The 72,089-nt window shown below is 36.8% G+C and overlaps 1 protein-coding gene, 3 long non-coding RNA genes and 2 pseudogenes across 6 annotated transcripts; 2 read left to right on the top strand and 4 right to left on the bottom strand.

Moving 5' to 3' along the window:
- Nucleotides 1-4,739: 4,739 nt before the first annotated feature.
- LOC147488609 (uncharacterized) lies at nt 4,740-6,597 on the bottom strand. Its single transcript, XR_015200782.1, has 3 exons — nt 6,515-6,597; nt 6,266-6,393; nt 4,740-4,775 (listed from the first exon to the last, which is right to left on the bottom strand). It is a non-coding gene; the product is annotated as an uncharacterized LOC147488609 (long non-coding RNA).
- Nucleotides 6,598-7,962: 1,365 nt separating this feature from the next.
- LOC147488608 (uncharacterized) lies at nt 7,963-9,104 on the bottom strand. Its single transcript, XR_015203232.1, has 3 exons — nt 8,844-9,104; nt 8,561-8,722; nt 7,963-8,098 (listed from the first exon to the last, which is right to left on the bottom strand). It is a non-coding gene; the product is annotated as an uncharacterized LOC147488608 (long non-coding RNA).
- Nucleotides 9,105-46,127: 37,023 nt separating this feature from the next.
- On the top strand, nt 46,128-48,601 carry LOC147488607 (psbP-like protein 1, chloroplastic). Its single transcript, XM_086574429.1, has 6 exons — nt 46,128-46,427; nt 46,535-46,634; nt 47,754-47,834; nt 47,988-48,070; nt 48,206-48,328; nt 48,524-48,601. Exons 1-6 carry the CDS (start codon nt 46,299-46,301, stop codon nt 48,599-48,601), a joined length of 594 nt encoding a protein of 197 aa, XP_086430555.1. The 5' UTR covers nt 46,128-46,298.
- A 668-nt stretch (nt 48,602-49,269) lies between these two features.
- Nucleotides 49,270-51,218, top strand: LOC147488606 (uncharacterized). The gene is made up of 2 exons (XR_015201324.1): nt 49,270-49,513; nt 50,915-51,218. It is a non-coding gene; the product is annotated as an uncharacterized LOC147488606 (long non-coding RNA).
- A 1,812-nt stretch (nt 51,219-53,030) lies between these two features.
- Nucleotides 53,031-54,779, bottom strand: LOC147488605 (uncharacterized; annotated as a pseudogene). The gene is made up of 4 exons (XR_015202832.1): nt 54,665-54,779; nt 54,274-54,379; nt 53,197-53,854; nt 53,031-53,110 (listed from the first exon to the last, which is right to left on the bottom strand). The product of XR_015202832.1 is annotated as an uncharacterized LOC147488605 (transcript).
- Nucleotides 54,780-56,118: 1,339 nt separating this feature from the next.
- Nucleotides 56,119-59,070, bottom strand: LOC147488604 (monofunctional riboflavin biosynthesis protein RIBA 3, chloroplastic-like; annotated as a pseudogene). The gene is made up of 7 exons (XR_015202437.1): nt 58,778-59,070; nt 58,345-58,669; nt 57,950-58,171; nt 57,523-57,849; nt 57,115-57,244; nt 56,634-56,930; nt 56,119-56,480 (listed from the first exon to the last, which is right to left on the bottom strand). The product of XR_015202437.1 is annotated as a monofunctional riboflavin biosynthesis protein RIBA 3, chloroplastic-like (transcript).
- Nucleotides 59,071-72,089: the final 13,019 nt, after the last annotated feature.

The following is a 72,089-nucleotide window of genomic DNA, read 5'->3' as shown; positions in this document are numbered from 1 at the left end:
GGATTAGGTGATAGTTTAAGAATGAAGAAAATGGATATTCAAAAAGGACAAGTCTGAGATAATAGAGTCTTCATATTATGTAACTAGAGAAAACCTTGTTTTTTACTTTGCTTCTACACTTTGTTTCCATCCTTAGCCATTTTTTTTCTTTTTCTTTTGGCTTTTGACTCCTTTGATTCTGTTTTTAGAGTTCTAACTTTTTATTTTTTTATTTTATTTTTCTTTTCTTTGGATGAAAACTTTCTTTTCTTATTTGAAGTAACTAACAAATTCTTGGTTTCAAAGGTCTTTCTCTTTTCTATTATTTATCTCTATTCTCCGACTCATTCATAAATGGGTAGGCTGATTTTTATTTTTATTTTGTTTTATAAAAGAGTAAAGGATTTATGATTTATGAAAGGCTAAATAAAGGCTCAGAGGGGCGACTAACGGAAATAATTTCGTATAGGTTTGAATTTATGGCTATATCGATCCAAAAAGGGCCTAAATTCTCGCTTATGATATGATATAGTGATCAAGCAAGTGGACGTATGATTTCTCTATTCGGAATTTACTTCTCCCTTGTGTCATTTCTCAAATATATCACTCGTATAAGGCTTTAGGCTATATTCTCACAAGATTTGTAGAATAAGTACTATAGCCTAGATTTCAGAAACTTACTGCCAAACAATCATAGATATTCATACAATATATTTATAGAAAGATGCAATGATTATTACCTACATATTAACCTAAATTTCTAAAAACTATTCTAATATAAGAGTTAACGTGAAATATCCAGACTATTATCATCATAGAGAAAAAACAATATCAATATTCCTTAGTGCATGTATAGCATAAACTATTTATTTATATTTTTGAATTTTTGAATTTTTTTACTATAAAAGAAGTGCATATTATACATATATTATCCTAATAGGTTCCTTAAATTACACGTGTTTCTATGCCACCCCTAAACAAGAACATGCTTTGTCCCTCAAAGTAAAATAAGAAGGTTAGGAAATACCATTGAAACGCGTAAAAATTGAAGAACACCTGCAAAGCAAATTTAGAACATACTAATATAGATAAATAAAAACAGACGCAACTCTATATGAGTTCCACCTGTTATGGGGTTAACAAAAATTAACTTGCTTGGGACATAAGCAAACACTAACAAAAATAAAACGTACCTACCTCATATCCCGCATTTATTCGTCATCCTCCTCCTCAATAAAGAATTGAGGTTCCTTGGCATCCTACCATGCCATGATAATTTTCCAGAACCTCACGCCATTTATCATCTATAATTGCTAATCGGTCAAACACCACTTGGTCGGATGGGGTGTAAGGGGCAACCCAATTAGGTTGTAGCCTCCACCTTGGCCAAGTCATTGCACGGAATGAGTGTATAATGCAGTTGGTGGGTCGCACAGTGTCAACCCTAACCCAATCCGTGAAATTGGCACAAAAATCCGGAAAGAAACATAGCATTATTCGACAAACTAAGATAGGCATAAGAAGATACTTATGCCTCATACTGTGGGCTCGAGCTAAACTAGAAACTAAGGTCCGGGGATGGTCATAGAGCATACGTCCTGTGGCTAAAGTGATAAGAGCCCAAAACTGTAGTTTTAACCCCTTAACAATAATATTTTTAGACCAATTATGCAAGTAATAAATAAGAGTTAATGCTGATTACGTGCTTTTATGTATTTCAGACATTGAAGTCAATTATGTGCAGAAATGTGTCACTTTGGCGAGATAAAGGAGCAAGAGTTGGTTGCTAAGAAGTTCTGTGATTAAAGGCCAAGATTCAAGGAGAAAAAACCTTTGTAAATCCCGGTCAAAGTTGAAAAGTCAAAGTTAACGCGGGCAGAAACAATGCACAAAAGTCAGCAGAACTTCTGAAGTCCGTATCTTTGGACTCAGACCTCGGAATTGGGCTTACTTTATGTTAAAACAACCGGCTCGGAAAGAGATTTCCAATGGTCCAAGCCTTGACCAAATCAGAAGGGCATAAGTGGACGAAAAGTCTTCTGAAGTCAAATCTGGCTGGAAAGGGGTCTGTGGACTGAAGAAATTGGGCATTGGGCTCGATTTTCCGGCCCAAAACATGGCTCCTCAGCCCATGCACGAAAATGTGGATCTGGTCTCCTCCATTTCAATAGATAAGACTTAGCTTTGAAGATACTTAGTTTGGAGGTAGCAAGTAGCCATTAGAGATAGTTATAGATCTAGTTTTTACATTAATTAATTAGTTTCTATTACCTTGTTTTGATTTAGATTATTGAATCATTGTTATTCCTTCATTAGATTAATCAAAGTAGTGAGTTCTTCATAATTTTAGTTTTGGTTATTTAAAATTACTTAGATCTAATTTCGATTCTTAGTTGTTAATCATTTCTTAGTTGTTAATTTAGATTTGAATTATTGATTAGATCAAATTAGTAAATTTATAATCTTTATATGATGTCTTGTTTAAATTCAATTGGAAATGGTAGTTTGTTGAATCAAGGCTAAACCTCCATTAGAGGGTTTGATGAAGCCTTGATGAAAACTTGATTGTGTAGTGTAAAATTAGTTGTAAGAGTCTATTCCACTCTAGAAGGTAGTTGATTCGCCATGAGAATGGGTTGAACTTCCTCACATGCTAGTCATTATTTGATAGAGATTGCCATGATTGATTAGGGATTAAAACGACCAATTTTTATCGTAAGAAAGTAAAAATTGGATTACAACAATCTATACTAGTTTATTAAATTGGATTCAAGGTGGAATCAAATTCCCCTAATTCTTTATCTAGATTCAAACCTTAGTATTATTTGTTAATTTATTGTATCTTGTTAGTATAATTTGCATCGTAGTATAAATTCCACCATTACTCTCATTAACTTCGGATAGGACTGATAGTCGTAGAAAATATTGAATACTAACGAACTAGGAGTGGATCGAATCTTTTACTCCAACTCTATTTCGATAGCTTCAAAGTAGAATAAATCTTTGATAACACACACGAGTTAAGTTTTAGTTTTACTTGCGTTTGAGTTTGGTAACTTATTCATAGGTAAAACTATTCATTTTACGTTTATCAAATGGCGTCGCTGCCATCTTAGTTCCCGTTAGTATTGTTTTCTTTAGTATTATTAGTCTTCCAAAGTTCCATTACCCACCCACCCTTCACTACACCAAAAAGGGGGTTTGGTAACGGTAATAATTGTTACTAATATTTTTACTAACGCTTATATCCGTTACATCCGGGTATTCTGATCCTTACATAAATATTTGTAACGGATATATTCGTTACTAAAATTAATTTAAGTAACGCTTATATCCGTTAGTGTTCCAATTTGTAACACTTACCTTGCGAGTGAATTTTGTTCATTTCATGACATTCGTCACACTTATGATCGTTACTAATGTCATTGACCAAATAGTCAATATTTATTTGTAACAAATTTGTAACGGATATATCCGTTAGTGTATGGGGACTGTTTTGAAAAAAAATATAATATATATTTTTGCCCGGTTGTTTTGGATATGGACTACCTGCTCCTGCTCCTCCTACACCCACACCCACACCCACACCCAAGCTTGCAGTAGCACACCCCACCATAAAAACCTCCATTCAAGTCATATAACCATGTAAAGAAACACAAAATACTTCTACCATTCCAAACACAATTTATACCAACTCTACCATTCAAGTCAAACAAATATATTTTATTGATCATAAATACTAAGTCTTGACATAAAAAATATGGTACTAAATGGGTGAATGATTTCTTACCAACAAAATTTACCATACACATTTAATTCATTAATTACAAGTAACGCCTAATATGTCCAACTCAAAACTTCATTTCTTTCTTTGACATGCACTTCTATAAGAAAGGCTTGCTTCACAACGCTTGCACACACTAGCAAATGGTTAAAAAAAATTATTAGAAATGACATTACCATAATGTATTAAAAAATAAGTCAAGCTACTAGAAAATGAAAAAAATTATTATCTTTGAAACACGATGCATGTAGACGGTGGCAACTGCGTTCATACATGAAATATATTATATGCAAAGTGTAGGAAGTTACCATGAACTTAATTGGTGTCTAGTTCAATAAAGGAAAAATAATCAAAGGCGAGATTGCTCGTGTTGTTCCCAAACATACATAGTGGGGTCCATACCCGTACATAGCGGTGTTCTTTTTTAATGGTACATATCTACAAGACTACAACTACCTTCATTTCTTCCTTTCTTTTACTAATTATCTGACTGAGTGTACCATGGAGGAAAGTAAAAAAAAGGTAAAATAAAGCCAATTACACGAAGGATAGACAACCAACACAATAGAATTTTTTTTTTTCTATTCAGATCAAAAGATAGACAACCAAAGTAGCAAAACATAAAGTAGATCACTAAAAACCCTATGGACAAGAACAACAGTTATCTATACCAATGCAAAACATTTGACCCCACTACTTCGATCCATAACATATAGTTTGACCCCTAAAAACCAGTAGAACCAAGTGCTGAAAACCCATGGTTCAAATTGGATTAACAGAAAAGGGAAGAAGCTTTTTGTTAGTCTTAAACTAGTAATCTAGTATTATAAATTTCTAAATGTGCTTTGTTGGAAAGCCTAATGACTTTCAGAGAGGAAAACATACATACCTCTCAAAGCAAAAATGATTGTATCGTCGGACATGGCAACACTACCTTGAACAACTTGTGAAACCATACCCATTGGACCAATAACACTCCCCCTTTATAAACCACATTAAATTTCCTCGTCACCTACATCCAAAGAAAGCAAACTCAAGTCAAACATGAATCGGTTCACCCAAATGTAAGAAAAGAACCCATTTCACAAAACAAAAGGATTGTTCAGAAACATACTATGCATTTACTTCACTAAAAAAAGGCATCTTTGGATAACTCTGTTAACACTATGGAAAGATAAACACCGCAACTGAGCAAATTAACTAGAAGTGTTCCAAAAACAACCAAAGAGAAAAAGACAATTCAATAAATTCATGTTATGCGAGACCTAGCTTGGTATATTGGAGCTGAATCAGATTCAACAAACAAGAGCGATACCGATAGTCTGATCAATACATTTCTATGGTGCCCAAGGCAGGTTTGTGATGTGAGTTCTAATTTGCACAAGGGTGGGTAGACATGTCTAATGAAAACAATATTTTCAAAGGTGAGCTGATGTTTCTAATGTATCTTAGAGCAATATTGTTGAACCTATATTTGGACCAAGACGCTAATATAAATTAAACACCGAATAAAGTTGAGTGGTGTGCTATTCAACTTCAAATTTTGTAAACCTCGAAGCATCAAACCCGAACGTTGGTACTAACATAGAAAAAAATGAAGAACTTGAATAAAAATAGCTAAAAGAAGGGTCTTTTCGCTCATCCTAATGGCATCCTCAATGTCAACAAACTCACAAATCAAAATAGCTAGAAGAACTATTTTCCTTCAAACAACAATGTGTCGGGCAAAAGGACATGCATTTAGATTTTTTCCTTACGCCCCTTTTGAAAGAAACTTAACTATTCAAGTGTTGGTGACCCGAAGAAACTAATCGAGTTCTAAATCATGCAACCCTCCAAATGACTTCCCTAAACTTTGTAAGTAAGCTAAAATGGATGGAAAAGTCCAATAAAATCAGCACAATAGAAGGCGTAAGGAACAATCTAAATGCAAGCCAATAGTGGGATACAACCCTTAATAAAATCAGCATAATAGATGGCGTAAGGAGCAATCTGAATGCAAGCAACCAGTGGGATACAACCCTTAATAAAATCAGCACAATGGATACGACCCTTAATAATATCAGCACAATAGATGCAAGACAATTCAACATTATCCAAAGAAACACAACCATAAGTTGTTTCCTCGCAATTCTATAAGTTGTTCCCTTTATGTATGATTTACCTAGTCATGGGGTTAATTACTAATAAAGTTTACCTTTGAAAATAAAGGAACAAAAAATACTTGTATGAAGTTGCACATGGCTTGTTCCAGACCCAAAACCCGAGTGATACATACGCACAAACAAACAAACATAGAAATAAAAGAGAAGGTAGTAAAAACAAAGATGAGCAATGAATACTTCTTCAAGGTAATGGATGCAACAACAAATGATGAACATCCAAAAGAAGTGATTCCTCAACCCCAACCATATTGACAAGCCTGATTGATGCTAATTCTAATTGATAAAGTAGAGACAATAAAACAATGAAAACAAAGAAGATGAAGAAAAAAAAACTAACCAGAATATTAAACATCAGACTAGTCAAATGCATTCAAAAGCTTGACGTCGTCATATATTAAAGATCAATGGCACCCTTCCATCCAAGAATCAAAGAAGAAGCTCTTTTATAAGACCATGAAGAGTTATCTAATTACAAGCATAAAAAACACATACAATCTTTATAGTATGAACAAAAAACAAATCGATGAATACACTTTCTACAACATAGATGTACTAGAAAGAGGAAGAAAAATGTGATATAACTTACAAGTTTGTGTCACATGAAAAATTATCGACCTTCCCAATCATAACAGACTCCAAAGATTTGTTCTCATCAATTTGAGAATGTCGCATGTTCCATAACAATACAACAATATCAAAAGGTTCAATGTGCGAAGCTTTTCACTTGACAAAACAAAAATGAACAAGGAATAAACCAACCCATTATCCTCAAGATTGATTTCACTAGAAAAAAAAAAAACTAGTAAAAAAAATAATAAGTAACAAAAATTCTATAACTTGCCTTTTGTCCGTGAGAGAAAAAAAAGCTATGTAGCACAACCTAGGAAATCAAACAGAAACAGAAACAGTTTATAAGGAAAACTAAATCTTAGATAAACATAAGCTATTTAATTAATACCAAAATTCCTTAGATTTCTTATTAGCCAACCGAAGCCCAAACCAACGAAATATCCCAATTGATGATCGAGAAGCGTAAATTTAGAGTCCAATCTTGCAGTTTCAATACAAAGCTTAATTTCCACAAATTTATCAGCAACTGAACCAAATAAACCTAACTTGAACAGTACGATCATGGAGCACAATTAAAAAAAAAAACTTAGAAATTCGCTAGATGAGGTTTGGGTAGAAGAAAAGAGAAAGCTGCATGGTTTATTTCCTTCTTCCCCGGGCTAGGGTTGGACAGAGGAGACGGGGGAAGTGTTCGATGGAGGCTTGAAGAGAGAGAGACGAAAATGGGAAATCATCGGCACAATTTTTCTCTATTTAATTTAATGTTATCTGTTAGTTCCGAATATACCCTTCTGTTCATTATTTTAGTTGTTTGCTAACAGACACAATTGTTACCAAACATTATTTTAGTTGTTTGCTAAGCCCAGTGTATTGTCCACATTGTTGTAATGTTGGTCTAAGACACAAGACAAATAAATAAGATAAACTATTGCCACTACTTAAAAAATGGAAAACAATTCAAAGTCATTTGTATGTAAATCTGGATTTAAAACCATAGAATGGTTGCAAGCATTTGTTAACAAACTTAAGTACTCAATAACATAAAATTATATCTACTTCACAAGTAGCATAGTTAAAAGACAGATTTTGGAACCTACCTTAGTTTTGCATTGCATACTACAATTGCAAGGATCAAAAAGAAATTGAGGCAACACAATGGAACAGGGGCTACTGTTTGTGAGCCTAAAAATAAGGGAAAAAAATGAAACAAAATGACACTTGATTAGTACAAAATGTCAAGGCAAACAAGCAATGAAACTTAGAAGTAGTTACTGCATTTATATAATCCAACGATAAAAACATAAAAACCATGCTATCTAACCATGATAAAAACATAAAACCGTACTTATTATTCAAGTAATAAGTATAAGAATAAGAATAAGAAAACTTACAGCTATGCGAACCTTCTTAATGAGAGCCATATATAACAATACAATATAACAACACACACATGGTGAAGAACGTGAGAAAATAAAATATAAGATATGGAAATGAAATCTACCTTTTGATCAACACATTTGAAGAGAACAGATACACAGAACCTATTATTCTCCACTTTAGCAGGGAGTGATTTGGTTTTCTCTAATAGTGCTTTATAAACCTGTAATTTTTGTCAAAAGCCAAACAACATTAACTTCATAGTTTTATATAACTTTTATTACAACTAGTACAACTCTTATTTTACCATTGCGTTCCAACACCCAAAATGAATAAAGAAGAATCAGCATTTACCACTACTTTCCAATTATATTGAGGGCAATAAAATTATGTAAAGCTTCATAAAGGTCTCTTGGGTTTCTATTAGTAGGGTTTTTGGTATGAAGCACCCCAGATGCTTCACTATAGTTAAATTTTTAAAAAAAATAATAATAATAAATAAATAATATTAACAATATGAAAAATATTAATAAATTACATGCCAAAATATTATAAATATTAAAAATGACAGTTAAATTTAAACAAAAAATGCATGCACCTTAGTTATAAGAAACACTAGAAGACAAACACCAAACTTACGACTGGGAAACATAAACCGACTTTAATCGTAAGAAAAAATGATTACCTGAGTTTTTATGATTTCCATTCCCTTTTCAAACTTTTCCTTCGACACACTAGTATGTAATGGCCCTAACAGCGTACCCTTCTCTAATGGATCCCCCATTTGAACTTGCTTGTAAACCCCAATTAGTTGTTCCAGTACACTTTGATATATACTTTCATGGAGCTGCATGTAAAGAATATTTCAAATTGTATCAACAAAACATCATTAAAAATCAAGAAAATGGAATTTATGGCAAACATATCCCCTCCCTAATGTAATAGCATAAGTTTGGGGAGGAACTTACTTTACAAAGTACATCCCTGCGTACACCAATTAGGATCATGCTAAATCTCCACGTTATTTGATCCCGGTGGCTCGGATTTTCGGTGCACCAAGTCACAATGCAACATTGATGTCACACTGCAAAACAACCGGACTGAAGGGCGCTGCCACATGGCGGCTTGCGTTTTAAAATTGCATAATTAAAATGCCAAAATACCCCCAAAACTCCCATATGGTCACAGTACTCGTTTCCAAATACCTTTGCCACACGGCCGCCCGCGCCAATTAAAAATTCTCCACAAGGATTTGATTTGTAAAATTAGTGTTGTTTCCTATTTGAGTAAACTACAAAACAAAGGCTCTATGCCCAATTCCGTGAAAAAAAAACAATCTTAAACGCTTTGACTAATGTTATCATTTCAGGGACTCTAATGATAAACGAAACTAAATTACCACCCTACGACATGTTGTGCGGTAACACCAGCATAACAACAGCAAAGAAATAACACGTAACGGACAACTAGCGGGATGTCCGCATCATCCATGACAATTATGGCATTGTTCCCCACTTAATTCCAGTAAGCATTTGCCAAACCTCTCACTCACTTTGTGCTAAACCTTAGGCCCACCTGGAATTGCGAATGTGTAAGAAATGGTTACTGCAACCAAATGAAATGATCTAAGATTCTCACCAGAAGCACAAGACCATCCGTCCTATTAGGCCATGAAACGAAAAGGAAACGAATTAATTTATGCTAAATGAAACGAAGTCCCAATATTAGGCCATGAGCAAAATGTGAGTAATAAAACAGTGATAGATTACAAACCGAGAAACAAGTAGTCTGCAAACCCCCACACTACTAACTTGTGCACCATCAATATTTGCTATAGAACATGCTGGTTTCACCGCAGCACATATTGCATGCCATATATCAGTTGGAGATTGCTGGTTTTAACATAGAAATGTAATAAATATTAAAACATAGAGAGAAAAAATAATATAATATAAGTTTATTATATGTATCAACCTCAATGTAGTCTCCTTTTCTTACATATTTGTATTGGACTACTTGTCGTTCCCGAAGCTTCCCAGGTTTAGATCAAACAAACCTACTTGTTAACAAAAGTAAAACGTTTATTTGTTTATTAATTTGATGAAATGGAAAATGAATGTTACTTGCACAATGAATGTTACCATCGATGAATCCAGTTGTGAAAGTAGCAAAGCCCTAGTTTCTTTTCCCCAACCAAAAAAAAAAAAAAAAAAGCGAAATTTTCCCAATTGGGAGCATAAATTTAGAGTCCAAAGGTTACAGTTCCCACACAAAACATAATTTCCCCAAATTTATCAACAAGAAAATCAAATAAACCTAACTTGCACAGTCCAAGGAGCACAATTAAAACAAAAAAAATTAGAAATTCGCTAGCTAGGGTTTGGGGTAGAAGGAGAGATAAATCATATCGAAAGGAAGAGAGAGAGAAAAAGCTTTGGTTCCGAGTTGACAAAGGAGATAGTGTTTGATGGAGGCTTGAAGACTTGAGAGAGACGAAAGGGAGATATCGGCCATAACCAGTTTTATTTAATTGTAGTCTCTTCCGTTAGTTCCAGATATATACCCTTTTATACTTTGTGTGAGTTGTTTTTTTATTTGTTCCTAACGGACACAGTTGTTACCAAACAATAAAATGATGTTTTAATAGTAATTGGAAAAATAAATTGAGATATACTAACGGATACAAGAGAACCTAACAGTTGTATCCGTTAGGAAGGCAGTGACGGATATATGTGTTACAAATGAAAATTTTGTTGCGTTACAAAATGGCCATTGTGGTGTAGTGCTTGTTTGATTCTAACTGTGGTTGATTGATTAAGAACTGAATTTTCCTCGCAGGAATACACGGAGCGCAACCCGTGCCCTACTAAGGCAAAACTCAAGCGCCCCCCGCACCTAAGCGCCTGGAACTTGAGTTTTACCTGAGCGCGACCAGTGCTTTGCCAAGGCAAAACTCGAGCGCCCCCCACGCCTAAACGCCTGGAACTTGAGTTTTACCTGAGCGCGACTCGTGCCTTGCCAAGGCAAATTTCGAGTGCCCCCCCCTAAGCACCTGGAACTTGAGTTTTAGCTGAGCGCGACCCGCGCCTTGCCAAAACAAATTCGAAGCCCAGCCTCGGCGCTTTGGCTCGAAGTTGGACCTGAAGCCCACCAGCGCCTACCTACCTAGGCTGATTTTGAGCGTGACCTGCGCCTTCTACTCTGAACCGCCCGATTTCCACAGGTTAGTCCAAACTTCCATTACTTCAAGTTATTCAGTGTTTCTAACTCGTTATACACATTGAGCACGCGTATACAAGACGCTATTCATAAGCGAAGCAAGGAGACATTTAGGTACTTCTTTCTTCCACACCTCGCATCTCCTGTTAGAGGTTCATACTAGCATATCAGGATTGTTTGGAGTGTTGTTGTGTTGAGTTAAGATTGGTCTTAGCCTTGCATGAGATTAAGGTCAGGCCGAAGAAAAACGCCTAACGTAATCAACCGGCAACGTCAACAAACACGCCTTTGTAGTATACCACTCATTACACCTATAGCTAGCATACCACAGACCACACCTGAAATAATGGCTGAAGAAAGAGAGTCTCCTCTCTCTGACTTTTACAAAGCCTTGAATGATTGCCCTAAATCTTGCATTGTTCTATCAGACCCAGTGAGGGATTTCTGAATCCCCCCAAATATATTTAATTTGTTACCCGTTTTTCATGGGTTAGACCATGAAAAGCCTTATCAGCACATGCGTAGGATTGACCAAGTCCTTACTACATTCCACCATTCTATGGTTGGTGCTGAACAAATTAAATTGAGGGTGCTTCCTTTCACCTTAGCCGATAAGGCGGCGTCATGGTTAACTGCCCAAGCTCCTAATTCTGTGGACTCGTGGGCCAAACTTGTTCAACTATTTATGGAACATTTTTACCCACCACTGAAGACCGATGAAATGCTTTCCATGATTCATTTCTTTCAACAGAATCCTCATGAATCATTTTCAGAGGCTTGGAATCGTTTCACAGATCTTCTTATAAAGTGTCCACACCATAACCTCGCGAAAGACATGTTAGTTCATTCCTTTTTCAAGGGACTATTACATCACCACAAAGAAGTGCTTGACATAATGAATGGGGGTAGTTTCCTCAGTAAGGGAGTCTTAGAGGCTTATAAATTTTTAGAAGATCAAACTAAACGTAATAATAACTGGGGGGGTAGTGACGATATCTCCTGTTTCACTAGTTCTTCTACAACAGTTAAGGCAGCCGGTATATTTGAGATGAAACCCGATCCTGAACTTACAAATTTAATCAAATCTCTCACTAAAAAGGTAGAGGCTATTTCTATTCAACAAAAGCCTATTCCCATCATGAATGTCAACACCAATCCATGTAATTTCTATTTGAGTCCAGAGCATCCTGACTCCTATTGTCCTTTCATTTATGAACAACAAACATCACAACAAGATAATGTTTGCTCGATTAATAGTTATCCTATTCCTAACGCCCCCTGGAGACAACATCCCAACTTCAGCTGGAGAAACAATCAACAAGTAACACCTCCAGGGTTTAATAATCAAAATGTTAGGCCCGCAAACAATTATAACCAAGCCCCACCACGACAAGGTCAAGGACAAGGTTAGGGTAATTATAATAATTATAACAACCAAGCTCCACCACGACAAGGACAAGGTCAGGGTAATTATAATAATTATAACAATAATAATTATAATGCTAATAGAGGTATCATTCCGGCAAATAATAACTATCAAAATCCACCCATTAATAATCAACGTGACATAGTTCTTGTCACACAACCTATAGCTAACACTCCTCTACAACCGGATCGTTTTGATACCTTTATGCCAACCCAATAACAGATTTTACAAGCCATCCAACTTTCCTTATAGCAGTTAGCACAAGAGAAAGTACAACCCAAAGGTGTGTTTCCAGGTCAAGCGATACCTAATCCTAAAACAACAAACACATCCTTTGAGATAAACGGTAATACTAATACTAAAAATGCAAACGTAGGTGAGCTAAATGCCATCACCACTATCCCTTCTGGGAGAGTGGTTGATAACAACGTAACTATCCATGGTTTCATCCTCAATGGTGACGGAGAACACATCCTCTCCATCCGGTCTTTCAAAGAACGTACAATGCTCATAAAAATAAGTTGTAAGTGCAGGAGAATATAGTTCACCAGGGCTTACCATTAGAGGCTGCCATCCTGCATGTATAATCACGTTGCGGAACCAAGATCCATATGTATCACTTGCGAATAAATCTTCGAATGACATCTCTAGTATGATCTGAGGAGGCTTCATATCACACAGCACACTCTAGAACTTCTGGAACAACCTTGGAAGAACCTACAAAAAAATTCAGAACTGAAAGTGGTTGCTGAGGTGAAGGGCGCGGGCGCACTCTTGCCTTGCTCGATGTCCAGTGATTTTAGTGCGTGCTTGCTCTGAGTATAGGCAAAACAGAGGGCGTGCGCACTCCGAGTATGATAAGTGCTATGAAGTGAAAAATTCAAAGGCAAAGTGAGAGGTGTGATGTGAAGTTGAGAGTGCACCAAAGATTTATAGAGAATTAGTTTCTAAGTTCCACAAGTTTCCCAACTAGTTAAGGCAACATGATGGAATAAGACAGTTCTAAATCCAAAATAGAAACAGACAAGAGGCACACTCCAAAACCAAACCAATAGCTTTTTGGCTGGAATTAAAATAGCAATCTTCTAGTTATGACTCCTTGAGGTTGCACCAAACAACACTTTCTAATTCTAGTGACACCAAAATAGCAACATTCTCACATAATTCAATCATAATCAAGTATGCAATAAATTCGACAAAAAAATACATGGATATGATTAGAGGCACTACTAAATAAATAATTCCACCCCCAAACAAGTTGAAAGGGTAGGTGGGATTCACGATACAACACATAGCATATGTCGGAAACTAAAATAACTTCAAATTAAATTAAGATAAAATAACAATTACAGAATCCAAATATTAACTACTTAACTAACAATTCGGAAACAAAATCTACAAAAAACAAGAAAACAAGAAAACAAGTCTTAACACAACAAAAATACAAACAAAAACTATTAGCCACGCGACGAGGATGGGCTAGAGTCATCCGTCCTGCCGATGATGCTCATGCCTCACAGAGGTATCCGAAGAAGAATCCCTATCAGGTGGCAAGTGTCGTAGAACTTCTACTTGGAACTTCCTCTGTCCCTCTATATATGCGTTCATGGATTCCTCACGCTCCTTATCACGCTGGACTAGGGTCTCCATGTTAGCCTGGAGCTCCCGGTTACTAGCACTGAGCTCCTCAAAATTCTGATGGATGTTAACCTGCCTAGTCCGCAAATCCTCACAAATGGTATTAAGAGAACACAGGCCACGATGAAGCAATGCCATGCGTTCTATATCAGAAGTAGCCTTTTCCAAGGCATCGACCTCAAAACATGCCATGTCTTCCTCATCATCATCACTCGACTCAGTCTCAACACCCTTATCCTCAAGCAATTTCCACTTCCTCTGAATACAGTCTTTATAAATCTTTATATTTGCATGCAACTTCAACATAATCCGCTCAGTTTTTGGAATAGCTCCAAAATACAACATGATCTTAGTAATCAAAACAGGGAAGGGTGTAGTATATATTCCAATGCTTCTAAGCTCAGTAATCAAAAAGTCGATGGATGCAAAACTTATACCTCTTCTCCTAAAGGACCCAAAGAATGTGCAGACAAGACGAGTCGATGACACTAACTTTCGAGGTGCCAATGAGGTTCTTACCAAGCCACTGAGTTACAGCCAGCTGGTTGGTTCTCAGACACGACTGTCGAACACAATGCGATTTTGCATTGTACTGTCCTTCCAATACAGTCTCTTTCATTAATGCCTCGATCCCACCCCACTGCGATTCCTGCATTGTGATTACGAGGTTGTGTCTTGCATCAATGCCAAGAATCCTAGCCAACATAGCTGTACACACTTCTCTCCTCGTACCATTCACTTTAACAAAAATCTTCCTACCTTCAATCTCCCTTTTCTTATAGAAATTCAACACCAAATTGGTGTGATAAAAATCATTCACCGAATACCACAACCCTCTCCACCTCCTACTAATCATCACAGTATCATAAAAGGGAGAAAATTGTTTAGAAACAAAAACTTGTTCTGGAAGAATTTTTCAATTTTGGGAAGCCATTGGGGTTTGGAATTCGAATTTGGGGTGAATGCTAGGTGGGGAAAATGTTTAATTGATCTCTTTTGAAAAAAATTGGAGTGGGATGCGGTGGCTTGTTGGATTTTTTAATTTTTTATGGTTTGATGCTGTTCTTGGAGGCGGGGAGAAGATGAAGAATGCGAAGAGGTTTAAACGCGTGGGTTTAACCTATTGGGTCCAAGCCCAGAACAAAATTTGAAATACCCATTCCGTCCTATGTCGCGTGAAATTAAAACTAAAATTTCCGATTCGTTAACGGTCCGATTTTTGCGAATGAGCTATAAAAACGACCATCAAAGAGAGTACAATCCAATGAATCTATAGAAAACTCGAATCTAACTGTTTGATAATACATAAAAACAGTTAAACACTAATATTAATGTTAACAACACTAATACATAATATTACCATTTTTATGTTATCAATTATATTTCCTTACTCTGTCAAATAATAATGAAACAATATATATAAGAGTATAGATTCGTTTCACTCTTAAACTACCAAGACTCAATAGGATTTAACTAATTAAATCAAGAGAAAAGTGGTGAGAGTATTAATTATATTGATAATAAACTAATTATGGTTATGTTATTAATTAAAATGTAAACAAAATAAACTAAACTAATATAAATAAGGTTTTGATGGAAAAGAATAATATAGAGGAAGTAATAAATCCACATATGCAAGTTTATTCATAATTCATTTAGTTCATGTATTAATAAGTCATCATCTCTATCAAATTTTGTAATGCAATGAAATAAATATTCCTACTTTGTAAGATCCCTAATAAACTATTACTTTCTCTAGTTAATAATTAATTAGCATGAGAGAATAGTACTTCTATCAATCTCTTGTATAGAATTACTAAACTCTAGTTCAAAACTAACAATTTCTATCTCTAAAAATATGAAGGCTTCAAACTTTAAACGCATAAACACAAATAACCAACAAAATCATAAACAATCCTCACACAAGCTTCATTAAAACTCCCTCTAATGGGAGTTTTAGCCTTGATTCATTAGACTAAAATTACTTAAACAATAAAGGGAAAGCATAATAAAAGAACTTGAAGGAAGAGGAGAATTGGATATGATAACTAAAGGCTTTTATTGAAAGGTTCTAATGGAGGCTACAAACTAAATTATTCTAACCTAAACTAAACTACAAAAAGAGAGAGAGAGAGAGAGAACCCTAAACTATATTAAACTAAAGTGGGAGTAGCCAACTTTGTTTTAGCCTTAACCCTATTTATATAGGAGGGGTTAGGTTACAATTTCGTTCATGGGCTTTTAGGCTAGGTTATGGACCCATAAATCAAGTCCATAACCCAATTGGTTAAATCCAAGACTTCTAATTCTAGTTGTGTTACTGTAGCACATTTTTACTAACTTATGCTGCTCTGATCGAGTTAAGGCCTAAACCATTGGAAAGATCTTTCTGAGCCGGTCATTTTGATATAAAATGGGCCTAATTTCAAGGCCTAAGTCCAAAAATATGGCATTTTGAATTCTGCTGACTTTTCTTCAGCTCTCTAATCCAGTTTGACTTTCACTTAACAGTGTTGACTTGGGATTTTTAAGGGCTTTTTCTCCATTAAACTTGGGCTTTCTTCATGGAACTTCTCCAGCAATCATTTTAGCTCATTTTAGCGCCTAATTAATAACGGATTGATATTTATTCAACTCTGAAGTCTGAAATACTAAAAAAATACGTAATTAGTGATAAACCTATATTATTAATAACATAATTGGCTAAATATAAATACTATTAAATGGTTTAAACTACAGTTTTGGGCTCTTATCAGTTAACATGTAAGAAAATGGAAAATACCTCGAAGTGCATACATGACATAAGTTATGTGAGCAAAAGGAATCTAAATTTATAGATAGTGTCAACTCGAATCAAAATATGACTAAACGACATAAATAACAAGAATAGGAAATTGAGCGAGCAAGAATGGAAAGACTAACACCCCACCCCCAAATAAATTTTGAAAACAGGGTTTAGAAAATTTGTTTAAACACGTGGGTCTTTTAAAGTCAGATTCCCGATACTTGCTAGATTACAATTTTTATGGTTTTAACATTTTCTATTTTTTATGAATAAGTTTTAATATAAAGGAAAACAATTCAATAAAGCAATAAAGACATACTTCACACCATAGAGAAACATGACTCAAAAACTGAGAAAACATGCAACAGTGGAAAACGTGAATTATGTTAAACGTGGACTTAAGATCCGGTACTTATAGCCACACACTCCAAAGGGAGGGCCCGATTACCTGAAAGGTGCACTAACCAAAATATGGAAATAAAAGGAAGTACACCAACAACAAAGGTCAGTCCTCATAGACAGGGTCCTGTAAAAGGACATTCTCCACATTTGGGGACATTAACTCGTGAAAATATTTTAATCGTTGGCCATTAACCTTAAAGGTATTGTTGTCCTTAGGATTTAACAAGGTGATTGCCCCGTAAGGAGTGACTTCAGTGACCATAAAAGGACCAGACCAATGTGTTTTTAATTTTCCATGGATAATGTGCAAACGGGAGTTGTAAAGCAAGACCTTTTGACTAACCACAAACTCCTTACGCAAAATTTGTTTATCATGAACATGTTTCATGTTAGTTTTATAATCCTTCGCGAGATCATAAGAATCACTATGGATTTCTTCAAGCTCATTTAACTACAATTTGCGTCTAACACCTGCCTCATCATAATTGAAGTTAAAGTTTTTATAGCCCACATAGCACGGTGCTCTAATTCAATGGGCAAGTGACAAGATTTTCCAAACACAAGTCTAAAGGGAGACATACCTATAACAGTTTTAAAAGCAGTCCGAGATGCCCATAAGACATCAGTAAGACGCTTAAACCAATCTTTTCTATTAGGATTTACTGTTGTTTCTAATATTTTCTTTATTTCCCTATTAGAGACTTCTACCTGGCCACTCGTTTGTGGATGATAAGGAGTTGCCACCTTATCGATAACTCCGTACCTTTTAACTAAAGAAGCAACAACTCTGTTGCAAAAATGCGTTCCACCATCACTGATGATGGCTTTAGGAATGCCAAAATGATAGAAAATGTATTCCTTAACAAAATACACAACTGTCTTATGGTCATTGCTACGACAAGCCATGGCTTTTATCCATTTGGAAACGTGGGAAATAGGAAAAGGACCCATGAAATCAATGCCCCAGACATCAAAAATTTCTACCACCAAAATGGGATTTAATGGCATCATATTACATTTAGTAATACGCCCAAGTTGTTAGCAATGAACACACGTCTTGCAATGAACTTGGGCATCTTTAAATAGGGTATGCCAATAAAAACCACATTGAAGAACTTTAGCTGCCGTTTTCATACCACTAAAATGGCCACCACACTCTTTGTCATGGCAGAAGGATAAAACCTCATTATATTCTCACTGGGGAATACAACGTCGAATAATCTGATCCGCACAATACTTAAAAAGGTAGGGCTCATCCCAGTAGTATAACTTAACTCTAGCCAAAAACCTCTTACGTTCATTTCTGGACCAAATGTTCGCAATGTCGGCATACCATGGTGCAGAGAAAATAGCATAAAGATGTTCATCAGGAAAAATATCAGGTATGGACTCTGAATCACTATCACTGTCATTTGTAAGTCTAGATAAGTGATCTGCAACCACATTTTCCACCCCTCGTTTATCCTTAATTTCTAGGGTAAACTCTTGTAGGAGAAGAATCCATCGGATCAATATCTGTTTAGCATCCTTCTTGGCAAGAAGGTACCTAAGAGCTGCATGGTCGGTGTAGATCAGACTAAGGTCTTAGAACCAACCAAATAAGGGCTGAATTTATCTAAAGTATAAACCACAGCTAAAAATTAATTTTCAGTAGTAGTGTAATTGCATTGAGAATCATTTAAAGTTTTATGATAAACGTAAAAATGCTAGTTTACCTACAAAATGAACGATAAAACTCAAAACGTAAGTAAAACTAAACGAGATTACGTGCCTAATCTATCAAAGATTGTTCTACTCTCTATCTATTGAACAGATATAGTGGAGTAGAAAGTTTGTTCCACTCCTAGTTCTTTCACATAGTAATGTTCTCTAAGTATAAATAATCTTAACTAACCGTCTAATGAGAGATTTACGAATTATAAACTACGATGCAACTACCCACAAGATACGACTAATTAACTACTGAATGCTACGTTGATTCTATGATAAGGAATTAGGGGGGATTGATTCCACCTTAACTCAACTTAACTTACTAACGACAAATCGTCGTAATCCGAATTGAACGACTACGCAGAACAATTGGTTCTTCCTAATCCCTAATTACACATGGCACTTCTACCAATTCATAACTAGCATGTGAACAATTAAACCCATTCTCATGGTGAATTAATCATTTCTAGAGTGGAATAGAATTTACGACTACTCTACGATAATCGGAATCAAGCTTTCATCAAGGCTTCTCAACCCCCTCTAATGGAGGTTTAGCCGAGAATCATTCCGCAATTATTTCCATATGAATCTAAACTAAACATAATATCAAGATTCTAACTTTACTAATTTTAACAAACAATAATTGAAATCTAATTAATACTTAAGAAATGATATCAACAAGAATTTAAACTAGATCTATAAATGTAATGACAGAAAACGAATTGAATAATAATAAACTGTTTTATTAATCTAATCAAATAATAACAATATTTTAAAGGTTTAATCTAAAACAAGGAATGAAATGAAACTAAAATTAATTAAAGAGCATTAAAACTAGATCTAGAAGCTATTCTAATGGCTACTTTCTATCCTAAGCTCCCAGATATCTTAAGAGTTAAGTCTTCTTTGTTGATATGGAGGAAATCATATCCAAAATCGTGCATGGGCTTAGAGCCATGTTTTGGGCCAGAGAATCAGGCCCAAAACCCAATTCCTTCAATCCACAGACCCCTTTTTAGCTGGATTCGGCTGCAACAGACTTTTCGTCTACTTCTGCTCTTTTAATTGGGCCAAGGCTTGGACCATTGGAAAGCTCTTTCCGAGCCGGTCGTTTTGACATAAGGTAGGCCCAAATCCGAAGTCTGAGTCCAAATATACGGTCTTCAGAAGTTCTACTGACTTTGTGTACTGTTTCTGCCGCGTGGACTTTGACTTTTCACCTTTTGACCGGGCTTTACAAAGGCTTTGTCTTCTTGAATCTTGGCCTTTAATCACAGAACTCCATAGCAACCAGCCATTGCTCCTTTATATCATCAAAGTGGCACATTTCTGCACATAATTGACTTTGAAGCCTGAAACGCATTAAAAACACGTAATCGGTATTAACTCTTAATTATTACTCACATAATTGGTCTAAAAGTATGATTATTAAGGGGTTAAAATTACAGTTTTGGGCTCTTATCATTTTACTAGCATAATAAATTACAGTCGACTTATCATCTAATTTTTGTCATAACATAGCACCAACATCATAATCGCTAGCGTCGCACTTAAGCTCGAAATGTTTAGACCAATTGGGAGGCTGTATAATCGGTGCATATGTTAAAGCGGCTTTTAAAGTTGCAAAAGCCTGCTTGCAGTTCAAAATTGAAATCAAAGATGGCATCTTTTAAAAGCAGATTACTTAAAGGCCTAGCTATTTTTGAAAAATCCTTGATAAAACGTCTATAAAAACCTGCATGGCCTAAGAAGGCTTTAATGTCACAGACAGTCCGTGGTATAGGTAAAGATGCTATCTTATCCAATTTAGCCTTATCTATTTCTATTCCGTCACTAGATACAATATAACCTAGCATTATTCCTTTCTTTACCATAAAATGATACTTCTCCCAATTTCAAACCAGATTTTTCTTCTCACATCGTGTCAACACCTGGGAAAGGTTAGACATGCACTCACTAAAAGAGTCTCCATAGATAGAAAAATCATCCATGAAAACTTCCTTAAAGCGCTTCACCATGTCACTAAAAATATGAAGCATGCATCGCTGGAAGGTACCAGGAGCATTATAGAGACCAAAATGCATCCGTTTATATGCATATGTTCCAAAAGAACATGTGAAGGTAGTCTTTTCTTGGTCATCAGTATCGATAATGATTTGAAAATAGCCAGAATAGCCATCTAAAAAATAATAATAAGCATGACCAGCTAGACGTTCGAGCATCTGATCTATAAAGAAATGTGATCCTTTCGTGTCATAGCGTTTAAGTGTCTATAATCAATACATATCCTCTATTTCATAGGAACACGCATGGAAACATATTCACTCGCAACATTACAAACAATGTTAACCCCCGATTTCTTAAGGACTACGTGAATAGGACTTACCCATTCACTATCGGAAATGGGATATATGATCCCCACATCGAGTAACCGTAAGACTTCCTCCCTGACCACCTCTTTCATGGCAGGGTTCAAGCGACGCTGAGGTTCACGTGAAGTCTTCGCATTATCCTCCAAATGTATGCGATGCGTGCATACACCAGGGTCAATCCCTTTAATGTCGCACATGGACCAACTGATCACAGAACGATGTTCCCTAATCACCCTAATCAAATGGGCCTCTTCATCAGTAGATAATTGAGAAGATATGATCACTGGATGACTACCATCCGGATCAAGCTGGATATATTTCAACTCAGCAGGAAAAGGTTTAAGCACAGGGGTGGGAGGAATTGGCAAAAAGGATTTCGGAGGATCCTCGTCGTGAGTAGTGAAGACCTGTTTAGGTAAGAGGTCCTCAAACTCGAAAAATGGAGAGACATAAAGATCTAAGATAGGGGTAGAATCGAAAAGGGCATTGACTTCCTCTAAGTAGGAGTCATCGTCGAAGTCGGAGCTACTGAAGGAAAGGAACTGGTGCATCTGATTTTCTGGAAACGTATTGTTGAAATAATCTTGAGCTAAGCTCTCGATCATGCTAACCACCCCATCTATAGACGAATCCGATAACTGTTTCATCATCTTGAAAACATTTACCTCAACATAAAGATGACCAAAGGACATGGACATCGAACCATCGTGGCAGTTTATGAGCGCGTTGGTAGTTGCCAAGAAAGGACGCCCTAAAATGATAGGAACAGAGTCGTTAGCGACTTCTGTGTCTAAGATAACGAAGTCTGCTGAGTAGTAAAAATCTTGAACCTTAACCAACATGTTTTCAACAACACTCTTAGGATACTTAATAGATCGATCAGCCAATTGCAACGTCATTTTAGTTGGTTGCATCTGTTGTAGACCTATTTGTTTATATAAATAATAAGGGAGTAAGTTAACACTCGCCCCCAGGTCTAATAGCGCAGTCGTCGTATGGGTATCCCCCAAGGTGCATTGTACAGTAGGATGACCAGGGTCCTTGTACTTAACGATTCCATTATGTTCAGATAGAGTTGGGAAATGTTCAGTTAAAAAGGCATCTTTTGGTATATTGGTCTTCCGCCTAGTAGTGCACAACTCTTTTTGAAACTTAGCATGTTGTGGTAACTTTTTAATAGCTTCAAAAAAAGGTAGGCTAATCGTTAGATTTTTAAAAACTTCCCTAATCTCATCAAAGTTAGTATCCTTGTGTAACATGACTAGTCTATCTAGGGAAACGATGGGTTCTCTATATATTTAGCATAAGGATCAATATGAGTTTTAACCTTGGCCATTTTCCTCTTGAGTTGAGGTTTAATTGGTACCTCTACAGGAGTAGGATCATCAGTTACTACTTTAGTATCTAGTAAAATATCAGGTGTAGGGACCACTGGTGGGGTAACAACAGGCATCGTTATGGTATTATCAACCACTCTACCAGAACGGAGAGTGGTGATGGCATGTAGCTCACCTACAATGATATTTTCATTACTAGGATTACTGGTTACTTCAAAGACTGTGTTTGGTGATAAGAGCCCAAAACTGTAGTTTTAACCCTGTAACAGTCATACTTTTAGACCAATTATATGAGTAATAATTAAGAGTTAACACGATTCGTGTTTTATGCATTTCAGGCTTCAAAGTCCATTATGTGCAGAAATGTGCCACTTTAGCGAGATAAAGGAGCAAAGGTCGGTTACTAAGGAGTTCCGTGACTAAAGGCCAAGATTCAAGAAGATAAAGCCCGATCAAAAGCTGAAAAGTCGACGCAGGCAGAAACAGCACACAAGTCAGCAGAACTTCCAAAGGCGTATTTTTGGACTCAGACCTCGGAATGGGGCCTACCTTATGTCAAAACGACCGGCTTGGAAAGAGCTTTCCAATGGTTCAAGCCTTGACCCAATCAGAGGAGTAGAAGTGGACGAAAAGTCTATTGAAGCCAACTGCAGCTGAAGAGGCCTTTTTGGACTGAAAGAATTGGGTTTTGGGCCTGATTCTCTGGCCCAAAACATGGCTCCAAGCCCATGCACGATTTTTGGATCTGAATGTATAAAAACCAAAGCTTCACTCTTTGTTAATGGTAGATAGTTAGGTTAGAAAATAAAGGTAGCTTAGAATAGAAAGTAGCCATTAGAATAGTTTCTAGATCTAGATTTAATTGTTTTTAATTAAGTTTAGTTTCAAATCCAATTCTGGTTTTAGATTAAACTCTTAGAATCATTATTCTTAATTAGTTTGATAAATAAAATAGCTATTTGTCAATTTCAATTCTGGTCATTTACAATTGTTTAGATCTAGTTCCATGTTAAATTAATTACTTTAGAACAAGTAGATTATTAATTTAGTATTTGAATCATGGTTTTATTATTCATTAGATTAATAAAATAGTGTTCTCCATAAGTTAGTTTCAATTCCATTAATTGTTTAATTTCAATTCGTAGATTCAATTAATTATCATTATTAGTTTAATTCAATTATTGCATTAGTAGTTTTGAATTGGGTTTAAACAAGCAAAGTTTCAATCTTTATATCATGTCTTGTTTGAATTCCATTAGGAATGATAGCCGTGATGATTCTCGGCTAAACCTCCATTGAGGGGTTGAGAAGCCTTGATGAAAGCTTGATTCCGATTATCGTAGAGTCGTCGTAATTTCCTTTCCACTCTAGAAACGATTAGTTCACCATGAGAATGAGTTTAATCGTTCACATACTAGTTATGAATTGGTAGGAATGCCATGTGTAATTAGGGATTAGGAGTAACCATATTGTTCTGCTTGAAGCCATTCGGATTACTGACGATTAAATGGATTAGTAGGATTAAGTCGAAGTTAAGGTGGAATCAATCCCCTCTAACTCCTTATCATAGAATCAACGTAGCATTCCATAGTTGTCCTAATAGTCGACTAGTTGCATCTTGTGAGAAGTTGCATCGTAGTCTAGTTGCCACTTCGTAAAATCTCTCATTAGACTTTAGAGTTAAGAATACTTATAATACGTAGAGAACACACATCTTGGAAGGACTAGGAGTGGAACGAATCACTCTACTCCACTATATCTCATAGGATTGAGAGTAGAAATCTTTGATAAAATATAGGCACATAATTTAGTTTTAGTTTACTTACGTTTGAGTTCATCGTTCATTTCGTAGGTAAACTATTCAATTTTATGTTTTATCAAATGGCGCCGCTGCCATTTTAGTTTCACTTTCGCATTGTTTTCGTAGTGTAAGTACTTTTCTTAAAGTCCCATTTCACCCACCCACCCTTGTTTGATTCATACTGTGGTTGTCCGAAAGCATTGAAAACTTCCGAAAAAAAATATATATATTTGCACGCAGTCGCGACTTCAGCATCAAGTGGAGCCGAACAAGCCGATTCTTGGAAGGCCGAGACCAGCGCCCAAAAGATCTGTAACACTGAAAGTGCGACCAGCCCCATGTGGAGCGACCCACCCTAAATCATCAGTAACTTGAAGTTACACGGAGCTAAATCAGGCCACTACTAGCAGCCCAGCGCCCAGCTAAACTAGATTTTTCCGGATTTCTACAGTTTTGATTCGAATTTTGATTTTTCAAGTTTTTCAGTGTTCTAACTTGTTATATACACTGAACACGCGTAAACAAGACGCTATTCATAAGCGAAGCAAGGGCCTTGTCAGGTATTCCTTTCTTCCACACCTCGCGCGTCTCCTGTTAGAGGTTTATACTAGTATATCGAAATTGTTTGGAGTGTTGATGGTTTAGCTAAATTTGGTCTTAGCCTTGTATGAGATTAAGATCTGGTTGAACAAAAACACCAAACGTAATCACACAACAACGTCAACAAACAATTCTATCTAGTATACCACCCACTACACCTCTAGCTACTATTTCACACACACCACCTCACATAATGCCCGATTTAAGAGAAACTCCTCTCTCGGACTTTTATAAAGCCTTGGCGATAGCCCCAAATCTTGCATCGTTCTAGCGGACCACGGGGATTTCGAATCCCCCAAATATTTTTAATTTGTTACCCGTTTTCATGGATTAGACCATGAAAAACCTTATCAACATCGTGGGGATTGAACAAGTCCTAACAACATTCCACCATCCTACGGTTGGTGCGGAACAAATTAAACTAAGGGTATTCCCTTTCACCTTAGCCGATAAAAGGCGGTGTCTTGGTTAACTGCCCCTAATTCTATGGACTCGTGGGCTAAACTTGTTCAAATGTTTATGGAACATTTTTACCCACCCCTAAAGGCGGATGAGATGCTTTCCAAAATTCATTTCTTTTCGACAAAATCCTCATGAATCATTTTGAGAGGCTTGGAATCATTTCACCGATCTCCTTATAGAGTGTCCACATCATAACTTAGCGAAAAGACACGTTAGTTCGCGGTGCCTTTTCAAAGGACTTCTACACCACCATAAAGAAGTCCTTGACATAATGAATGGGGTAGTTTCTTAAGCAAAGGAGCCTCGGAGGCTTATAAATTTTTAGAGGATCAAATGAAGCGAAATAACAACGGGGGTAGTGGCGATATCCACCGCTCCGCTAGTTCTTCTAATACAGTTAAGGCGCTGGTATGTTTGAAATTAAACACGATCCCGAAGCTGAAAACTCTAATCGAATCACTCACTAAAAAGGTAGAGGCCATTTCGTTCAACAAAAGCCTATCCCCCCATGAACGTAAATTCAAATCCATGTAGTTTCATTTGGAGCCCTGAGCATCCCGACTCCCACTGTCCTATAGCCTATGAACAGGCTTGTTCCATTAATAGCCTAACGCCCCTTGGAGACAAAATCCCAACTTCGGTTGGAGAAATAACCAACACGTCACACCTCTAGGGTATAATAATCAATATGTTAGGCCAACGCCGCGGTTTTAACCAAGCTCCACCACGACAAGGGCGGTCGGGGTAATTTTAATAATTATAACAACCAAGTGCAACCTCGACAAGGTCAAGCACAAGGTCAAGGTAGTTATAATAATTATAATGCTAATAGAGGTATCGTTCCGGAAAATAATAATTATCAAAATCCACCCATAAATAATTCACGTGAAATAGTTCTAGTCACACCACCCGTGACTACTACACCCACACAACCGGATCGTCTTGACACCTTCATACAAGTGAGCCAAAAACTTTTCCAAACCATGGCTCAATCTAACTAACAGCTTCTACAATCCGTTAATAATTTAACCCAACAGTTGGCCCAAGATAAATCTCAACCCAAAGGTGTGTTTCCAGGTCACAAAATACCTAATCCTAAAACAACAAACACAGCCTTTGAGGTAACCAATAATACTAGTAATGAATATAAAATGTAGGTGAGCTAAAGGCCATCACCACTCTCCGCTCGGCAGAGTGGTTGATAACAAAAGTAACTATGCCTATAGTTACCCCACCAAGAGCCCCCTACACTTGCTATTTTACTAGATACCTAAAAAAGAAACTCAAGAGCCTACCACCTGTAGAGGTACCGGTTACAACACAACCTAAGAAACAAAAAGCCACGGTTAAACATCCGGGTGATACCATTGCTAAATATAGAGCGAAACCACCGTTTCCACAAAAATTAGCCGTGTTAACTAGGGATACTAATTATGAGGAGATTAGGGGCGTTTTCAAGAATCTAACTATAAACCTTCCCTTCCTCGAAGCTATTAAAAGCTACCACACCATGCTAAGTTTCTTAAGGAGTTGTGTACTACTAGGCGTAAGACAAATATACCAAAAGACGCTTTTTAACGGAAACAATTCCCAACTCTATCTGAACATAATGGAATTGTTAAGTACAAGGACCACAATCGATCCATCAGATAATGCACCTTAGGAGATTCCTATACGGACGACCACGTTATTAGACACGGGGGCTAGTGTTAACTTAGTCCCGTTTTATTTGTATAGACAAATAGGTCTAGATTTAGATGCAACCCACTAAAATGACGTTGCAATTAGCGGATCGGTCTATTAAGTATCCTAAGGGTGTGGTCGAAAATGTTCTCGGTAAAAGTTCGGGATTTTTACTATCCGGCTGATTTTGTCATCCTCGATCTGAGAAGTCGTTCACGACTGTCTGTCCCATCATCTTAGGGCGCCCTTTCCGCAACTGCCAATGCGCTCATTAGTTGCGCGATGGTTCAATGTCCATGTCTTTTGGCCATCTTGCTGTTGAAGTCAATGTTTTTGAAACAAAGACACGATTACCCAATTAGATACATGGATGGAGAGGTTAGCATGACCGAGAGCTTTGCTCGAGATTATTTCAACAACATGTTCCCTGATAATCATATGCCCAAATTTCTTTCCTTTGGAAGTTCAGACTCCAACATTTCCATCCCTACACTAGTCGATATACATATTACGGATGACGATGAGATAGATGACTTTCTCAAAGATGTAGAGGACTATCATAGTAACGATGATATGACCAATCTAGATGAGTAATTTGATGAGTTTCTTAGAGCAGGTGATGATTCACCCTATCAAGAACTACTTTCCACAACATCCACCTCGACTTCCCTCCTTCCACCCTTTCAAAGGAATCTCGAGTTTGCACTCAATCCTTTTGTTTCTTCTGTGCTTCATAATTTTTTAAATCCACCTAGTAAACAAATACTTCAGAAGTACCAAGCATTTGACACCTTCATTTTCAGACTTGAAACAGGCCCTACACACACCATGAATGAGTTATGTGCTAAACCCACATCCTCATTGTTTACATGCTTTCCTTCTACAACTTATCCATATCCACCATATTCTCCACAACCATTCACTTTTCCACACTTATTCACTAGAACACCCTCTCGTTCAAAAATGAAAAAGAAGGTGCATGCTAGGTTACGTAATAGGGTTATCCGACTTCGCTTTCATTTCACTAGGTTGCATCATAGGAAATCTTGGTCCTTGATTGTGTTTGGATATGTTTTCTGTGATATTTATTTATGGAATGATCCACAACTATTTCGGTTGTTGATATATGATAAACTGCATGCTCATACATATGTTTAGATAAAGTCTCGAGTATCTGACTATAAATGACTCAATTTTTTGTGTTTGGTGCATTCCTTTTATTTCCAGATATTGGTGAATGCACCATTAAGGTAACCGGGCCCTCCCTATGGAGTGTGTGGCTGTAAGTACCGGATCCTAAGTCCACGTTTAACATAATTCACGTTTTCCACTCTTGCATGTTTTCTCGGATTTTTTATTCATGTTTCTCTATGGGGTGAATTATGTCTTCTTGCTTATTGTTTTTCCTTATAAAAGTAAAAAAAAAAATATGAAATAATAAATATAGTAATCTAGGAAGTCTCGGGAATCTGACTTTAAAAGACCCACTGTTAAAAAACAAATTTTCTAAACTTTGTTGTAAAAAATTTGTTTCGGGGTGGGGTGTTCGTGTTTCCGTCCTAGAATATTTTATGTCCCATTAGAGTTGCTTAGGCCGTTTAATTGTATTTCGATTCGGGTTTGCATACTCTATGAATTTAGAGTTCATTCGTTCGCATAATGTACGTCATGCACGCACTTCGAGGCGTTTTCTACTATCTTATATGTCATCCACGGTTGGAATAGAGTGTTTTATGGATCATTAGATTGGAAATTCTCTCCTGATCATTTCCATATCTCATTCACAAAAATCGGACCGGTAACGAAGCGGCAATTTTGATTTGAAGTTTCGCGAAAAATCGAAAAATTCAAAAAAAATTCGAATTGGGCTTGGCCCAACCAGCATCACCCGGCGCCAGCGCCTTACCTTTGCCCAACGATCGCGTTCATCTTCTCAAAACCGCCATTAACGCCCACCAAGCTCCAAACCTAAAAAATAAATAAATAAATAAACAATAAACCTAATTAAACCACGCCAACCATAAAAAATCCGCTACAAATCTTCTCAAAAACCAAACCCCCACCAAATCCACCAACTTACATCACCAAAACCCACGAAAATTTAAAAAATTTGTGAACCGTGTCCGCCACCACCACCACTTTTTGCTTCAGTCGGTCGATTCAATTTCCAACACCACATCCCATTTAAACCCCCACTACATTCCAAACACTAAAATGGCTCAACAACGCGTCGAATTTTTGCGAGCAAGCTTTTCTTGGCGACCACTTTCCGTTTTCACGGTGATGAAATGATCGATAGAGATTCGGAATAGCTTGTGGTACTTTCGACCGAAGCCTTTTACCACGAAGACTTAGTTCGGCGGTTTTACAACACGAAGGAGGTAGGGGACTAGAATTTTGTTATGGTGGCGAAGAGGAGGAAGGAGGTAACTACTGGGTTGTTGGCTGAGATTCTAGGCATTCCGCCTAGAATCCATCTGGATGTCATGTTGCAGGAGTCCCAATATAATGGGGTAGAACCATTGATGAACGTGGATAGCGATTCTGAAGGGGAACTACAATCTTGAGATCGCGTTGTGTTCGCCAAATCGTCCCTCGGAACCAACCAAATGGCTGCAGCTCAGTGGATTGGTCGGAACGTCTTGGGGAAGGAGAAGGTCAGCGACATTGGTCTGAACTGCCTCCACATTTTATGGATACTCCAGGAGCAGAAATACGAGTTCTGTATCTTGGAGTTTTTGCTTAGCATGATTAGGGGAGTAGGGAAGTCTGTTGCACCTCTCCCTGTGTTGATAACCAAGATCATGCTGAAGTTGAGAGAAGCTCAGGCCTCTGATAGGTCTTACATCACCCTGCACCGAAATCCTCGCATTTATAAAGAGTGTGTCCAACGAGTTTGGCGGTTGCCTGAAGATAGGATAGAGGAAGAGGAGGATGGTGGAAATGAGAATGCCGAGGAGGATGGGGGAAATGAGAATGCCTCGGAGGATGAGGATGACTTGACTTGTTTTGATGCGGATGCCCTAGAGCGGTGTTGGTCAGATGCAGAATGTATGGCCGTAATTCATCGTGGCATGCGTTCACTCAACACTATCTGCGAAGACCTCCGGACTCGACAGGCTACTATCCATCATAACTTCAAGATCCGTACCCAAAGAGAGGACGAGCGGTGGGAACAGATGAGGGCCGAGCTAGAAGCTCAGTGCTAGTTCCGGGACGACATGCTTGCACGATTCCCACCTCACGGGGATTCTCCTTCTGAGGACACACCATCGAGGCACAAGCGTCATCGCCGAAAGACGAATGGTGCTGGCCCATCGGGAGCTCAGGAGCCATCTCCGGACCGTGTGCCCTCCGCTACCAGTACCGGAGTGGTTAGGGATAGTATCGTTTGATGTTTCTATTTTTATTTGTAGTTTCATTATTGCCATTTATTTTAATGTAAGTTTTATTTCCGTAATTTGAATTTTGTAGTGAAATGTACTTCGAATGAAAATTTTAATAAAATGAGGTTATTTTCATTGTGCGTGGTTGTTTAATATTGATCCCACCTTCCCAAATTGTTTGGGGGTGGTGTTATCTATTCCAGCATGATTTTTATATGACCCTCGTCTTAGAATTTATTCTTGCGAGTCAAGGTGAAAATATGGCCGTTTAGGCATATCTATGAATAAGTATCATGGTAGGATGAAATATCGATTAAATAGGTAGATTCTATCATAAATTCAACCTAAAAAGATACTAGGTTTGTTTTTTAGAATCAAGAAAATGAGTTGTTTCCGTTTTGGGTTTGGAAATCTTGGTATTTCCGAAACTGCCGTAAAAACCTTTTGGCAACTTCCCGGTCCGTTTTAGCAACTTAAAACCTATATAAACTTCATACATTCTACACTCACAACTCACACTACACCTAACCTCCATCACTCACCTTTCACTCCCACGATTCCAACGTTTTAGCCTCAATTTCGAGTTTCAAAGCACCTCCGGCGCTGTAAAAGAGGCGCCTTTCGCTTCTGCAATTTTTCAGATTTTTTGTCGGGCCTTTTCGCTTAAGGTGGCGACCAGCTCAAAACACTGGAATTCTAAAACTTGAGAGCTCACTCGCGACTTCCGTGGACCGAGAAAAATTCCGGTTTTTCTGCGGGGGTGTTCGGATCATTCGCAAACTTTTCGAGCATAATTTTGAGATGACATCTCCTACATTGATACCGAACAGTCTTTTCGAAGATTTGTTCCAAAACACTACTTATGGTGCTTGGTTTCATGAGGGCGATCACATCGTTAGGCTGGGAACCGCTTATGGTAAGACGATGCACTTTATTCTCCAACACTAGCATCTTATTTTTACGATAACTACATTTTCTTTGAAAGACCGGATGGAGAACAAGTGTTCTCCATCAACATTGATAATGAACTAATGGAAATTACGGGTTCTTGCTAGCATTTGTTCTTGGACTTGCTATGCCCGCTGAAATACAAGACCCATGGTGCTATTGGGTAGATAATATGTATGTCTACACTTATGAGTTTTGCATGAGTCCCCAGGCGGGCATTTTCCGTATCGAGGACCAAGGGGACTATAACGTCGCCTTTGGTAGCACATCCATGAACATAGGAACTGTTATGTTTTGGATCATGCTAAACATTTTAGGAGAATGGCGTTTTTCTTACGTGAATGATGCCACTTGCGATTGTCTTCCTTGCTTTAGCCAAGGGGCGTATGTGTCATGACCTTCCCGAACCTTGATGTCTAGTTTAGCTCGATCCCATAGCATGAGGCATAAGTACCTTCTTATACCTGTTCTAATTTCCGTATTATGCTATGTTTCTTTCCTATTTTTTGTACACGTTTCATGGATTGGATTCTGATTCGACATTACATCGCACGACCCACCAATAGTATTATTCGATCTTTCCGTGCAATGACTTGGCAAGGGTGGAGGATACAACCTCATCGAGGTTGCACCCTACACCCGTCGGACCAAGTGGCTTTTAATAGGTTAGCAAAATAGACGATAAAATGGCGGGAAGCCCGGCAAATTATCATGGCATGGCAGATAAAAGAAACCTCACTTCTTTATGGAAGAAGAGGATGAGGAAGATGACGAGTAAGCAACTTGGAGTGGAGGTAAGTTTTTAGTTTCAGTTAGTGTCTGCTTATGTCCCAAGCAATTTAATTATGTTAACCCCATAATGGGTGGAACTCTTATAGAGTTGAGTCAGTTTTATTTCCTATATTAGTACGTTCTAACCTTGTTTTGCAGATGTTCCTAAATTTCACGCGATTCAATGGTTTTTTTCCTACCCTCTTTATTTAAAAGGCTTTGAGGACAAAGCATGTTTCTTGTTTGGGGGGGGGGGGGGGGCATAGAAACACGTGTAATTAAGGCATCTGTTAGGATATAGATAGAGATAATATGCATTTGTTTTCTAGTTAAAATTTCAAAAATTCAAAAATATAAATAAATAAGTTATGCTATATACTTAGGAATATTGGTATTGTTTTCTTCCTCTATGCTCTTAACAATCTAGAAGTCTCACGTAGCTTTTGTATTAGAATAATTTTTAGAAACTTAGGTTAATATATAGGTAATAATCTTTGCATCTATCTATAAATATATTACATGAGTATCGATGATTGTTAGCAGATAAGTTTACAAATCTAGGCTAGAGTACTTATTCTACAAATCCTGTGAGAATATAGCCTAAAGCCTTATATGAAATGAAACATTTGAGAAATGACACAAGGGAGAAGTAAAATCCGGATAGAGATATCACACGCGTCCACTTGCTTGATCACTAAACCATATCCTAAAGCGAGAATTTAGGCCCTCTTTGGATCGATATAGCCAGAAATTCAAACCTATGAATTATTTTCCTAATTAAGCCCCTCTGAGCCTTTCTTTAGCCTTTCATAAACCACAAATCCTTTACCCTGTTACAAAACAAAACAAAATAAAAAATTCAACCTACCCAATTTAGATAAGTCCTGAAAATAGAATGAGGAAGAAAGAAGAAGAGAAAAAACTTGTGTAAACAAAAGTTAGTTAATTGCTTGGAAAAATAAAGAAAAGAAGTTTACATCCAAAGAAAAGAAAAATAAAAATAAAAATAAAATAAAACTCCAAAAATAGAATAAAAGGGAGTCAAAAGCCAAAGAAAAAAAAAAAAAATGGCTAAGGATGGAAACAAAGTATAGAAGCAAAAAGAAAATAACAAGGTTTTCTCTAAGTTACATAATATGAAGACTCTATTATCTCGGACTTGTCCTTTTTGAATATCCATTTCTTTCCTTCTTAAACCATCTCCTAATTCCCATGACACCTAATAAAGACCTCTAGCTCAATTAGGAATAGGTTAATGTAATAGTAAGTGGCAAATGTGTTTGATCGACTCGGCTTCCCTTGTTGTCATTGAAGATTGTAAGGTAAAGTGTGCCCACTTGCACATTAGAGTAAATAAACTTGAGTGGAAAAATCAGAGTATTGTCTCTTGACTATTATTGTGAGAACCTACTTAAGGACGCTATTCCGAGTTTCAGAAACGAACATACTAGGCATTTCATAGTATTACTCATAGTATTTATATTTGTATCATAGATGATTGATTATTATGCATATATTAGCTTAGGTTTTAGACTTGATTACTCTATATGCATTGCTAGTGAGAGGTATAGTTAATTTAGAGCATGAATCTGAAAAACAATAGTTTTATTTCTTAGTCGTTGTAGTATAGGTGAAGTTTGTGAGTACCTTCACCGGAAAACCCTCACGAGGCTATAACTTCGTCCACTAGGGAATTCCTAGTGGTTTAAGGCCTTGTTGCATATGGTCAATGCAATCGCGACTCAGTAAACGAGTAGTTAGTTAACTCCATTTTTGGTCACTTATTCTAATTTCTCATCTTTGCTTGAGGACAAACAAAATGCTGTTTGGGGTGGTTTGATAAGAGCCCAAAACTGTAGTTTTAACCACATAACAGTCATACTTTTAGACCATTATGTGAGTAATAATTAAGAGTTAACACCGATTCGTGTTTTTATGCATTTCAGGCTTCAAAGTCCATTATGTACAGAAATGTGCCACTTTAGCTAGATAAAGGAGCAAAGTTCGGTTACTAAGGAGTTCCGTGACTAAAGGCCAAGATTCAAGAAGACAAAGTCCGATCAAAAGCTGAAAAGTCGACGCCTGGCGAAAACAAAGACACAAGTCAGCAGAACTTCCGAAGGCCGTATCTTTGGACTCAGACCTCGGAATGGGGCCTATCTTATGTCAAAACGACCGGCTCGGAAAGATCTTTCCAATGGTCCAAGCCTTGACCCAATCAGAGGAACAGAAGTGGACAAAAAGTCTATTGAAGCCAACTACAGCTGAAGAGACCTTTTTGGACTGAAAGAATTGGGTTTTGGGCCTGATTCTCTGGCCCAAAACATGGCTCCAAGCCCATGCACGATTTTTGGATCTGAATGTATAAAAACTAAAGCTTCACTCTTTGTTAATGGTAGATAGTTAGGTTAGAAAATAAAGGTAGCTTAGAATAGAAAGTAGCCATTAGAATAGCTTCTAGATCTAGATTTAATTGTTTTTAATTAAGTTTAGTTTCAAATCCAACTCTGGTTTTAGATTAAACTCTTAGAATCATTATTCTTAATTAGTTTGATAAATAAAATAGCTATTTGTCAATTTCAATTCTGGTCATTTACAATTGTTTAGATCTAGTTCCATGTTAAATTAATTACTTTAGAACAAGTAGATTATTAATTTAGTATTTAAATCATGGTTTTATTATTCATTAGATTAATAAAATAGTGTTCTCCATAAGTTAGTTTCAATTCCATTAATTGTTTAATTTCAATTAAGTAGATTCAATTAATTATCATTATTAGTTTAATTCAATTATTGCATTAGTAGTTTTGAATTGGGTTTAAACAAGCAAAGTTTCAATCTTTATATCATGTCTTGTTTGAATTCCATTGGGAATGATAGCGTGATGATTCTCGGCTAAACCTCCATTGAGGGGTTGAGAAGCCTTGATGAAAGCTTGATTCGATTATCATAGAGTCGTCGTAGTAATTTCCTTTCCACTCTAGAAGCGATTAGTTCACCATGAGAATGGGTTTAATCGTTCACATACTAGTTATGAATTGGTAGGAATGCCATGTGTAATTAGGGATTAGGAGTAACCATATTGTTACGCAAAGCAAATCCGATTCACTGACGATTCATCGATAGTAGGATTAAGTCGAGTTAAGGTGGAATCAATCCCCCTCTAACTCCTTATCATAGAATCAATGTAGCATTCCATAGTTGTCCTAATAGTCGACTAGTTGCATCTTGTGGGAAGTTGCATCGTAGTCTAGTTGCCACTTCGTACATCTCTCATTAGACTTTAGAGTTAAGAATACTTATACGTAGAGAACACAGCATGCGGAAGGACTAGGAGTGGAACGAATCACTCTACTCCACTATATCTCATAAGATTGAGAGTAGAAATCTTTGATAAAATATAGGCACATAATTTAGTCTTAGTTTACTTACGTTTGAGTTCATCGTTCATTTCGTAGGTAAACTATTCAATTTTATAGTTTATCATTTGGCATTTTAGGATTAGGTACGGCTTGACCTGAAAACACACCTTTTGGTGGGACTTTCTCTTGGGTTAACTGTTAGATGGAATGATTAATGGATTTTAAAACCTGTTGGTTAGATTGATTCATGGATTGTATAAGCTATTGGCTAACCTGTATGAAGGCGTCGAGACGATCCGGTTGTGAAGGTGTAGTGGGCACAGGTGGTGTGACTAGAACTATCTCACGTTGATTAGAAACGGGTGGGTTATGATAGTTATTAAGAACTAGAACGATACCTTTATTAGCATTATAATTATTATTATAATTATTATAATTACCTTGTCCTTGTCCTTGTCCTTATCTCGGTGGAGCTTGATTGTAATTTGGCACTTGCCTAATATTTTGATTATTAAACCCTGGAGGTATAACGTGATGATTATTTTTCCAACCGAAGTTAGGATGTTGTCTCCAAGGCGCGTTAGGTTCGCTATTAATGGAATAAACATTGTCCGGTTGAACGGATGGTTGTTCATAGACTAAAGGACAATAGGAGTCGGGATGCTCAAGGTTGTAATAGAAATTATATGGAAGAGTGTTGACGTTCATGACAGGAGTAGGTTGTTGTTGGACAAAAATGACTTCTACCTTTTCAATGAGAGATTCGATTAAAGTTTTAAGCTCAGGATCAGATTTAACCTCAAACATACTGGTAGCCTTAACTGTGGAAGAAGAATTACTAGAGCGGGGGATGTCATTACCCCCAGTTATTTTGACGTTTAGATTGATCTTCCACAAACCTATAAGCCTCAAAAGCACCTTTACTAAGGAAATTACCCCCAGTCATTATGTCAAGAACCTCTTTATGGTGATGTAAAAACCCTTTGAAAAAGGCACGAACAAGCGTGTCTTTCGTAAGGTTATGATGTGGACACTCAATGAGAAGATCAGTTAACCGATTCCAGGCCTCTGAAAATGATTTATGAGGATTCTGGTGGAATAAATGAATCTTTTGAAGCATTTCATCTGTCTTTAGCGGTAGATAAAACTATTCCATGAATAATTGAACAAGTTTGGCCTATGAGTCCACAAAATTAGGCGCTTAGGCAGTTAACTAAGATGTTGCCTAATCGGTGAGGGTGAAAGGAAACACCCTCAATTTAATTTGCTCCGAACCAACAATAGGATGATGAAATGTGGTAAGAACTTGTTATATCCTATGCGTATCTTTGATAAAGCTTCTCATGGTCTAACTCATGAAAAACTGGTAACAAATTAAATATATTCTGGGGGATTTGAAAATCTCCCACTGGGTCTGCAAGAATGATGCAAGACTTAGGGCTATCGTTAAGGGCTTTATAAAAATCAGAGAGAGGAGTCTCTATTTCATCAGCCATTTGTGCAGGTATAGTGTGTGGTATTCTAGATAGGTGTGTGCGTTGACGTTTACGATAAATAACCGAAGATGGTTTACTAGTATCGGACCTTAATCTCATACAAGGCTAATGCCAATATAAAACAAACCACTAACAACAGTCAAACAACCCTGATATGCTAGAATTAATCCTCTAACAGAAGAGGCGAGGAGTGGAAGCAGGAGTACCTGAATACCTCCGTGCTACATGTTTTGAATAGTGTCTTGTATAACGCGATCCACGGTGTATTCACGAAGATAGAAACACTAAATAACTTAAATGAAATGAGTTGGAAACTAACCTATGAAAATCGGACAAATTCGTGAAAGTGAACTTTTGGAACTAGGCATATAAAGGCGCCAGCGCGTCTTGCAGCTTTGCCCGAACCAATGTCTAGTGTTTTTAGAGGCGTGTCGTCCCCGAGATATCCTACTACGGCCGGCTATATATAGATTCTGAAAAAAAAATTACGAACCAAACAAACACGGTCGAAACCAAACAAGGGTGGGTGGGTTTAATGGGATTTTGGTAGGGGACGAAAATACTAAAGGAAACAAATTTAAACCGAACTAAGATGGCAGCGGCGCCATTTGATAAAAGTAGAAATTTTCCTTTACTCCTACTTAACTAATTAAACTTAAACATAAGTAAAGAATAATAATTTACTCTAAACTATCAAAGTTATCTACTTTCATGAATCATGTAATAAATGGAGTAGAGAATTCGTTCCACTCCTAGTCCTTTAAACATAAGTTTCCGCTAGTTTAATCGATACTAACAAAACAGTTGAGAGTAATGAATTGAATTATACTAATATGGCAATTGAACTTAAATAGATGTTTAACTTATACTATGATAAATGAATATTGAAATGTGAATACAGAGAAGGGATTAGGGGGATTTGAATCCACTTGATGTATTCCTAATATGATAGTGTAGAGTATTGCAGTCCTAATCAAATAAGATTAAGTGTTGATCCCTAATTACTCATGACAATCTCTACCAACTAATAATTAGCATGTGAGGAAGTCCAACACATTCTCATGGCGAATCAACTATCCTTCTAGAGTGAAACTCTTAACAAGCGCATTTTAACTAATAAATCAAGTCTTCATCAAGCTTCATCAAACCTAGGGGTGTTCATGGGTCGGTTCTGGGTCGGTTCTTATCGGTTTCGATTAAGGTCTATTTTTAGCGGTTCCTATCGGGTTCGGTTCTTTCGGTTTTTTCTTATATTTTGAAAACCGGACCCATACCCATTAATTAAGTTGGTTTCGATTCGGTTTTGTTCCTTATCGGGTTATATATTTTTATTGCTAAAATTATTGTTTTAGTTATATAACCGATATAAAAGTTGGTTTTACGGCTTAACTATAACACTTGTCATCGATATTTTTATCCTCTCATAAGAAGTGATAATGGTCCTAAATTCAATAATAATATTTGAAAGTTATCTAAAATTTTAAATACATTCTCATACATTATATGCATGTATATATTTTAAATCGAACATATGTATATTATACTATCGTGTCGTCATATATAGAATAAATACCACATGTACTACAATTGTTAGTTAGCATTGCACGTATTCGTTATCTAATATATATACATATAATATATCAAGCACGTATACGTTCATGCATTAGTTAATATAGACAGTGCATTAGTTAATTCATAGTATATGACTATACATATAGGCGTGAACACGTAAACATTATTATTGATATTTATAATACACATATTTAATGTAATATTATAAAATATACATTTAATAACACACACATTAAGCTATTATGCTAAATGTTATATATATTTAATATAATTTTACACCTAACAAATATAGACTATATATAATAATAATGTTTGGAGTTTGTCTTTATTTAGTATAATATAATACTAAATTTTATATATCAAAATCAAACTAATCGGTTCGGTTTTCGTTCGAGTACCCATCGGTTTTACTATTCGGTTCTAACGGTTTAGGTTCTTTATCGGTCGGTTCTTGAAGACCCACTTTAAATGGGTCTAACATTTTAGGACCCGCACCACTATAAATGGTTCGATTCGGTTCGGGTTCGGATAAGTGGGTACCCATGCACACCCCTAATCAAACCACTCTAATGGAGGTTTAGCTAGATGTTATTAAACTATCATAAACGATATATCGAGAAGAAGATATAATGAAGAACAATAATAAACTTTTATTAATCTAATGAATCTTGAAGAACACTAATTAACTAAGGTTTAAACTAATAACTAAGTCTAAATTCTAATTATCTATTTCTAATTAATTATATCTATCTAAGTCTAAGTATATCTAATTATATGCCTTAGTCCTCTTTATATAAGAGAGGCTAGGTCTACATTTTATGCATGGGCTTTGGAGCCATGTTTTGGGCCCTTAAAGCAAGCCCAAAAACCTAATTACATAAGTCTAAAAAGTTTCTCTGCTCAAACTTATTACAATAGCTTTTTCGTCTACTTTTGCTTTTCGATTGGGTCAAGGCCTAAACCGTTAGAAACCTCTTTTTCGAAGTGGGTCGTTTGACATATAATAGGCCCAATTCCAAGGTCTGAATCCAAAGATACAAAACTGCGTAAGTTCTATTGACTTTTCTACTCTATTTCTGCCCGCGTTGACTTTGACTTTTCAGCTTTGACCGGGCTTTAAAAAGGCTTTTCTCCTTGAATATTGGCCTTTAATCATAGAAATTCTTAGCAACCAACCTTTGCTCCTTTATCTCGCAAAAGTGATATGTTTCTTCACATATTTGACTCCAATGCCTAAAATATATAAACGCACGTAAACAGTACTAACTCATATTTATTATACACATAATTGGTCTAAATATAATGATATTAAGGGATTAAAACTACAGTTTTGGGCTCTTATCACACACCATGGTTGTGAGCGCTTCGAAGTCGACTTCTGGCCGACTCCACCTCACCCGTGATGAAACGGCGTTCACAACCATGGCACGAGATTGCTTCACAGCGAAGTGCTCAATAATATCACCAACCTCAACATGGTACCCCCAATCTCTCATTTAACAAGTCGAACACTCTCAACAAACGCCAAGTATTGCCAACGAATTGGCAAGGCGCTTCCTTACAAAAGTTCAAAAAATTACAAATAAGTGGCGAGAACGGTATTCTCATGCCAGCTCGCAATTGCCCCTCACAAACTACCACCCCATATCCCCGTGGGATGAACGCATTGCTTAAAACGTCAACGTCATCCCCAATTTCATGTATCTCCAGATCGCTAACATCTATACTACAATCATCCCTCAAATCTCCAAAACTTACCAAAGCACACTTATCTACATTTCTAGGGGGCAACCCACTGGAAGAAGAACTATAACACCCTCATTTTATTAAATGTCTAGAATTAATTATTTTACAAAATAATAATAATAATAATAATAATAATAATAATAATAATAATAATAATAATATTGACTAAGTCTTAAGTTAAGTGGAGTGAATATGTATGTTTGACTTTTTGAAAAAAAAAAAAGGAAAATAGTTTGTTTGGTTTGAAAATGATTTAATAGAAAAGTTTTTAAGTTTTAAAATAAAGTGTAGAGATTTTTCTAATAAGGAAATATGAAGAGAATAATTTTGTAATTTATGGGAGAAAATATGGAAAGTTTCTTAAAGTAAAATATGGTAGAGAATTCTTTAGAATGGGATGGTTTATAAAAAATGGAGGATTTTTAAGAAAACTAAATTTTTTGCTTAGAACTAGACAAGTTAAAACAAAGAAGAATGGAGCCCGGATTGTGCATCTTTTATCTAGCTGTGGATCGGATTTATGGCTTTCTATTTTATATATTTTTCTGCATGAATACGAAGGTGAGTAGTTTAGTTTTCTATTTCACGTCTATACAGAGATAACTTTACTGTAGTACAATGTTTCCGCTCATTCTCTTCTGTTATTATTCTTCGCATTATTTTTAAAACTAGTTAAATTGTATGACTGTTGAAACTCTTAAGTGGTTGTTAATGGAGGCGCGAGCCCCAAACATCGTCATGTCCTGTATACTATTTCGAATCAAGATATTGTTGTTGTGTTGGTATATTTTTCTTTGAACCTGTATAATCTTGTTGTTTTGGTTTAGTTATGGTTGGTTGTAGTGGGGGTGTTGGAGTGATGTCGAATAGGGGCTGTGGAAGCTTTATGGGCTGGTAATAGCGGTTAAAGCCCAACAGAAAGAATCGTCTGTAAATTATTTGACTTATTTGAACTAGCATATGGATTGATTTGGTTGATTGAATGGGTTGTTCATGGATGTCGGGGATTGAAGGGTTTGATGTTTGGTTGATTGAGTGCTGGAGTGGGGTGCTGTTGAAGCTTTGAAAGGGCGTTAATGGCGGTCGAGATCTGTTGGGAAGTGATTTCGAAAGTTAATGAAATTGATTTTTGTGTTTATTAAAGTTATAAGGTTTTGCACCGGGACCAAAACTTGGGATTGAAAGGGGAGGAAGAGAGAGGTGGTGGTGGCTAGAACGTGGTGGAGGATAACTACTGGTAAGGGAGGAAGGCGACCTATTAGTTTGGTTGGGCTTGGACTTGGGCCGAAGCCAATGGATTAGTATTCTTTGGGCCGGTTTCTAATTTTATGTAGGATGGTCTTATGTTTCCAAGTGGGTTGGGTTATAAACTTTTGGGCTTAGGGCGAACTAATTAGTGTTTTTCTTTAGGGCCAATTTCTATTTTTGTTTGAATTGGGTCCATAAGACTTAAAATAGGTCAAGGTGAGTCTTTAGTTGTTTAGACTTTTGGGCCTTGGTTTCGGGCCTTGATTATGGGGCTTTGTCTTGTTTAATTGGATTAGGACAATGGGTTGAACTGTTTTAAACATGGGTTTGGGTTAGGACTTGTTTGGAGGAACACCGGTTTGAGACTAGTAAACCGCTGGTTTGACTTTGACTTTTGACCGTCAACTCTTTGGGTTATTTATTGACTTTGTTTATTTTATATATATTAAATTTTATGGACTAATCCAATGGTAGAATGTTGTTGAAGCCTGTATAAACTTGTTTGTCATTATCTAAGAAAGATTTGATGTTGATATTGTGTATTTTTGACACATGACGAGATTGAAATTTTAAGAGACATGATATTCCTAAAACGCTATAAAAATGTTATGCGGTACGTTTGGAGCAATTGTAATGTTATGTGGTATGTTGAAATTGTTGTTCTGTTAAATGATATCATATGTTAGGATATCTATTAAATACAATATCTTTGAGAAATAAATGTAAACGCTCCATCATTATGTCTATGAGATGCTACTATGAGGTAGTATAAAAATTGTGGATATTTTCCAAGGGATAGTGGCCTGATTATTCCGTTAGCAAAATTAGAGCGAGATCGTGATATTTTATGTCAAATAGTGGTAATACCCACATAATGGCGTTAAATGGGGGGTTACCTCGGTATGTGATATCCTGCTTAGGGTAACTACACACGTGGTGGTTCATTATGTGAGGGAGGCATGTGGATGTACATGTTAAGTTGGAAAGCAATTATGGTAGCCGGAAAACTAGGTAAAACATAGAGACAACGACGTGATTCTAGTGACACTTGAAGAAACTCTAAACAATAATGGTGATGATATATCAAAGTGTACATTAAATCTATAATAAATGATTTATTGTAATTTATGTTGCATTCACAATGGTTTTGCAGAAGGGTGGGTTAAATTGATTATTTATGCAGGTGTGACCCACTCTGTGGATTAGGCTTACAATAGTGTAAGTATAGAGTAAGTTTTAGTTTTGTTATTTTATTATTAGATGCAATTGTTTTAGACGGTTTGAAGCTAAAAGAGCCTCGATGGAGGAACTAAATGCCTTATTATTATTGAATTGGAAGCTAAGGCATTTCCGGTGGAGGAACTACCTGCTTTAATTATTGTATTTAAACATGTTATATTATTCGTTGGATGTTAAGGTGCCTCGGTGGAGGAACTAACTGCCTTATTGATTGTGTATATATATGTATAAGTATATTTTGTATTTTAGGGCTACTCATACCAGCATTGTTTATAATGCTGGCCCAATTTACATGTTTGTTTATCGGGGTGTGTTCATAAAATGAACCCAGTTAATAAGTCTTGATAGGATTAGTGTTGAAAAAGGTTGATTGCTGTTTGTGGTTCACGTTAGCGTCTCATTACATGATATGTTTTGTTTTCCCTTGAGGTGCAATAGATTTTTCAGTTGAGACAATGTCTTTGTATTTTCAGTTGTAATTATAATTAAAGAGTTGTTGAAAAGAAATTTGTAACTTAATCATATTTGTAAATTTTGTAATGAAGAGGACTTTTGTTTATTTAAAAAAATTTATTGGTTTCAAATGATTAGGATAGTTAAACGGATAATGGGTTTTTGGAATTTGAGAGTGCATCACACCTCGAAAATCGAAGAGTCGGGAACAAATATTGTTTTTCCGATTTTGTCGAAATTCGGGGTGTGACAAGAACCCTCACAACGACCAGAGCTACTCTCCAAAGCAACTACATATTCAGATCTTACATATTCTTCTTCACTATCAAACCCTAACAACCCTACTATCACCTCCTCCGATTGTGTATCATCAGAATCAGACATGTTTGAAGACAAAAAAGGAAAGCACCTAACAAGCAAGATTTAACTACCAAACAAGAAGAGGAAAAATGGAGGAGATTGAACTAACCTTAGCACTCAACGATCTCAACAATCTGAAGAAAATGAAGCAAAACAATAACTTTCCAGTTCCCCAAACCGTCTTATACACATTGCCCGTTCAGTTCCCAATGCAGGCCATCATTGCACTGAACCCTACCTAACACGTCTCCTTACGTCTTGTCTTTTCAACTTCCACAAAACGAGGCAGCTATTATTCTACACACATGCTACACATGTGCAAACGTTCTCTCTCAGCAGATCGTTAAAACGTACTAAACGACCTACTAAGATGGGGTTGTGTGAGGGAGTAATATTCACATCCAATGAATACCACACAAGTGTCCAGCATATACAGAGCAAACGACCGACCTCGTATCCTCGTCCTCAGAGCTCGCTTCATAGTGACTCAACTCAGGCAAGCAACCTCCACAACTCATGCCCAGAATGATATCACCACCAACCGATCTCCCGTACTCAACCTTTGAGTTCGCTTCATAGTGACTCGAGTCAAGTAAGCGATCTTATTAAGAAGTGACCTCCATAGTGCTCACTCCTCTCTCTCCACAACGGCTCGTAACGTAAACCTTTATTACACCCATCAAGATTGAAGCTTCAGGCACACATCTTATTGATTCTCCATAACTCGCCATTATGGCTCATAAGAGACACGAAGACACGGATCCGGACTTTGGCGGGAGAGCATGAGGCACGGGCATCTTACCTATATAAAGAGGATGAAGAACTTCGTCGACCTGATTCAAGTTCCCCACGAGAGAACTTCATAAAGTGAGGCAATTCGTCCATCTGAACTTCGATCAACTCAATCCAATCATCCCAATCCTTTGATCAAGTCTACATTTGTAAGGAGAACCAAAAACATCCTTTACAATCATCATTCTCTCCAATAGTTTCATAACCTAAACCTATGCCATGTAGCCAACATACCTGTCTCAAAAACAGATTGGGCACTAACAGATTGGACTCTCAAGTTTCAACCAGTTCTTTTTAATTGAAAAGTTGGTGGAATGAGGGGCATTCATAATGTATTACTTGGAAAGGTGGATATTCCTATTAAAAAAGTAGCCAATGACAGAACATAAATACGTAACCTGATTTTTTTTTTTTGGAGGTAGCATTGATTATACAATGTTATGGTGGGTTTCAACTGTTTCAGTTTTTTGAGACTCAGATACTATCAATGGTGCATCCTGACGGTCTTCATGATCTTCAAATAAGAGAATGTTTTAAGTGTCAGCAGTCTGCTTTTCAATTTGTTATGATCTTTGAACTTTAATTTTGAAGTGGAAACATTGGTAGGGAACACTAATATAAGCTTTCAATCCTATTTAGCAGTAATAAGCTACTTAGACTGGTTCAAAATTCAAATGTAAAGACTCAAGACCCAAGATCATTAGAAAATGAAGTCGTGACCAAGTATAGCCCTGCGAAAAGGTACCATATTTGCGTCTCAGTTGAAATAACCTAACCAAATATGTGCAACCAAATAGTTTAAGTCTTCAACATTTCGCAGAAAATTTCAGTTTTACAAATAGTTTTTTTTTAAAAAGTTATGGAATTAAGGCAGACCCTACCGGTTTATATTGGAAAAGGGTAGTTACAAATAGTTGATTTGCGGTATATTAGATATTTGAACATCATTTAATTTACTTGGAATGTTAACCAATTAACCAAATTGCGAGAATGCAATCAGTCCTGCTGCACAGTGCCATAGTGACAAAATTGGTTGACACAATTCATACATCCTACATTCCTACTTTCCTATGGGACTCAGTTTACGACACACGTACTGGCTATATACCAAAACCATAACTTCTCTATTCCTACATTTGTAGATTCGAAAGAAATTATGCTTTTAACTATTCTTGGTCAATTTAGTAACCAAAACCAAGTGTCATGTCAAGCATTTCTATCACAACAAAACAATTTGTTTTAATTTTTGCATATAATAACAAAACAATTAATTAGTACTCGTGTTTAAACTCATGTAATAGGAGAATAGTATAGACGTATGGTTAAGGTGGCTTCACTTAGATTTATCCGATGGCTATGACATAATGAAAAAGTGTTTGATCCTACCAATTGGACATTAGCTATAAACTCACCAAATCTCCAACCAAGATTACATGGGTACTTTCTAACTATGGGGAAATAAAGTGGGAAAGCTTATCTCGAAGAGTTAATAAAGGGTGTGGATTGGAAAACTAGTGGCTTCCAGTGGGCTGCGTTGGATTGGATAAGAAATTTAATGATGGCGCAAAACGAATTGAAGATAAGGTGGTGAGCTACCCTCACAAAACCAACAAACATGCACCATATACAAACTGAAGCAAATCATCTCATTCCATTAGTAAAACGAAAAGAAATGGTGATTGTGCAATCAAGTTCATGTTCACTTCATCCAACAGCATTGTTTCTGAATAATGCTTCTACTCAGGTTAGTTCTCACGTACTCATCCAGGCCATTACATTTTCTTAAAATATGTTATACTTGTGTTTTTTTCTTTGTAATATGCTCATGCTTTGTCTGTTTGCGCATTTCAGCTAAGGTTACAGAGGGGAGGTTCCTTTCCTTGTTCTAGAAGGAGAGTGTCTTTTCTTGTCAAGGCTGAGCATTCCATTTCTTCCACTGCTCCTCCACAAGGTGAAATTTATTCATTCCATATTTAAGTTTACTGTAGCTTAGGCATATGCTGTTACATATCGTTCGGTTGGGATTCATGTTTAATGTGTTTGTCATAATACAAGGTCTGCTATGCATGGAGTTGATACTTACGTATCTGTACTGTAGCAATTGGTCTCTTGTCAAATATATATTGGTTTCTTGAAATCAGGAATCCAAGAAAGAGAACTGTCAGGATCCAAATCGCATGGACTTTATATTTAGTATAGGTTTTGTAACTGCAGCCCTTACACCACAAGTCTTATAGTGATTAAAGGTTCGTAACTCTTAAATCCAGTAACCAATGTATAGTTGGTGGAGGTAAGCATGGATGCATATTTAATTTGGTAGGATTTGTACCCAGGAAAACCATTTATATGCATGTGTGACACCACATCAGACTCCTGTCTACAAGAGTTCGTTTTGCAAAGTATCACTAGAAAATGTTGAAGCATTACAACATTACTCTACGTTTAGATTACATAAGTCTTGTCAAATTTGTTAGCCTTACAGTAACTAATTAAAACAATGAAACTTATAGTTCTTTTTTCTATTACATCTCTTTCTCGTGGTGAAGAAATGTATAGAAGAAAGTTTAAGAGCAGACCCAAATCCCCAATTCACCTGTACTCCACTTTTAAGATTCAAAACATAATGAAAATGTTAATTATGTCTTGTAACACAGTCAAGTGAATTAGACAACCCAATGTAGCTCCTAACTAGTGCCAGATCCTTCTTTGGGTCTTTTTCTTTTCCTCAAGTTGTAATGCTGAAGAAACAAAGTTCTGAGGTGGCCCCGGTAGCACCTATCATGCATCCAAAATCTAAAGCACGTATCCCCTTTCTCACTCTGCATCTTGATGTATGTCTGAAAATACCAATGAAAATGAAATAGGTAATCCTTGTCTTGCCATCCTCTTCTTTTTGGGTCATTCATTCCCCTTTTAATGGAAGTAAGTTGTGTTTCTAAATAGTAGGCCACCCGGCCCCAACCCTCCCCTTCTCTTCTTTTCATTCCTATTAAAAGTTTGACATATTTCATCCGGTTAAGGCGTGGTAGAGTAAATAGGATTTTAATTAGAGTATCTTTATGTATCACAGATAGACCTGGGAGACGACAAGCACTTGCAGTAGGAGCCCTTATGACTTGGGTTTCTTTTACAAATGCAACTTCGGCATCATGTAAGTCTCTTGACTTCATGTGTTTTCCTAAAACTTTTGAAAAATTCATATCTTTAAGTAAGAATTAAAAACACGCCTGCTGATTGTGTAGTGCGTTGGTTCCTTGAATAATGATGGATGATGTCCTAAGAGAACACCCTTGATGTGGCTCAGTTGCTGCAGAATCTAGAAAAGGATTCCAGGCAATCTCAGACAAGAAGGACGGATATGAGTTTATCTATCCATTTGGGTGGCAGGTATGCATGCTACAATTTCTCAGCTTTATTTACATAATACTATATCCAAATATACTATCTTCTCTATGGTATTTGTCACTTAAGGTTGTTGTCGGCATTTCATGGTAAACACCCTTTCCTAATGACAATTATCAGGAAGTTGTCATTGAAGGACAAGATAAGGTATTCAAAGACGTGATTGAACCATTAGAGACTGTCAGTGTAAATCTGGTGCCAACAAGCAAAGAGGATATTCGAGATCTTGGATCTCCACAAGAGGTTTTGCCATTTACAGTATAATGATGTAACAATTCTTGCAGGATAATACTTACATATCGTTCAGGAAAAAGAAATGTTATCTTTGCAGAAGATAATCCAGCATAATAGTTCATCTTTGCAAAAATATATATAAAAAAAAAAAAAGCTCAATGTACTTCAGATTCTGATGATGAGGATATTATTATCTGCTCTCAGGTTGCTGAAGCTCTAATTAAGAAGGTTTTGGCTCCTCCTTCACAGAAAACCAAGCTACTTGAGGCAAAAAGAGGTTAGTTCTCTGTACTTCCTGTATAAATCTATGGAAGGATGAAATGTGTACCTTTGTTTCTATCAATGCACTCTTTAAAAGCAGTATTCTCTTTGGGCATTTCTGATTTTTCTCGTTCCCTATCATTTAGTCAGTAATATTGTCATTCAAATCTATAGTTCTTTTGCTGACATTTAGACCTATATATTTTCATGCGTTGTCCATTTTCTTGGAGAATCCGGAGAAGTTTTAAAACATTAAACTGGATACCATTTCACAGTTCAATAATAATAATAATAATAATAATAATAATAGTACTTTGCATTTTGATGAGATTAGTTCAAGGTGGCAAGAAATCTATATGCTGGATAGATACTTGTATGATTTTGTAAACATAATTAGTTTCTAGTTCCTTGAGAATGTTCTTTACGCAGTCTTGTGGTTGTTGTGGTTAAAGCTTCAATGAGTAGAAATGACCTTTTGATTGGATTGCCATTGAAAAAGCTTTATATAAGATTAACTGAAAAACAGCTATAATATTCTGAAGATTAGAGCTATAACACTGGCTAAGGGTAGTAGCCGTATTTAAAATGTTGTTATCATTCAATCTTTTATGAATAAGATGCGGACATATAAACACACACACACACCATGGTCATAATTAAGCCTATGCTCTGAACTGGTAATCATATTGCTTGATCGATCTTAGTCTCTCCTTTATCATTGTTCATATCTTTTCTATACTCCTTGCCTGGGGAGACAAGTGTTGTCACTTGCTAGCTCTAGCCAAGTGGTCTGCTTTATCAATGGAGTTTCTAAATGTGTATCTAAAATGGTGCAGCATGATATTGACGGGAAGTCTTATTATACTTTTGAGTTCATTGCAAAGGCTCCAAATTTTACTCGACATGGTCTTGGTGCAATCTCCATTGGGAATGGTATGATATGAAATATCTTTACACCCTCTTAGTACATGTTCTCCATTATTGTAATCATGCATTTTTTGAGGTGAAGAAAAGGTAAAAATTCTATTAAAAGGTCTTTGATGGTTGAGTTTTGTACCCAAAGTTATACAAATTAGCTGCAGTATCTAAAAGAATTTGTTTGTGATACTAGAGTAATAAACATCCTACCAATAATCAAGCCAGATTATTGTTGATTATTTCAATTCTGCAGTAAGTAATTAACTCAAAGTGCAAGCTTTAAGCTAATCATGCTGGCTCATTTTATCCTGTCTTGCAAGTTAATTGATATTTTAATTATTTTGACATAGATCTAATCAAAAGCTAGTTAAGGTACATACACTGTCAATTTTACACTCCTCAGTATAATGGTACCCTAATGCGCCTGACTTAACTGGTGGAACAATGAGACCATGGGAAATACGAAAAGAGTGATTCAATTTTTATCAGACATACCAAGCGTGGGATTTTTATTCTTAGCTTGTTCCGCACTTTCCCTCTCCAATTCTTATAGTTGCATTAGCTGATGGCTTAAAAAACAAAGATGAGTCGATTTCTAGCTTAAAACAAAACACGTATCCTCCGTTACTATTGCTATTGTTGCTTGGATAATGGATGCATATAACTTCTTATTTAATCAATGAAAGTTTCATTCAGATAGTAAAATCACCAGGATACATGCAAAATACCAGTGGACCAGAAGACTCTGTCCCCTCCGCTAGGTCATGTGCTTCAGTATTGTTGGGTCTTAGGCTTGAATCTAAATACACAGAAACTAAAGTTATTACAGACTTGAAAAACATTATCTATAAATGCCCTCGAATGCCCACTCAATATTTGTCTGCTTCCTGTTTACTATATCTTTTATTCCCTTTGAGTTTCCCTCCAAAATGAAGCTTTTGGGCTACCACAACTCCCAGTGCTTAAGTTGCATATTTACCCTGTGATGCCGCTGCATTCTTAACTCCCATATTACCCCTGACAATATATCACAGACATCATCGGCGAGTTCCTTGAATAGTCTGAGCTGCATCCACATTGATTTTATACCGCCCTGGGTAAAACTCATAGGCACAGCTTCTTCATTTCAGCGACCACCGTAGTTCTAGAAAATATACTCGTACCTATCTAGATGGGATGCTTCCTGCCATGTACCTAACCTGATAAACAAACATGACCACCAATGGTTTGGTATTATCACTCACAGTTTGCTAACTTACCTTCACCAAGCATGTTTGGAGGCTGTGCACCAGCTTGTTTGAAAAGAAGGAAAGGAATAATGCAGCAGTAGCTCCTGAATTTCTATTTTTTCCCATTAAGGTTTTCTTTCTCTTTTCTCTTCTAATATCTCATTCAAGGAAGTGGTTTTATTGGCAGGAAAATTCTACACTCTGACAACCGGATCTAATGAAAGGAGATGGGAGAAAATGAAAGACAAATTGAACACTGTAATTGATTCGTTCAAAATTTTCCAGGCGACCTCCATTTGAAGTGGTTACTTAGGATCCAAGGGATGAGTGAAAGGACAGATCTTAGTCCAATAAAAGATAGAAAGAATGGTCTGCTTCCCTAGCCGAAGCACCATTTTATTTTCATTGAAATGTACTAAAATTGATCTGTCTCCTGGCATTGTTTCAAATCCTTCATAACAAGGCTAAATATCTCTTTGGGGTTTACACAATTTCAAAGCTACAAAATCCTAACAAATCTTCAATATCGTACACGTAGAAAGTGAAAGATTAGAAGTGATTTGTTGTGTGGATGGATGAGACACCACCAGTGCACAAAACAGGTAAAAATAACAAGATGAATTTGCTTATATTACGAAAGAGAATATATAGTTTCAAAAACATTGAAAACCTACTAGGCTTTGGCATTTAGCTAGAAAGAGAACAGTGTCATTTCATGAAGTGGAACAGTCATATTTTTGTAACCAACAAAAATGAATAACTATATATCTGGTCAAGAAGACATTGACATTTGACAAATAGCGAGAGAGTAAAGTCTGGATATATTCAAATAGATCGTTCATTTCCTAACCATTATAACACAATGACTAAATTTAATTAAAAGATTTAAAAGTTTTTGGATTCACTTTCTTCCTAAGAAAAACGCCAATTAAAACACTCTTTGACTGCAAGGCCGCCTTCATTAGTTCAAGCCCTATATACAGATAAAATCAAAATCACAATACATACACAAACAATGATCATCCAAGTTAAAGTTCTTTAGACAATAGTTTCTCAGTAACCTCCTCTATTCCGTAATCACTCTTTTCCTCAAGGGAGTTGACCTCCTAGACGTTAAGCAAAGTGATAGTAGAGATAGTAAGCATGGGCATAACTACTAGCTCATATTTCACCATGTAGGTCACTTGCCCTTTCACAAAAGCATCCCCATCAGTTGATCCCATACTTTTAGTGGCATCAACAAACCAAACCTCAACAAACCAAACCTAGCCTTCCATTGTTTTACAACCACGAGAAATAGTGCCAGAGTATTAGTTATGTGCACCTAAAGTATTTCTCTCTGTTGCCGGAATGCTTGGAGATAACAGGAAAATATTCCCAGCAGATAAAATTGCTTTTGGTTTCAATAACATGTTCTTGTCAAAAATTGGCTGAACGTAGGTGGCACTACGGTTTTCTACTATCTCATCATATATGTTTCCCACGCTCCCCACCATACATTTCTTTGTCACATACTCACAGGTTCAATAACAGAGCCTAAAGAAAATCAATAAAAATTTTCTCTGTTTCTGCAAAGACTACTCTTTTTGCCTTACAAGCATCTTCTCTTTCTCCATGGTAGTGTTTTGGAGACACTGTAATTAATTGTTGGTGCATATAATTATACTCGTAAGTGGAGAATGAACAGTCTAGAACATATGCACAAGAGCGCAATATACAATGTAAAGTTCCTGTTATCACTACTTGGAACTCAGGTCAATATAAAGTTCCAGAGTAATCATATTTCTATGTCTGTGTCTATTGGTATACTTTGAATTCAAAATTAACCCGTACAACCTGACATAAAACTAAACCTTACAAAGTACAAAACCCTAACAGTTCTTTAGCATCATCTTTGTAGAAAAGTGAAAGAGGTGATTGTTGTGGTAATAAAAAAAGAGACACTGGCAATGCAGAAAACAAGTTAATAAGAGATACGAGTACGGGTACGGTGTAAGATGAGTTCACTCTCTTTTCAAATAGACAAGACCTAGGCTGTGAAGTCTAGCTTTGAAAGAGAAGCACATATTACCACTTACAGGGGTGGTGAAGTTAGTCCCCTGATCTCATTTAATCGCCTCTGTTTCTGACGTGCAACAGTTAATAATTATTCTAACCAACAAAAACAATAACTACAATATCTAGTCTACAAGAAATTGGCAACAAGGCAAAGAGTACAGTCAAAAGACATATTCAACTTTTAATAGTGGAAAACTCTACACAAAACCAGTAAGAAAATCTCATCTAAAAAGGATTACAAAGGTTCAGGCTTCACTTTTTCTGAAGAAAAAAACATCAGTTAAAACACTCTTTGACTGCAAGGCAGACTTCAGCAGTTCAAGGCCTATATACAGAAAAACGAAATCACAAGGCATAAGCAAACAATGACCATTAATGTTAGAGCTCTTAAGACAAGAGTTTCTTACTTACCTCCTCCATTCGAAATCAACACTCTCTTCTCCTCGAGGGAGTTGATATCCCCGACGTTAAACTTCTTAAGCAAAGTGATGCTAGAGATTGTAGACATGGGCATAATCACCAGCTCATCCGACACCATGTAAGTCATTATCCCTTTCACACAACCACCCCATCAGTGGATGCAACAATTTTAGTTCCAGCGACAAAGTAAGCCTTGCTGTCCATTTTAAAATTACAAGAAGGACATGCAGTGCCAGGAGTATTAGTTATGTGGTGATTATAACAGTGATTACACGTAAAGTAATTTTCTGCTGTTGCCGGAACGCTTGGAGGTAACAGGGGAATATTCCCACAAGATAACATTGATTTTGGTTTCAATAACAAGTTCTTGTCAAGATTTGGCTGAATGTAGGCGGCACTAATGTTTTCTACGCTCTCATATAAGTTTCCCAAGCTTCCCACCATACTTTTCTTTGTCACGAGTTTGACAACTGAGCCTAAAGGCAGGGTCAAGAGACCAAAAAGAAAATCAATAAATTCTTTCCCAGCTTCAGCAAAGAGCACCCTTTTTGCCTTAGTGTCAATGAGAAGCTTTATGCTAAAAACCTTCTCTTTCACCATGGTTGTGTTATTTGTTTCCATAATTGTTTGTAGAGACTGTAAACTGTTGCTGCATACAACAACACATGTAAGTTGAGGAAGAAAGAATACATTAGAACATATGCAATAAGGTATGTATTGTATTGCCACAAAAAACACAAGGTCGGATATGAAATATAAAATGCTTTCAGAATATCTTTGTTAGTTGCATCATCTTTGATTAAGTGAAGAAAGTAGTCGAACCACCTAGTGGGACAAATCCTAGATAAACTTATACAAGCACATGACCACATTACATTCTATCACTCTTGAAGTGCATAACTTACTTGAATCAAATCTAAATTCTTTCTGCAATATTTTGCATTTTACCAAGCACACAATTATTTCAGCATTATTAAGAACATAATTTCACCAGTCCATTTTATTAAAAATACATTAACTTACTCATAGAACCAGAAACGTATACAGGCTAAGTCCGAATCAACTCACTTGATAAAGTATGATGTAAGTAATGGGGATGGCTTCCCTTGATAAAAGCTCAATAGTATTCAGCATAACAGAACCCACTTAAAGATTCCACAAATGTTTCGGACATCTAAAAAAGAAGATGATCACACACACACACAAACAGAGACTAAGTACGTACAATAGCAATCACAAATGAGACCATTAAACGTAATACAGTAACTGGCTCTGCTTGCTCACGAACATGTGTTTCAGAAAGTGAGAATAACCATTTAATAAATGAACGAACATCGAGTTTAATAAAAAGTGTTAAAACAAATAATAACTTTTTAAAGGGACTTTTACAGTAACAAAAAATTCTACGCAAAATAAATATGCAAATGTGCTTTTGGTAACTAAACATGCAAATGTATACCTTTTGTTTTAGGATTTGTAGAGAAGAGAGTGCGGTTATTGATGGTTTTTTACAGCAACCCAGCAGAGAACGAACAGAGAGCAAAAACCTCTTAAACCTTCTCTTCACTTTCCTGACTTGTCAGTTGTCACTCATAACTCAAAATGGACCCAGATTATATTTTCATGGGTCCTTCGTATTGTGGGCCTATGGCCCATGAATTCACACTTTTTGGACTCCCTTGATCTATTATTTGTTCATGTATTGTTTATCGTTACTTTATTATAAAGAAACTCCCCCAAGCAACAGTACTTTTTGGGTAGGCCGTATTTTTTGTTTTCCAAATCTGCTCTCACTCATATTTTATATTTAGAATACTATAATCTGATTTTATTTGTAATTTATTATATTTGATAAGGGTAAATGTGTAAATTTAATATTCACTCTAATTGAATTGGTCAACAATTGCAGTTGGGTTTCTACTGGAATTTGATGGGCTTTTTGCTATTGGGCTTTAGTTGCAATTTAGTTGGGTTTATTTTGAGTGGGCTTCGATTGTAATTTTTTTAAAAATCAACCTCACCATATAGACTAGGTTTTTGTTGGGTTTGCTTTCATGGCTTAATTATTTGGACAACTCTCAATTTCACGTGCCCAAAATGCTAGTTTAGCTTAAAGGATTGAGACGAGTAGCGGGGATTGAATGAAGTAATTATGGAAAAACATCATTCACGTATAATTTAATAAATAAAAAATGTTCATTATACATTGGAAGCTACAAGCTTATGCTCCTGCTATGTAAAAAACTAGAAATTGTCCGTGACTTCGTCTCGATATTTAATTTGGTAATCTAATTTGGCACAATTTGATGTACAATTCGAATGATTGTGTACGAAACAGTGTGGTATATGCTTGCTTTAATTTGGAAGTATGATGTATATTTTGGAGTCCAATTTAGATGTATAGATGTTTAATTTGATAATCTAATTTGGAAACCATTAAGAAAAAGTTATATAGTTTCTATCCTATGGTTATGGTTGACCTTAATTATTTCCCAAATTAAATCTATTTAATTACTTACTGTCGAAAAGACTCTCGTACGGCTTAAATTATAGATTTTATTTCCTTAATAGTTGGAACTTAACATAATTATAGGATCATTAATTATGAATGTGTTTCCTATTTAAACTCTGATTGCTTTAAACTCTCACAATTTATTAGATTTTGGTGTCCTACAAATATCAATATATATCTCAAGACAATATATTAGATGTAAGCCATAAATTAAACTTCCTCTTTTAAAATCCAGACCGCCACTTAATGCTAAAATTTCTCCGGATCAGTCTTCTCTATTATGTTAAATTGATTGTGGTCAAGGATAATCTGACTGGCAGCTCCCTCATTTTACCTCTCACAACTTCAAATACAAGTCTAAGGAAAATACAAAATTAGAATGTGCTATTGAGAAGAATGTGTTTCCAGTAAATAATTCAACAACAAATTTTTTGATCTTTGTAAAATATTGTGAACAAAACAACTCGGATGCCTTTTCACTGTACAACATACAGAATCATTAGAATCATTTGCTCTGCTTATCTTCTTCAGCGCGATCCTTAGAATTTACGATAGGATCAGGAAATCCTGCTGACGATATGTCGGACCATAGATGTGGCCCATTTTGGTACGTTTTGTTTCTAAGTACCTCTTATTTTCTTCTGTTATGGGGAAATAACTGGAACTCGGCCAACAACAGCCAAACCATAGCCCTTCAGACCAGTGAATTTGGCTGGATTGTTTGTCATCAAGCGCATTGTGCGGACCCTATGTCCCTTAGAATCTGGTAGCAGCAAAAGAATGATTAAAGTTAATAGTCATCTACTAGCGATGAAATTTACTGAAGCAAGGGAGTACTAGTAGCACACTGGGTTCACATTTCAACTGTCAAGTGCACCACCACACATAACTTAGTGAAACAAGAGTGACGTCGTACCTGAGCTCCAATGCCATAGTCTCGAGCATCAGCTGAAAAACCGAGTTCCAAATTAGCTTCAACTGTATCGTGTCCTTGGTCCTGCAAATTATAGGCCATGAGTTTATGACCCAAGCCGATTCCTCTTCCCTCATGGCCACGAAGATACAGCACTACACCTCGACCGGCCTGCTCAACTACTTGCACTGCCAATGCTAACTGGCTACCACAATCACATCTAGCTGATCCAAATATATCGCCAGTCAAACACTCTGAGTGCACCCTTACAAGGATATCTTGCCCATCTCTGATGCTACCCTGATATTTGTATGGTATGGCAGCTTAATATATCAAACGCTATGGACGAAAGCTGGAAACCAAATGAAGGAAGTATACTGACTATGTGTTCCATCTCAAGATTTTTTATGCCTACTTTTGGAACATAATTAGAGATAATATGTAACTCTTAATAATCAAAAGATACGCCGTATTGCGTGGCTACCTTCACAATGGCTATATGTTCCGTTCCGTCTAACTTTGAACGATAACAGTAGGCCTGAAATAGACCCCATTTTGTAGGCAATCGGGAAACAGCTATTCTTTCGACCAGCTTCTCCCTTTTTCGTCTATACCTGCAAGCATTCAAATAATCTAATGGTGTTAGTAAATGAGAATTATTTAATACTGAGATTTGATATAGGTCGGAGTAAATAAGCATAGTGATGCAGGAGTAAAACAAAACAAAATAGTAAGGGTATATGAGTGCCTAAAGCTTTTTGTACTCTGTATAGTTCAGCCGAAACCATTTCTTTAACAAAAGAAAATACTCATTTAACCAGGATCAAAGAAAGACAATCCTTCTAAAAGTGCATATGTATATAACACATATGATTCATAGTGCAAAACGTACCTGATGAGATCAGTGATGGAGACAATTGGCAAACCATATTCCAAGGCCATTTTTTCTTAGAAATGGCAAGCGGGCAATTGAACCATCTTCGGCATCAATGATAGCTGAAAGAGCAGATATTGGTGGTAATCCTGCTAGACTAACTAAATCAACTGAGGCCTCCGTATGACCAGCTCTACTTAGAACGCCACCATTTCTGTACATTAGAGGAAATACATGGCCAGGTCTTCTGAAATCTTCTGGCTTAGAATGAGATGACGACAGTGCAAGTACAGTCTTCGCTCTGTCGGAGGCAGACACTCCAGTAGATACACCAACTTTCGCATCCTAGCAAGGGGAACCAGATAGTTATATGTTGGGATTGTAATACTTAAAATTTGGAACTTCACATATTCTGTTGCACAAATTTGAATGCAGGGTTACGTACAACTGTAACGGTGTAGGCTGGTGCTGATGGGTCGTCGTCTTTAGAAGATGGTGACATCAGGGGAAGATCAAGCCTTTCTAGGTCTTCTTCTTTCATGCCAACAGATACAATTCCGGATCCATGCTTCACCATAAATGACATGGTTTGAGGCTTAATAAGAGATGCTGCCATGACAAGATTTCCTTCAACATCCTCCTTTTCATCATCTACAGCAATCACAAACTAGAGTAATAAAATGGTAAATTGGTTATGATGGAATCGAGCAAAATGGTAGTTCACACTATTTTGAATAAGAATTAGTGGAGTTATAATACGTCTCCACAAACATGGGAAAATATTATTGCAATTGACAAATTGTACTAGTGGTGCACATGAGGATAACCAGACGTCCAGACCTTTCCCTGAGGTAATGTGTTTAGTGCTTGTTCGATTGAAGAAAACCCCTCCGTTGGGCAGTCAGGATCACCCTTTGCATCGCTGACGAAGAAATCAATGGTTTCCTGAGTAATTTCTGCATTTAAAGTCCTAAAAGTCGCTTTAGTAGACTCGTTGAGAGATTCCAATATAGAACCGTTCTGGTTACTCAATACAGAACCTTCATCCAACAAGTCCCCACCTCCAACTCGATTTACATCAATCGCCTGACAACCATATTTCAGAAAATTGTTTCTGTTCAACCTGATTATGAGACTTTGCGAAGAAGCTATAGAACAATGAAAGCTGAACAAAAAAGCATGGAATTCTTTGTTAAAAATATTGAATACAATGAGGCCACAAAGAAGAAAGAAAGTTTGTAGATTATTTTTGAAAGTCCTTCAATTCACTTACCATGAGTTGATTGCTATCTGTGGTGCCAAGGGACGCTGGAGCAGTAAACAGATCATTGGAATATGGGATTGAAGCTCAGGGAACTTTTACAATGACTTCTGAAATATGTTTTTGTCTACAGTGGTCTTGCTTTCGGATTTTGATAATGTGACACACAAGAAATGGACCACCTTAAGTTCTAGCTATCAGCGAACACCCAAGTTATATAGCTAATTTTAACTGTATTCTTGCACTACGAATGCTATCCAAACTGAAATTGACGTACAAAATGTTCAGACCACATATAAATTACATAAGAAGCCATTACTTAGAGAGATATATAAAGAAAAAGAACAAAACACATCAAGCACCTCTTTAGTTAAATATCCATCTTACCATCTAGCAATACCGACCAAAATTTCCACACATGCCAAGACAAAATGAACTTATCCAACATTCAGGAACACTGATACGCTGCCAAAAATATACATTTCATAAGACCAAAGTACCAGACAACTCATAACCCTTTATATACATTGCAAGGAATATATAGAGGAAATACCCATTCCAATAATTCAAATAATAACTCCACGCAACTTATTTTCTTCTCAAGCTAGTCCTCGCTTTCACTGTTCGGTACCAATTAAGACAATAGTGTGGTACAACAGCCTGCTAACGCGACCATTACTCGTGTGTAATTCAACCCCAGGGGACTGTGTCCTGATCTACATGGCAGTTATGGAATAGTTCAGCACACATTTAAATTTTGTTTAGTTCAATAATTACATACGCGTTCAATATGAGGGTAATCACTAATCACTAGATCATGTATATGGTACACATAAGAAGACTCTGGCTCTCAAGATTAATAGCTGATGATATGTAAAATGATTGGTGAGTTGTGACATACATTAAATTAGGGAGTAAACAGAGATGAAAACTTTATTTTAATATTAATGGGCACATTTACTTTAATATTATTGAACTTGATTTTCCAGACAATCACTAGGATAATTTCCTGTACAATTATTTTGCAATTAAACAAATTTTCACTTCTACTGCTTGGGTACGAACTTACTGGAAAGGGGCTTGTTTATCGATTAAAAGAGGAAGAGAGGAAAAAACAAAAAACGAAAAGAGAAACAGGAATATATATAATATCATGCCAAAAGATTAACTAATAAAGTTTTGAATATTCAGAAATAGAAACTTAGGACCAAAACCTCACAAATTGATAAATTCGAGAGAGAGATTTAAGAGAATATTTACTTGATTAATTTCTACTGTTTATACAATTGTTTATATAGAGATTACAAGTTCTTAATTCGTACATATTGTTGCTATCTACGTTAATAGATATCCTAAAACAAATAGGAAACAAACTGTATAAGCTGCGAGAGTTGTTTACTGGAATGGAAGGCGGCGTCTGTAGCTCCGGTTAATACTATGTCGAGGCCTTGCGCGCCGTCTTCTAATCTCCCCTCAATTTGGAGAGTGAATGTCAAGAACTCCCAACTTGTGAATTAATCTCAGAAAGGTGTCCTTGCCGAGAGGTTTAGTGAAGGTGTCAGCCACCTGATCTGAGGATGGAACGAACGTAGGAGATAATAACTTGGCATGTATCTTGTCGCGTAAGAAATGACAATCCAATTCGATGTGCTTCATTCGTTCATGGAAAACTGGATTTTGAGAGATATAGAGTACGGCTTGATTGTCGCAGAACATGGTTATTGGAGAGGGGTGAGATATGCCTAAGTCATGCAGAAGATACTTCAACCATTGAAGTTCACATGCAAGAGTAGCTGTAGATCGATATTCGGCTTCAGCAGAAGAACGAGATACAGTGCTCTGTTTCTTTGTTTTCCAAGAGATAGGGCTAGAACCAAGAAAAGTGCAATAACTACTAGTAGAACGACGAGTGACGGGGCAACCAGCCCAATCAGAGTCACAGAAGCCAGAGATGTGTAAAGAACTAGTAGCGGATAGGAGAATCCCTTTGTTGATCGAATCTTTAAGGTAGCGGAGTATATGATGAAAGGGATCTAGATGTGGAGTCCGGTGGGGACTGCATGAAACGGTTGAGATAATTAACAGAATAAGTAATATCTGGTCGTATAACTGTGAGATATAGGAGATGCCTAATCAAGCGATGATAGACAGTAGAATCCTGAAGTAACATGCCATCATTAGTATTGAGGTTGATGTTTTGTTCCATAGGAAACTCAGAAATACGACCACTAGTGGTACCACAATCAGACAGAATGTCCAAAAGACATTTGCACTGTGTAAGAAATAGTCCTTCTTTGGATCAAGCTACCTCAATACCTAAGAAATATTTAAGACGTCCCAAGTCCTTGATATAGAACTTTGCTTCTAAAAGTTGCTTCAAGTTCTGAATGAGAGATGGATTGTTGCTTGTGATTAGAATGTCGTCCACATAAAAAAAAAACAAATGTAGAATTAGAATCACGAATATTAGTGAATAGAGAATAATCGACTTAGATCCGAAAGTGAAGCCGCATTGACAAGAGTGGTAGATAGTTTGGCAAACCATTGTCGAGAAGCCTGCTTGAGTTCATATAAGGACTTATTGAGGCGACAAATCCTATGCTCCCCCTGTTTGGCGAAGCCAGGAGGTAAGGTCATGTAGACAGCTTCATCCAAATCTCCTTGGAGAAAGGCATTGTGGACATCCAGCTGATGAAGGGACCAATGTCTGATAGCAGCAATGGAGAGAAGTAATCGAACAACGACTAATTTAGCAACGGGTGCAAAAGTGTCATGATAGTCTTGTCTTTCAATCTGATTGTAACCCTTGGCAACAAGATGAGCTTTGTAACGCTCAATAGAGCCATCTGCATGATATTTAATATTGAAAACCCATTTACAACCAATAGGCTTAAGATGAGGGGATAACAGAACAAGGGTCCATGTGTTATTCTGTTCCAAAGCTGCAATTTCAGCAGCCATAGAAGCTCTCAATTATGAAATTTTGACAGCTTGAGAAAAAGATGTAGGAACAACTGAAGAAGACACTTTAGACAAAAAAACTTTATGACAAGTAGAAAAATTAGTGTCAGAAACGTAAAAAGCCATAGGATATGGAGTGGAAGACCGTGTTACCTTAGAGTCCGATTGGATGAGGTTGGTCGAACGAGGGACTGTAGGTGCCTTGGTGAGAGTAGGGTAGTGATAAATCTTTGATAAGAAGTAGTGGGGGGGGGGGGGGTCGCACTTTAGTAGATTGAGGTAAGGTAGAAGGGTTGAGTTGTGGTGGCTGAGGGAGTTCCAAAATTGTAGGTGGCGAGAGTGAGGGTGGAAGATTGTCGAGGGGAGGTCGGTCGCGGCGTGCTTTCGGTTTGCACTAGATCGAGTGCGTCTTGGCGCTCGACTAATGGAGCTTCTGAGGAGAGGATTGAATGTTGAAAGTTTCATTGTCTGGGATGGGTAAGGGATAAACATGCATATGTGATGGTGGGGAAGATAAATGTTGATAAGGGAATACATTTTCATAGAAAATCACGTCACGGGAAGTAAAATTTTTTTTGGAAGAGCGATCATAAATGAGGTAGCCTTTCTGAGCATAAGTATAACCAATAAAGATGCCAGATTTACCTCGGTGATCAAACTTATTTTTAATGGAAGTGTTGTGAGCAAAACATAAACAACCAAAAACACGAAGATGGGCAAGAGTGGGAGGTGTTGTAAACAAAAGCTCATGAGGTGATTTGCCATTTAACAAGAGGCTAGGAATTTTGTTAACGAGATAGCCTACAGTGAGAATGCATTCATCCCAGAAGGATAACGGGAGATGAGCTTGAAAACGTAATGCTCGTGCAATGTTGAGTAAGTGACGATGTTTTCTTTTAACAACATCATTTTGTTGGGGAGTAGCAACGCAACTACGTTGGTAGATAACCCCATGTTTGGAAAAAAAATTGTTGTATGTTATGGGATATAAATTCGGATCCATTGTCGGATTGAAGGACTTGGATTTCATGAAAATGGTCATCAATGTTGTTATGGGCAGATATGAGCGAATGTATTGTAGAATGAAATTGAGTATGAACCATGACAAAAAAAAGATTGTAAATGCATGGCGTTTCAAATTTGACAGTCATAAGATAAATCCATATAGCACGACTAAAATCATCGACAATAGTTAAGAAAAACGAGCATTGGAATAGGATGGTAAAATGAAAAGGAACCCAAATATCACAATGAATCATTTGAAAAGGTCTAATAGTTTTATTGAACTATGAGAAAAAGATAAACGCGTGTTTACTTAGCTAGCTTGCTGCTTGGACATACATTGCAAGTAACATTATTAGAACTAGAAATGAAAGGAAACTGCTTAGCTAAAATCTGCAAAGGAGTGGAAGAGAGATGTCCTAAGCGATAATGCCATAAATTATTGGTGGTGGAGTTGTGGGATGAGCAAATAGAAGCTAGTTGAAGATGGTAGAGTCCCCCATTAAGCCGTCTCAATCCAATCTTCTTCTTCGATAATTGGTCTTGAAAAAGGTAAGAATCATTAGTGAACGTGACAGAGATAGGGTGAGACTTGACTAGTTCACTAATGGAAAACAAGTTAAAATGAAAAATGGGAACAAACAAAATGATGTCAAGACGTAATAGAGGAGAGAGAATAACACTACCAACACGAGTAATTAAATGGTCTGTTCCATCTGGAAGTTTAAGAGTAGAATGTGTTAAACAAGTATGATAATGATAAAAAGATGTAACGATGAATATATATGATTGGTAACACCAGAGTCGATGATCCATATGGATTTAGAAAAGCACGAGAGAGAAATACCTGTCAGATTTGCTTGTGAAGTGGTGCTACCTGAATCAAGCAAACTGCAAAGTTGGTTGTATTGTTCTGTGGAGAAAATAGGAGAAGTGGAGTCCGTAGCAACCAAATTATCTTGAGCAGGCTTTGGAGGATAACCGTACAGTTTAAAACATGTACTAATATGATGTACAACTCTGTTACAATGATTGCAAAACGGACGTGAGGAGGGGGCGCGTGAGCACTTTGTCTGCACTGGTTTTGAGGGCGCGCGCGCTCTAGGCTGTTGCAAACCATTATTGCTCTGCTGAGGTTGGAATTGGCCTGGTTTTGAAGAAGAAGCCCAATTGGGCTTTTTGAAGTGAGTACTCAGGGCAACAACGTCTGGAGCAGAAGGAAGAGATAGTGCATGAATCTCTTATTGCTTCTCTTCCTGTCGGATTAAAGAATAAATCTTGGACATACGAGGAAAATGATCCATTAAGAGAATTTGACCGCGAATGGATTGAAAATAAGTATCTAGGCCTTGCATGAATTTCATAGAACGACTGTCTTCAATCTCTTTGCCAAAAATAGATGCATGACTACATGTATAAGCATACATAGTAGACAAAGAACTTAATTCATCCCATAAAATTTTAAGAAAAGTGAAGTAAATAGATACCGGACGGAATCCTTCAGTTGGAAGACCATGGGTGCATTAGTTTGTGAAAATTTGAGGAGAGTGACGGAATCCTTCAGTTGGAAGATTATAGGTGCATTAGTTTGTGAAAAACGGTTATCTAGATCTTTCTAGATTTCAAATGTAGAGTCGGCAAAGAGGATGCTTCCATGGATATCTGGAGTAACAGAATTAAGAATCCATGAAGCAACGAGATCATCACATCGCGACCACTTGGCTTTTTCTTTCGGAGTAGTGGCAGGTGCGACAGAGCCATTGACAAAACCAAACTTATTCTTTGCTCGAAGGGCTCTAGAGATAGACCATAACCAAGTCAGATAATTGTCACCGGATAACAGAGGAGATACGAGAATAGCCGTGGGGCTATCTGAGTGGTGTACAAAGAAAGGATCATTAGAACCTGGAGGAGAGTCATTATTGGTGTTTGAGGTGTCGGCCATTGAGAATTGAGAGGAAGAGAAAGTTTAGAGCGGCTAGGGTTTGGATCAAAATTAGGCTGATACCATGATAAATTAGAGAGAGAGATTTGAGAGAATATTTACTTGATTAATTTATACTATTTACACAGTTGTTTATATAAAGATTACAAGTTCCTAATCCGTACACATTGTTGCTATCTACGTTAATAGAGATCCTAAAACAAATAGGAAACAAACTGTACAAGCTGCAAGAGTTGTTTACTGGAATGGAAGGCGCGTGCGCGCTCTAATTGTACTATGTCAGAGCGCGTGCGCGCTCTGTCTTCTAATACAAATGGAGACATGGAAATGCTTAACATTTTGCTTCTCACTCATCGAAACCTTCAGTGTCAACGACATTTGTTGTAACTTAAGCAAGCATAGGTTAGTTAAAGCTGGATGTAATAGGGCAGCTGACTATCTAGTAGCACTATCATATCAAATGTAAATGAGTTCTCTATTTTGTTCCTCCCTGGCTCCCCTAGACACCAAAATGACATATATTGTTGAGGAGGATGAGATCACAACATTGAGATTTGGAAAATCAAATACACAAATAACACAGAGATCTTTCTCCCTGTAATAAGTTTATGTCTTCCTGCATCCCTGTTATAATGTTTTTTAGGAAAACTTTTCTTCTTGCATATTCTTTTCAACTGTTAGAACCATCTGTGACTGCATACTAGCTTGTAGCACTTCCATACTGGCCATATATCAAGTATTCACAATGGCTATACAAGGTGAGTAAAAGAGTATTAATGTCATTTCATGTGTCTTTTTTTTTTTTTTTTCATTCATGTGATTTGACTGGTCAAAGGACGGAAAAGTTAGTTGACCGTAAATTTGGGGGGAAATCCTAATTTAGTTACTTGGGGGCAACCTAATTGCAGGGGTATGTCAATATAACCCTTAATTGTTTATACTGATTTTGCAATTTTGGACCACGATGTATTGATATTAGTAGCATGATGTGCTTTTGTCAATTATTTTTATCGAACAATACTATTTTTGTATTTTTTTGGATGACGATAAATTATTTTATGTATGCAGTGTTATGACTCCGTACTATGGTGAGGAAACTGTCTTCTCCTTGGCCTAGTATATATAGTAACGCCTTATAATCCGTGTGATTCTTAGGTATTTTCATTGACCCCGGTGTATGGGATTTTCTTTTGTGAAGAAAGAAGAAATTAAACAAAATTAGTATTTGTAGTGTATTTGAAAGTAGTGAACTATTGAAATAGTTTGATTATTAACTTTTAATTGAAATAGGATCCATATCCATGTCTGCACTCTCTTTGAATGGATTAATGGCTACATTGTTTACTAAACCGTACACAATCAAACTGTTATGAGTGTTATGTATAAAAGACAATATGCAAGAATAGTTAGGCATACATAATGATTTTTGTTTTGTTACCAGGTACAATTCTCAAGATCAAATTATTTTATGAGATGTGGATCACAATTTGACAGTTGAAGAGAAGAATTATTTTGTGCATACAGAAAAAAACTTGACAGCAATTGGATATTATTAGGATAATCCAATGCAGACAACAGTTAAATTGTATTATATGGCCTATGAGCCTTCAAGTAGCTATTCATATCTATCATATTGGCAGGCATGTAATACATAATGTAGCACGTCTTATTTTTCTTGAGAGCCTACCTCTAGGTAAGCTCTATTTAACTATCGTACTCTTTTGAAATTGAAATTGAATTTTTATGTGTCTATCGCCTTACAATTATAATGACGGTTATTCTTCCAAAATCTTTCTGCATGGACTTGAGTAGCAGGGCAGTAACATCCCCTCAAGGTAATTGGCGAGACAGTATCAGGTTGAATTTCCAACCAAGGCCCGTGATTAGTCGAGGTGCCCGTAAGCTGCCTCGAACACCTGGTTAAAAAATAAAATAAAATACAACAGGGTAGTAACATCTTACCATATTTCATTCATGTTCAGATAGAAATAGCATAATAGTGTACCATTTGGAGTAACCTCAGTCAATGTAATTATGCATTTGATATGTATTTTAGTTTATGAAGGAAGCGTGTAATTTATTATGTAAACTCGAGATTTTTTTTATTTGAATTTTGTTGTCATTAGAAGATAATGCCTAGGGATTCCTCTTTGAGAGATACACAAAAAAATTGATCAATTTCTTTATACTATTTGTCCATAGGTTGTGATTGCACATACATGAATTCCACCTACAACTCATTTACTCGTTCCACTTCTCAGCCACGCACAATTAGTTTTTAATAATCTCTTTCAACAATATATCATCTGGAATATTATCTATATTTTAAATGTTTAATATAATATCCATTTCTACTCATCATAAAATAATAATAATAAACTAAAAAATGTAAAAGCCCATAGTCAATTTTAAAAAATTATAAATCCAGGAGTTACCTTGGTTAGCGTTCCCCCACTCACGTATGAGCTTAATGTAATAGTGGAGGAAGATGTTATTGGTAAGTTGTACCAAAAAGTTTGATCAATACAGGTTGGGGTCCGCCTAACCCCAAATAATTGTTTAAAAAAAAAAACTTTAAAAAATTAGAGTTTATAACCATTTAGTACCACGAATTTTCGTTTTTTTTTACTAAATGGTACTCGAACTTTGTTTCTCGCTTATTCGTACCATGAAGTTTCAATTTATTTCAATTTAGTACATCAGTTAATTTTCCATCCAATTTCACTAATGGCGTCAGTACTATTCACGTGAACAGTGTTTTTTTTCAAAAATTCAAATTTTGAAAAAAAAAACATACTATTCACGTGAACAGTGTTTTCGCTATTCACTTGAACACTATTTTTTTTTAAAAAATCAATCTTAAAAATTAATTCTTTAATGAAAAATAATAAAAAAATACTATTCACATGAACATTGTCTTTACTATTCACGTGAACAGTGTGTGTGTGTGTGTGTTTTTTTTTGTAATAATCTTTAATCAATCTTAAATAGATTCTCCATGCCTTGACGACATGGAATGAGCCTGGTGGGATGTTTCGTCCCTTAGAGTTTGTAATAGAGCCTCCTTCAATCCAGCCAACCAGAAAATCTACCTCCACTCAGAATGTGCGTCGATGCTTACAGAAAGTTGCTGATGGACATTTTGCTGCAGCGGTTAAAGTGTTATCATCATCAGGAGTTGCCTCCAATACTGCAGAGACTATATGTGCATTAGAGGAGAAGCACCCGATGCGACAACCACCTGTGAGACCGACTGTTCCTTTTGCTGAGCCCCCTTTAGTGGTAGAGAGAGTCGCCCTATTGGCATGTATTCGGTCATTCCCGAAAGGAACTTCTTGTGGTCGTGATGGTCTTCGAGCTCAGCATTTGTTGGATGCCATGAGTGGTGCTGCAGCAGTTATGTTGTCTGATTTGCTAGATGCATTGACTCACGGGTGATCGAATCTTTGGTTATAGGGGACGATGTCCACGATCGTTAGCGGAATTCATTCGCGAGTGCTCCGCTTTTACTCCACTTCTCAAGCCAAATAATGGTATTAGATCCTATAGCCGTAGGGATGGTTTGGCATCGTCCGTCTCAAGATTGCAATGAAAGGAGTTTCCCAAGATGTGGTAGGATACTTATAGGATTTTTAGTAGTATGGGGCTGGTGTTTTTACGGTGGTGCGTATTTTTTTACCATTTTCCAACCGCATAATGTATGCTAACAGTGACAGTACTTCTCTTTCGATGCTGCTTGTAGATTTTCGGAATGCTTTTAACATGGTTGATCTGACTACCATATTGAAAGAGGTTCGTATCCGTTGCCCAGCTATTACCCCTTGGGTTGAGTACTTGTATTGTCAACCTGCGAGGTTATATATGGGGGATGGCTACATATGGTCTGCTACTGGGGTCCAGCAAGGTGACCCTTTGGGTCCCCTTCTATTTGCACTGGTGTTGCATCCCCTGATTCTGCGGATCCAGTCTAGTTGTCAGTTGTTGCTACATGCTTGGTATCTAGATGATGGGACTCTGATTGGAGATACAGACCAGGTGGCGACAGCTTTAGGTATGATTCAGGAAGAAGGACCTTCTTACGGGCTGGTTCTTAATGTGGCTAAAACTGAGATATTTTGGCCATCATTGGATCCACGTCGTTCCACTCCTGGTCTCTTTCCTTCAGATGTGTCCCGTCCTCAGCAGGGAGTCAAGTTGCTTGGAGGTGCGGTCAGCACTGATCCATCCTTTGTTATGGGCCTTGCTCGCAAGTGTGTTGAAAAGGTTGCGACTTTGATGGACCGTTTAGCTATATTAGATGATCCACAGCGTGAGTTAGCTCTCTTACGTGCTTGTGTTGGGCTCTGTAAGTTGGTATTTGTGATTCGTACTTGTCCACCATCCCTTTTTAGAGAGGCAGCTAAGACTTTTGATCGGCATCTCCGCAGTGTTCTCCAGGGTATTGTGGTTTCTGATGGTCCTAACTTCGGTGATTTGCAGTGGCGTTTATCGACACTCCCATTACATCTTGGTGGGTTAGGTATTTATTGTGCCACTGATGTCTCTACTTTTGCTTTTGTGGCTTCCCGTTGTCAGACTTCTGAGTTTCAGAACCACATTCTTAGGAGTTGTGGGCCAGTGCCTTTGGATGAGATTCTTGATGTTGCTAGCAGTGCACTGAGTCAGAGCCACATTCTTAGCAGATTCTTGATGTTGCTACCTGATTTTGACCTCAGTTCTATGGCTGGGAATGCTACCGTCCCCTCAAAACCACAAAAAGTTTTGGCAGAAGCGGGGACAGTAAGATTGTTGTTGGTGGTCTTGAGAGGAGTTTGCGTTATTTGCTCGTCGAAAGCGCTTATTGGATGCTTACAAATCGAACACGCTAAGGATTTTCTACTTGCTATTCCTCGATGGAGGACTTTGGACAACGTATGTCGCCGGTGGAGTATCGTTCTATTCTCGGTACCATCATCTCATGATTCCTTTGTACTCGATGGTGGTCTATGCCCCGTTTGCAAAAAAAGAGTAGACTAGATACTTTCGGGGACAATGCAGCACATTGTAGGCATTTTCCGTGGTTTCAAATACCGACATGATCATGTTAGAGATATTTTTTGTGTGATGCATTTTCGAGGGCTGGGGTACAAGTGAAGAAGTGAAGAAGGAGGCTCTGTGAATTTTCTCACCGATCCGAATGAGGGAAGATCTACACTTCTCCTGCGGATGTGTTGATATCTGATTCGTCGAGGGGAGACATGCATGTGTTGATGTAACCGGAGCCTCTCCGCTGGTAGGGTTTGAGAATGGAGTCTTTGAGGTGGGAGAAGCGGTACTAAGAGAGGCGACGGGGAAGATGGAGAAGCATGAGGAAGCTTGCGGCTAACCAACATTGTTTCATTCCGTTTAGTTTCAACACTTTTCGGTTTCTTGGAACAACGATCATTGAGCTTCTCAAGAGACTTCAAAAAGTCATGGATAGTAACGTTATGATAGCTGGTTCTAACGAGTTTGTTTTTAGAAGAATAGGATTTGCTATTCATAAAGGACTTGCGGCGCAGCTTGTTGCACGCTTGTCCTAATTATTTGTAAAAATCCTTATCAGTATCAATAAAAATTCCATTTAAAAAAAAAATAAAGAAAAAAAAGAAAGATTATCATAAAAACTTACATAGTATATATATATATACACAACATATTCTTTAAAAAAAAAAATGTTCACGTAAATAGTAAAAACACTATTAATGTGAATAGTGTTTTTTAAATTATTTTTTATTAAAGAATTAAATTTTCAGATTGATAAAAAAAAGCATTGTTCACTTGGTACGAATAGGCGAGAAACAAAGTTCAGATACTATTTAGTAAAAAAAACGAAAGTTCGTAGTAATAAATGGTTATTTTCTCAAAAAATTACAAGTCCGGCGGGCCAAATAGATAGTAAAGTCATCTCTACACTATATGATAGCCGGGTTTTGAGGAACCCACTCTCCACTATCGAGTAGGCAAATTGAAATCTCCCTATTTGCTCAATTTATAAACACCTCCCTCACAAAAATTAGAAACCCCTCCTTTATTAATAATTTAGAAGAACCCCCCTAATATAACTTAAATTATATAATTATTCGCCATTTTTCTCCCTGAATTTAGAACAAGTCCTCTTTTATTAATAATTTAGAAAAAAACTCTCTAATGTTACTTAAATAACATAATTATCCCTTATATTAAATTAGATGTGCCTCCCCTATATAATTACAATTAGAATCCAAAAAAGCCATGCTAATTATCGATATCGAATGACAGATTTCAAGACTTCATGAAAAAAAAAAAAACTCGATGCATTTGCATACTTGTATATACTGATGGTTCCTTAATTTTAGCCAATGCAGGTTATGGTATATTCATAAGGGACAAAGAGGCTCAAGTGTTAGTGGCTTATAGGAAAACCACAAGAAGAAGTCTTTAGTAAAAGATAGATGACTGCGAATTGGGATTTAGATTCGGCACTTTAGGAAACTACTCTGGCCACAATTAGGAATTAGATTTGGTACCTTAAGCTGCTAAACGTCTAATTTTATGTCTAATTAAGGCAGTTGAATGATCAAAACCAGTCTTCAAATACTCGAAGGTATATTTCCCCTTTCTAATTTCTTCCCCTTCCGACCTCTCTTTCTTTTCCATAGTCTCTAAATTAATCAAGAAATGCTACAATCTCGGAAATTCAGTTCGAATATCATCATGACCGTTAAGAACGTGTCATTGCAATGAGACACAGTGATGCATCGAGCCACATTGATATTCAGCAGCGGAAGAAAAAAGAATTATCAATAGGGTGCGGATGCAGTAGACATGGTCATGGTGAAATGGTATTAAGTATTATGGAAAAAAATACTACCATGATGTAAATATTCTTTGTCCTGTTTGGCGAAAACAAATTTGGTCCTGAAGCTGTAAAATTGAAAGAGTCCATGAGCCTGTTAGTGAAAAGAATTAGTTGGGGCTATCCAAATAATTCTTCTTGAACTCACCTGTAAGCCCAAATGTTTGACAAAGGTTTTAATGCTCGGTAATGGAAGTGCGTAAATGTTTAAGTCAATGGACAATACTAATCCTAAACCAAGTAGGAGAGGTACTAGAATTGAAGTTGTAGTAATCTCCTAATAACTCCTAACACTATAAGAAATTCAAGCAGGTAAATCTATCAAACTACTCAAGTCCTAAACCTGATTACCTACTCTTTTTTGTACACTTTGAAGTCTCTCTGTCTTTGAATTCTTCTAAGCCAAGAAATAGCCTCTATATCAAAGCTACAATATGGAGGCAGTCGAAAAATACGGCTAGACAATGCAGACCCTTTTTGGAAGTTAACAGCAGAAAGACCATGGGATCCACCTTTGGCGGACTCGGGAAAAGCTAGAGCTTTCTCCGTAGGAAAAATAT

The sequence above is a fragment of the Coptis chinensis genome, chromosome 7, assembly GCF_015680905.1.
Source record: "Coptis chinensis isolate HL-2020 chromosome 7, ASM1568090v1, whole genome shotgun sequence".
Classification (NCBI taxonomy): domain Eukaryota; kingdom Viridiplantae; phylum Streptophyta; class Magnoliopsida; order Ranunculales; family Ranunculaceae; genus Coptis; species Coptis chinensis.
This window is presented reverse-complemented; position numbering and strand designations above follow the sequence as displayed.

What these genes read in the sequence shown, in the direction of transcription:
- LOC147488607 (XM_086574429.1), top strand. Translation starts at nt 46,299, where the DNA reads ATGCACCATATACAAACTGAAGCAAATCATCTCATTCCATTAGTAAAA. An exon ending in TGAATAATGCTTCTACTCAG is followed by an intron (nt 46,428 to 46,534) that starts GTTAGTTCTCAC and finishes TGCGCATTTCAG; the next exon opens with CTAAGGTTACAGAGGGGAGG. An exon ending in ATCTTGGATCTCCACAAGAG is followed by an intron (nt 48,329 to 48,523) that starts GTTTTGCCATTT and finishes ATCTGCTCTCAG; the next exon opens with GTTGCTGAAGCTCTAATTAA.